The sequence below is a fragment of the Echeneis naucrates genome, chromosome 10 (genome assembly GCF_900963305.1).
Source record: "Echeneis naucrates chromosome 10, fEcheNa1.1, whole genome shotgun sequence".
Classification (NCBI taxonomy): Eukaryota; Metazoa; Chordata; class Actinopteri; order Carangiformes; family Echeneidae; genus Echeneis; species Echeneis naucrates.
Window position 1 is genome coordinate 16,454,390 of NC_042520.1, and position 72,089 is coordinate 16,526,478.

The window sequence follows — 72,089 nt, forward strand, 5'->3', positions numbered from 1 at the left end:
CTGAAGGTTCTGGTTTGATTCATGGTTTGAACTGATTCAATATCAGATTTTCAGAGAACTGATGCTGTAAATTGCACCGATAAGTTGGTGCAGTAAAAATATTAGGAGGGAGCATGCTAATGTACACATTACAGATGGAACGCAAAGCAGTTACATTTAACAGGATGTACGTGCGTTTAAATAAGGTGGTTAATTAATGTGCGTCATATTGAGTATGAATGGGTACACTGGGCTTCTTCATCGCTTAACCAGTAATGTGATAGCTTCACATCCACAAGACTGTGGAGAGAAAAAAAGAAATACTCAGGATTTTATTATTCAATATGGGATCAGTTTTAATCAAAGATTTCTCTTTTGCAACCTATTAGATCTCCAAATGTTCTGTTTTTTTTATTGTTATTGAATGATTATCATCAAGTGTATCATCATTATTTTAACATAAGCTTCTCCAACATGAAGTTTCTTCCAGTACTTGAGTTGCAAACAGCAATGATAGGGCCATCTCCTTCCCTCTTTAAGAGCCACCTGTCTCAGCACATTAGCAGTTTGTGGTTTTAAAGGCAGGTTTGCCATTCATGTCTTGATACACTCCCGTGCAATTTCCGCAACTTCAAGATATCACTGCACCAACAACGTGCTTTCCCAGACTTCACCCAATGCCCATGGGCACTCAGATGGGTGCAAGAGCATTTCCAATGTCCACAGTATGGCCACTTGATGGGGAAATGACAGCTGCTGTAAAAGTATGATAGAGCCATAATAGGTGGTTGTCAACAGAAAACCAGCCAGCAATTGGTGCAATGTGAATGCTGTTTGAACATATTTCCGAGGCATCCAGTAAAAGTGGCCATTTTTGAATCTGCTAGAAATTGGTCCAGATGAAAATTGAGCTGACATCTGTGACTTGGCATTGGACATATTTTCAGGATGTTCCATTGAAATCAACGGTCTGCTATTATCAGCATCAGCAGTCTGTACAGTCCCTCAGTCCATTAGGACCATTGTATTCAGAACACATGTGCAACATTACAGATCTGCTAATGGTCCAACCCAAGGTCCTGTTACATCCTGGATATTTTTGGGCCTTTTAATCAGTGTGCCATTTTCTCCAAAATCCCTTCAATAATTTGGCATAAATTATATTTAGTTTGAATCATATTACACAGAAAAATGATTACCAGTAATAAAATGTACACGTAGACATGCACACAAAAACACTGAATACAAAACGCTTCCATTCAAATGTAAGAAAGGACGAACAAAATGGAGTTGGTTCTACACAATTTAAGGAAAAATCACTGTACAAATGCAATTGCATCTCTATTCGTCAGTGCCCCCAGTGCAACACAGGAGGTTCTTCATACCATTCAGGATGTACCCCATTATAAGTACATCCTGAATGGCATGTCATGTACCCCATTATTGGGGTGCATCCCGAATGACTCTGAAATATGTTCCAGATAGGACTGCTGTGTGGACCCTACAGAGCATAGCTTTACATAGCGCATCTCATAAACAAGTTGAAACTGACTAAAACGTAACATTTTTCCACTCTGCTACAATCAAAATGAAAATGAAAGCTCCAAACCATGGATTTTTGCATGTTGTTTACCAAGCTGCTCAGAGAGCTCTGATCCAATCTGATCCATGTACAAAGATGACACTTGTCATGCTGTGATGCGTTGATGTGCCGAGTAAAGCGCCATATATCTATTGATGAGCCGCAGTTTTTAATGCCAGCTCCAAATCTGCATCAGAGAAAATACACTGAACTTTCCTGTTTCTTTGGTGAATACATTTTTTATTTTTTAGTTTCCATCAGACAAGTTTACAATAACAGATGAATGTGCCATACAGACAGACTTGAATTCATTTTGTTTTCCTGCACATGAAGGATCTATATTATATTACGCCAAATTCTCTCACCACTGCACTACCTCTGTAACCTTGAAGGCAAAATGGTGAATTAAATGGATAAAGACTGCAGCCTCCGTAATGTTGTTTATATCTCCCAGAGTGCCATGCGCACACAGCATTTCTCAACTGGCAAGATGAAATGTTAAAACCTGACATACAAGCCTGGCAAAATCATCGTCCACGGCAACAAGGTCAAAGAAGAAAAATTTATCTGAACTCCAGTATGAGTAATCGGTGGGCATTTTTTATTCAGATAATGGTTGTTTGCACCATCTTTTTTTAATAAGGGAAGTGACACCATCTGGACGTGGGATATCACTATGCTGACTTAAGGTTGGTTATTTCTAAAGATACGGGCAGATAGATAACAGTCTGTCAATTTCACTTCAGGACAACGATTCAGGGTTTTGTTTTGTTGTTGTTTTTTTTTTTATATTATATATTTTTTTAAGAGCGTTATCCAGCTTTCAGCGAAAATGGCCCCTAACACCCAGCCCTGCAATCAGCCAAACACAGTCATTACCTCAACCCTTTCCCCCTGTATGGCGATAAAGAGTAACAGTTGTTGTAGAAAGAAATGAGCTTCAGAGAACTGGAGCTCAGCCCAGCTCTACTGACGCATGCTGGTCCTCGGGCATGAATGAAGGTCTGAAGGTTAATTGCTACCAGATGTTCATCTTCACGAGTTTGTTAATCAAGTGAAATATGCAGCGAGTGGTCGAAGCTATAGACAGTCCATATTTACAGATACTGAAATTAAGTACAATACTTTGAGTCCGTGCTTAAGAGTTGTGTGCTCTCCAGTTTGGGTTTGAGTGTAATTAGTGCCTCAGCTGTGCTTGTTTATTTATTTATTTATTTTAATTTTTACACTTTCACTGCCTTTTATCCTTTGCTATAATGAATGGCATTGGCTGACAACGGGTCAGTGTCATGTTTTGGTGTTCGTGCTGAAAAGGATGTGTTTTGTTCCAACACTCTCCTCTTTGCACCAGGGGTTTCCATTGCGAAAATGAACATGACTGGACCTTAAATGAAATTATATTCATTGTTGTGGTAACTGTTATTTATTAAAAAGCCTTGGCTTATTCGAAAAAGGCTCCTTGCATCGTTAAAAACCTCACTGACGAGATTATCCACCGCTTTGCGAGGAAGTGTATATTTAGGGGAAAAAGAGAGATGGGAATAAATGAAAACACAACCTAAAACAAAAAAAACTTCAGAATAAAATAAGATGTGATTTCTTTGGGGGGTGGGGGAGTCCAAGGCAGTCCAAATGGTTCATACCAGCCGACCTATCTCTGACATTGGGAGATGTGCCAATGCTGGCAAAAGACCAAATTTAAATACAAATTGATGATGCTGTGAATTCATTCCAATCTTAGTTTACAAAAATTCCATATCAGTGTAAATGAATCCATATGCAGGACATATGTGAGAGAAATTTGATTTAATTAGATCTTTTTCTTTTTCATGCAATCTTTCTCTAATTTGCCCTATGCCTTATCTCTTTGGTATTTTGCTTCTCTGTAAATTGCACACAGCATGAAGATGGATGGCAAGTGAGGTTCAGGCAACTTTTATCAATATGTAGTGGTGGAAAATTAAATGAAACCATCACTGTAATTGTATTCAACCACAAGACTTGAATAAGGCTGGTTATATTAAATACATAGTTCTACATTTTAGTCATCGTCCTTCTGGGAACTCTGAGGACAGCTCTGCTCTCTAAATCCTGGAGGGACGGGGTGTCTTTCCCTGGTTAAAAACATGGATAAACTGCTTTATTTCTGTTCCTAAAAGTTGGACCAAAGGTTCACCACACTTTTTATAGCCAGTCAGACTAATTTCTTACTTTTATATGCTTAGTGAATCCGCCCATAGAGCTTATGGTATCCATATGGTGGTGAGGAGTTTCATCATTAGCACAAATATGGATAAATGTATGTGCAGGATTAACTAGACTTCTGCGAAGATCAGTTGTGTCAGGACCTTTGATGGAATTGGGTATGTGAGGGACTCACTGGCTCATTTGAGAAGTTTATTTTAATCGTGGGATGTCAATGGGGGAAAAAAAAAATGTTTGAAATGAAATAAATCGGAAAACATTAAGTATTTTGTCTAACCTTGCTGTCTTACAGTTGTCACCTGACAAAACTAACCAATAGCACTACATCAAGAGAGCAGGAAAAATGGCTGCGTGCTGTAAACAGGGATTTGAGGATTAACGCTCCTTTATGTAGGAAGATAAAAGACAGGCTGGATTAGAGGAAAAATGATTAATGTTGAGTTGTGCATGGACAAAGACCAATAAATATTCAATTATAATCCTCCAGTCTATAATCGAGATGACAAACACAAAAACTGAACTTGGAGGTGAAAGTAGAAGAGGAGGGAAAACAAATACTAATCGAGAAGACATAGGACAACAGTGAAGTGTGTTTGTGTGTGTGTGTCTGTTTCTTACTGTATGATTATTATTTTTGTTTAATATATATATTTTTTTAATGCTACTTGACCATCGCATTCTAAGTGACTAAGTGTTCTTCTTGGGGATAATGAAGGGTTTTATATAAGGGAAAGGAGTTAAACTACCTGAGATCTAAATGCAGTTCATCTCATGATCAGTTTAGTTGGTATATAATGACCTAAAAAATATGTGTGATGAACTTGTGAAATGATTGCAGTTTCAGGTGCCAAGCCTTCCTCTTCTTTGTACAATAGAATTAATTTTTTCAGCTAGTATGTAAATGTTGTTTAGCCTATAATTATTTTCAGTAGTTAGCTTCGGTCTTAAAGCTTATCAGTTACACTCATTATTATTTTACATTGTTCATTAATCCTGTCATTACCCCAAAGACAAGTAAATACAATGTGGTCGCCACTTTTTATTTATTTGTTGGGATTAGTATTACACACCACCATGGCTATGCCAGAGGCACAACACAGGTAAATAAATATTATATGCACTGTGAAAGACAACAACAACCAAAACCCCCCCCCCCAAAAAAAAAACACACTTCTACATACAACATGAAAGGTAGACACAAATCCTAAGTCCTTGTTAAAGAAACATCTGAGCAGAGAGGTTACACACCAGAGAAAGTTCAAAAGAAAATTAAAGGGATACAAGGAGGGGATGGTTTTTAACACACTTACTGAGAACAAGCTGAGTCATACATTCACATGTCGGCTGGCTAATGAGAGGGGAAACCGATCTAACTGAGCTGGTATTTTGCTGTTTAGGCTCTTCACACGGTCACTGCAGAGACACTGGTGAAATGGTTCTGGCAGCAAATGAAGACTGGCTTTAATGAATAAATTGCATGTGTTTATAAATGGCAGCAGGGCTGATTTGAGAAGTTATCAAATTAAACACAGGGACAGAACAGAGAGATTATTTCATCCTTAAATATCACTACTAGCTCTACAGATTACAGGGGTGAAATGCTGGACTTGTATCATGAAGATGTGGCATTGATGAAGAAATATTTTGTTCTTATTGTCCAAGATTTATTCTGAGCTATTTGGCCATATACAAGGTAAGAGGTGCTCGTCCTTTGAATACAGAAGAGGAAGGTAAAATGAGGATAGATAACCAATCAGTGAGATGGAGCGAGCGCAAAGTCTCAAAAGACGGTTTACTGGGATGCCCAGGGTTCCTCCTGCCTCTAAATTGCAAGTAATGTGGAGGAGATGGTCCAAGACATGTTGTTAGATTTGCCACTATGAACTCCTGATGTTACAAAACGGTCCCTCGCTAAGGAAAATTAGGTTTCATTGGAGAATTGGATATCAAACTTGATGCTTGTTTGCTTTTCTGTTTATCCTCCCTCCCACTTTCTCTTTGTGATTCAAAACTCGACCCATGTGACATTAAAACGACATTAACTGGTGTTTCTCTCAAACTAGAGGGACATCTGGAACATCAATCCACATGGATCTGCTCCGATGAGGTTGAATCGTACTGCGCAATATTTCTTCATCCTTTAGTCTCTTTCTGTGCATCTAAGTCAATCTTCGGGAAAAATGAGGTGGAAGTGTGCGTGCGTGTGTGCATCTGCCTGCCCTGCGTGTGTTTCTACTTGCTCACACGTTTGCTCTCTTGTGAACGCTTGCACATGTGTACTGTGAAATTAACAGCTGTGGGTTATGATCATCCGCAGTCCAAAGAAACAAAAAAGAAAATCAAGCACATGAAACGGGGGGGCTCATTGTGCTTTGGTTTTTCTGCCTCAAAGCCAATGACCCCAGTCCCAGCCACCGAAAGATGGGAAACGCACCAGTCATACCAACTCATTTGTAAGTCCTCATTATCCCTAATTCACTTTTAAATATTCTCTAACCCTGGACACTGCCACCAGTGCCATTTATGGCTGTGCTGATAATGCCAGATTGCAGTCAGTCACAGCGATATTAAAACACAGTATCTAAGCTGCTCTTTTGTGACCTTTTATGTTGTCATAGAGTTTGACATTTTGCTGTGATGAACCAGAAGTGGCAGCATTGACGTGGGAATGAAAATGACATGGGAAGACAGTTATGTACTGTATGTGCCATGTATGGATATGAGCCCCTCCTATAAAGGACAGCTTTGCCCTGAAGGAGCACATGTAGGGAAAATGGAAGTAACTATTGTGGAAGGGATGGGAGGGGTGGCGGTTGTCATTGATATTGGCTAGCACTGGGCGTGAGAGTGATGGTGTTTGAGAATCACTCAGGCGTCAGGCTGTTCACCTCTAATGTCGGAGATGATTACACACTAATTGAAGTAATCTAGTCCCGCTGCTAATCACAGTGAAAGAGTCCACCCTTTTATCACCTTGGACTGGATGTCATGTGGACTTGAGGATCTTGGCACCCTTAAATCAAGCTGCACAGGTGGAAAAAAAAAAAAAAGAGAGAGAGAAACAGCACCATACAATGGGACAATCTACCACTCTCAAGGGCGTTTGGCTTTCAGTTACTTTTAGCCTTTCTCGCAGAGTATAGTGGGATATTCAGGTGAAAAATATATGTTCAAATTTTGCTGCAATATTAATGGTGTAGACTCAGACTCACCCTGTAGGCGGATTAATAAACTCAAACTTACTACCTGGTAAAATGCCAAGAATATAAGGAATAAAAAAAAAATCAGGGATACAACTAATACATACATCATCATGGACCAAGCAGTTGAAAAAATTATTGTTGTTTTATCTTTTAAATAGCAATGTTTTCTTTTCAAAAACAATCTTTTTGTCAGTTGATAGTCTAGAGTATTTATTTTACCATCATATCAGTCAGAGCAAAATGGCAAATCAGCAAAGCATCAAATCTCTGCTAATGCTCCTTGAAAACCAACTTAACAAAACAAAATTTGTTTCAATATTAATTATAAGTTTTGGCAATAAAATATCACAGAATAGTAGAAAAGTGTCCACAGCACAGTCTGAAGTAACAACAAGCAACATCAAATGACTTTTTTTTAACTACCATCCAAAAGTCCTTGACCCACAAATATTGTTTTCTAATGAAAACATCAAATTATCCCAATTTACAATGTGCAACTAAGAAAAAAAGTTCTGTCAAAGGTTACAAATGCACTATCAAAACAGTAAAAACTAAAAGATGCATGAATATTTTTCCTCAGCTGTGAAAAAAGTGGCATCATCCGGAGGATTTTAATGCCTAATTTCATTGGATTTTAGTTTCAGATTATGAACAGAAACCCCATCACAGAAACATGGAAAGTAGACTTGATGGGGTTGACTGAGTAGCAACAACAAAAGTGATTGAGTTGGAAAAAGAAATTGTTGGATCTACCTTTTTTTTTTTTTTTTTTTTTTTATCAAATCCACCTTGCAAATCCCCCAACGCTCATTTCTAAATCCCTCTAGTGCCATTTTAATTTTCAGTCAGTTTACTCCTGGTTGTCTATAAGGATGGATGTAGCCTCTGTGATGTCACTCATAGGTTTCTGAAGAGTCAACAGTATTAAAGCTGAGGGAGGCAGCTCCATCATCGCCATCTTTAAAGTGCTGATTCTGCCTAACTCCCAACTAATCCAAAAATATGAAAAGAAAAAGGATGAGATTGGAGCAGCGACTTTGACTAATGCTACAATGGGGGTTTTTAATGATATGGAGCAAAAACTTTTGAACTTGGAAGGCAAGCCAATAGGATTAACTCACTTTTGGAGCCAACTCTGAGTGGCTATTTCAGAAAGTGTTGTTTCTGGTGCTCTTTCCACCACTGAAAGTTACAGATTACAGCGGGCTAATTACTGCAACTCAAAATTTTAAACTACATTGGCAATAATTAGGCTGAACAGGTTCTATACAGCACAGCAACAAGCAGCTGGAACTGTTGGGGCTGCGGGTGTTGTTACAGAATATTTGGTTCGTGTTGAGAAGAAAGTATTTAGCAGGCTTTCTTGGGATTAAACTGTTTGCTGTTGTTGTTCTGTAGAACTTGTGTACCACTGATATGCTGGAATTGTATCTCGATCAGTACTATTCTGATGTCAAGTGAACATGACGGGAACAATATTTATTGTAGAGTTTCAATGAGATGTCAGCATTTTTTTTCCACATTGAGCTAAATTGGTAAGGGAAGGGAGAGAACGCAACTCTAATGATGGGCCTCAGTGCACTCCAGAGTAAGTGGGGCACTACAAGACGTGGATTGAGAAATCATGTGTCTTTTCTACTGTGATGAGGTGCTGTGAGAGCAGGAAATAGGGGTTGCCGGTCAGCCTGACTTCTTCACTCGAGGTAACCTCAATTCGCAATATTATTACAGTTAAGGTCAGACAGAGCAGAAACAGGGAATGAAGGCGAAGAGGGCCAGACAATGGGCAAGTGAAAGAGTCAGACAATGATAGAAATTAAGACAAAACATGAGAAGGTACATCGAAACATGGGTGCATCTGTGCTATTCAAGTCTGCCAAAAATGTTAGGGTGACAGAAATTGATTGAAGAGTCAAGTGAAGCAAGCCCAGCTCTTTTATCCGGTTTTTATGATGTTCTGTGGACCAAAAACATTTCAGAACAAGAGGCTGTCTCTCCTTGTCACAGCGAATATATACCACCTCCTTCTAGCCTGTCTACCATGATTGTTTCCTCCTTGGTCTATGTCTCCATGCTGTTTCCAATAGCAACCAGCTGAACTAAAAGAGATTTTTTTTTTTTTTTCTTTTTTCAGTTGACAGATCGTTATGAAAGATATCTTTTTGCCATTCTATTGCATCTACCTCTATAGATCATTGTGCAAGATGCTGCACATTTGTACTCAGCTGAGTTTCTTGGTGAGGAAAGAGCTCTGGGGTGGATGGGAAGGAGGAGGGGAGGGCAGGCTGTTGCACATGTCTGTTGCCATGGGGATTCTGGCGCAGTGACTATGCAGTAATGCGGCTGCAGGAACGGAGGATTTGTTTTCGCAAGGGAGGCTTCGCTTAAAAAAAAAAAAAAAAATCGAGTTTGCATGAGCTGGAGCCTCAGCCACCAATCATGCAGAGGGGGCATTTATTTTGGGAAAGGCGTTAGCGAGACTTTACTCAGAAGGGGAGCAAGGTACAGCCTCAGAGACCTTTGAAGTTTTCATACAACCTCACTGCCAAGATTAAATTAAGCACCAGCCACCACATGAATGGTCTGGAGAAAAATCCATTTCAATAAGAGGAAGACAATGGAGAGCTAATGGAGGCTTCATAATTGCATGTTCCCAAGATAAACGTGTTAATCAAATACAAAGCCCATATAGGAAACAGTAATTCACTGTTGAAGAAGTGGAGGCTGCTTGAAATTTTGTCGATATAATCACTGGCATAGATAAATAAATTTTATTTTACAATAAATAAATAAACTTAATTTTCATATTATGAAAGTCAACAGTCTGGCCATTGTGATATCGTTGTATGTGGTTCATCACAGTCCAATACATTTAAGGCCGGGATAAGTTTTGATGGTAATAGGCACTCACCAAAGTGGTCATTATAGACGACTTGTCAGTCATTGGATAATTCAGCCTACACTAAATTGTCACTTAACTCATCTTTGACACAGCCACAGCTCGCACTGATCTACAGTAGAGAGTGCTTTCAAGTTTCCAATCAATGCGTTTTTACTTTGTAAAGCTACTTCAGATGTCAGGAACCAAAGACTTTGTAAATATTTTATTAATTTCCAAATGTATCCCTACACATGTATCTATATTGCTGTAATACTCTCTGTATCTGTAAAAAAATTTTTTTTATTCCAATAAAATATCCACCTGTAGAGATTGTAACTTTAATGGACTTTTTTGTTAATGTATCGTGTCACACTTTAATTTAAGGAAACATTTTCTTCTAGTTTAACACACCCAGAAGTTCAGTGACATTGGACTCAGCACAAATGAACAAAAACCATGATGTTTACAGAAACATCATGGTGACCTTTACCACACTGCTTGTGTTGCCTAAACCAGACTCCAGACAGATGCTTAGTATGATTATTATTCCTACAAAGTATATTTGCAATTGCAGTTTTTTGTTTTTTTGTTTTTTTTGTATCACTGCGATTTCAAGGAGACTGAAGTTTTTAATCAAATTCAATATCACTGATCATTTTGCTGATCATATGCTTCAAATGTCCACTTAGACTTAGAGAGCATGAGTATCCTCTATGAAATCATCAAACATTAGTCTTCTTCAAGCTTACACATTCAATTTAAAGAGTTAATGATACTTTAAAATTGTACTCTGAGCCAATTGTTCATTAAATATTCAAAATGCATGTAAGTTAGTGAATGCTCTACTATTACAATATTTTTTCTGATTTTCCTGAATGATGTATTGACTAGCTACTCTTAAAGTGCTATAGTATATAGAAGTGCTCATTTATATGATAATATAATGAAATAAAAAAGAACACAATTGAGAAAAGTCAATCAGACCAGAACTGGCTCAACAGCCAGATGGCGAATTCAGGCTTGGATTTATCCAGCAGGATCATCTGCATGAATGAAACTGACAAAGCCAGTAAAAAAAAAAATGTGAATCTTCTGAAACCCTAATGGATGTTGGGCAGTCTGCATGTGCTCTGGTGTTATCTCTCTCTTTGTCACAGGCTGTTTAAGACAAACACTTCGCAGCAGAAGGAAATAGTTTTTACCTAAACACTGAGTACTCTCCTGCTACCGTGCGCGTTTAGAAATAAGAGGAATTCAGCATGAAGGGCACTAATATCCTGAACATCCTGGATACCAAGAATGAAAGAACAGAGAGACCCAGATCGTAATGCACACAAAGATAGTGTAATTTTGTTCATGAAGCCACTTCTCCATATCTTAACCAAGAAAGGAAGAGTTAGCTGCTGTATTAATAATAATAATTATTTAAAACCTTATATGCAGACCCTTTAAGTGCAAAGAATTTACAGATTTACCCGTATGAAGTTATTTCTGCCATATCTGTGCTTTTATTTTATATAATGTCTTTATAAATTAATTACATGTTGTACCAGTGTGTTTGTGTGTGTCTGTGTGCGCGTGTGTATATGTATCCGACCTTTCTGCTCTGTTAAACACCAATATTTGATAATGAAGGGAGCCCAGTAGTTAACTCATGCACCATGTAATCCTAACATCCTTGGATTTCTCTTCTTCCTCTCCCCACGCCCTCTGTTGATGCAAATGCATATTTAATATTTGAATATTTGAAATACTTAGTCGATTTTATATAGCATGTTATTTTGGTATTCAGTAATTTTATATTCTTATTGAATTCCCTATTTTATACCTCAATGGCATTTGACTTTTTCAGTTGGTGTGCACTCTAATTTTCAATCACTTGGAAAACTCCATAATTAGCCTGGAAACTTCAGGTTGAATTGAATAGCTACAGTTACCATAATGTGCATTAAAATTAATCATTTTCGAAGTCTGTTTGTAACAACTGATTCGTAATACTGTTTTCTCATCACTGATCATGAGAAAAATGTGTTTTTCCTTCTTATTATTTTTCAGTACTGCCCAGGTTAGTCTTGCTTTCTATCAGTTTTCCAATTACTTCCTTCTGAGAATAAATTAATGTCGAGAGCATCCTTTGTGCGGACAAGCATTCAGACAAGGTGACAAACGGACACAAGGACAATGTGGCTATAACAGAGAGCTTGCTGTGGTGTTATTAAACAAGCTTGTGATTATGTGTTAGGAAATAAATAATGGGAATGAGATGGCATCAGCTGCTATGTTTTGATGAGTACAACCAGCAGACTTCCTATCTCATAATTCATTTGAACATATGAACACATTTCAGAATAATACAGTTGTTTTTCTGGGTGAGAAAATAGTGAAATCGCCAAGTTTATGAGCTCTCAGTTACTTCCTCCTGTTTAGTCAATCAGTTGTCTAAACTGCAATTGTAAATGTGGGCTGATTAACATGAATAATCTTTAAAGACATAGTGTAAGGACATGCTGTAGCTCAGATGTTTTTGGTTCTCATGCAAGTTAGAAAAACGAGTTGGCGCATGATGATGTCTTAAAAAAAACAAAAAAAACAAACTGTGAGACTGCAGTCAAATATAACATATACTGTATATCTGATGAATTACTGTCTTCTGTCTATCTTCATGACTCTGTACTCTTCCCCTCTTCCCAACACTCTCACATGGCTCACACTGTATACTCATTGTGTCTGGTTTACATCCACGAGGCAGAAATCATATCCCAAATCAAATTCTGGAGGGAAACAAAAAGCAAAAAGCAAAAAGCTAACCATAAACTTTGCCATTTGAATGAGACTTTTATCTGAAGCACATTACTGGACGCCATGACTGCAAAATCTATTTTATGTACAGAATACTTGACTCTCTGACACACAGTCTTTCATCACAGTGAGGAGATAAAATTGTCATAAAATTGTAATTGTCAAGAACAACTGAAGTGTAGCTATGCTGGGCCTACATAAGATCCTCATCAGCAGATCTCATGCATGTAACATTACAGCCCAGAAGATCAGAAAAAAGGGGAAATCATGTGCAGCATAGACATTCCCAGGATGACACAACGTATTAAGTTCACCATTACTGATATGAAGGATCTCACTGAAGGGAAATTTAGTCTCCAGATTTCAGCGGCTTCGAAGACCACAAATAGAAAAAAGCACAGTCCAGTGTCAACAAGAAAGCTAAACAGTTAAGTGACTCTGCAGCTGAAGTACAGGAATTTGAAATGAAAGAAACAGAAACAATATGTGGGCATTTGTCCAGTCTGCTAGTTCAGCATTTTGATTTGGGGAAATATCTTGGAAGGCAGCGAATGTGTCAGAATGAAGCCAATTACAACTTTTCATCAAAATCTCAACAGAGGCTTTGATACAGAGACAACTGAGCCAAACTACAGTACGAGCTAGATAATACGAGACTAAATTACAGTGCTTGGGCTTCTTACTGTACTTGAAAAGAGCATGCAATTTGTTTTCAGGGTCAATTGAGTATTAAGGACACAGCAAACAATAAACATTTGTCATCCCCATAGTCTCCATAGTGGTCCTTTGGGTGGCCAAGGCTAATTGCCTTTACAGTTCTTCCTCCCTGTTGTAATAGTTTTGATAGTTAAAGTTTTGGCCTTGAGACAAAGAAAATCTTCCTGCGAGGCTCAGGGGTTGTAATTAGCTGGAGAGATGTGTTCTGCTTTCTATTGGGACTGCCCCGGCACAGCATCGTCAATCACAAAGTCATGAGTGTGGTCAACAGAAAGTCCTGTATGTCCCGCAGCTCGTGGCTTTAAAAATTTCATACCACTGTTGTTAACATAACAGGATAAAAAAATCCTTAGATAAGCCGTTTTGATAGATAGCCAACCATCCACCCCTCCTGTAACCTTGCAGGAGAAAAGTGAGTCAAACATGTTGCTGGTGCTTTGATTGCTGTCAACATGAAGTACGAAACAAGATATGATTTCAAGCCGCTGCATTTGTGGCTAGAATATCAAACGTGGCCACTGTGGGTAATAACGAAAGATTGACAGCCACACATTTCCCCTCGCAGAACAATAGATTTTCATCTGTGTTGGTCTTTCTGTCACTACATTCATTTTTCATTGCTGAGGATTAGGAACGCACCAACAAAAATATAGTCATGACTTTTTTTATGCAAATATTTGGTGTCATAGGTACAGATGTACTCAGAATAAGCATGCATTACCAGCTGTGACTCAGTAATGTCGCATTTTCATATGAATATTCATATTTGTCAACTCAATCTGGAAAAAAGGCTGTTGTCAGTATTTATGATTTAACATTTGTGAACTGAGGGGAACTGTCACACTTTCTTTTTTTTTTTTTTTCACACTTGGTCCCCTAATGCTCAACAACTGTTGACTTTATGGAATTTCATCAAGTTCCTTTGAATGTACATTTGCTAATTGGTGCTTGCAGAAAGATCTGGAAATTTGAGTCTGTGCTTTAAGAAGAGAAGTTCAATAAACTGTGACTCAGTTGATATAAATAAATAAAATAAATAAATAAAATACATTTTTGCCGGAGTAGCTTAATGTTTATCGCCATCCCTGCTATAAGCAGGTAAATATGTTTTAAAATGCATTACATCATCTGTGCTTCACCTGAGGCCACGAGCTCAGCTGTTCTATCATCCAGGATAATCCTGTAAACAACATGAAGAAAAGGCAACAATAACCATATAACATCAATTGTTATCTGTCATAGCTGCAGCTGAAAAGTAAACATGTTCTACTGACATATTACACTGCTTTTGGCGGTGTATTTATTTATTTCTCCATTTTTAGCTTTTACTTCCTCTCCTTTCCTTGGATAAAATACCCCCTTGAGAACACTAAACACAAAACTGCAACTGGTTGCTACCAATCAGCCAGCACACACACTGACGTGCTCACAGAGGCCTTTTGCATATTCTGTCACTAAAGCCTGATAGTAACATTTAAGCCCAATAGCGTTTTATTGATAATAATCTTGCAGGTTCATTAACAAGAAACTTTTTCTACATCAGTATCTCTGGATGAGCTCACTGCTGCAGTGAGATAAATAGGGGTGGTGAACCACTGCGGCCCCTAAGGGGCCCTCAAGGGTGGTGTCTGTGTTACTGCCCCACTCTCACTGGATGCCTCATCTAATCGTTACTTATTTTTGCATATTGCATTAAAGTAACTGCTCCATCTACGGCTGTTTACGGCTGTCATATTATAGGAATATTTTTTCTAGAGTTTGACATCAACTAAAGTAGTTAATTCTGTCCCCAGCATAATGCTTCCACTAAGCATACACAGTAATCAGCAGATTATCAAGTTTATTTATCAGATGATGCCTTTTCATTTTGAATTGGTTTAAAATCTATTTTTCACAACCGACTTGTGGTGAATAAAATAACTTTTTTCTTGGAGTCCTGCCGTCTAATTAAGGGCATCTTCTCATGTTGCAGAAATATAATCTATAATACATTTCAAGCTTGATTATTATTTTTCACGCACTAGGAAATAAAATTGATTCCATAAATCACTTTACACAGAATACTGTAAATAAGCCAATTAAAAAGAGGAGAGGATCCTGCTTTTTTCCATCTCTGTCTTAATCCCCAATTCACTTTCCAGTCTGACCATGATAAAAGGTGGTTGACTGCATCCAGGCTGACTTTTAATTGTGAACTGAACTCCAATTGTGATGAAATGTCTCATAATTATTGGCACAGACGAAGGTTGAGTATCACTGGATTACCGTGTGTGATTAGCACTCAGGCATCCAGCTCATTTTTAATTAGCCCTGTCTTTTTTACTGTAGCCAGCAGTTACAGCTTCACCACCGCTGTGCGTTAGCAACAACTTGTGTTGTACGTAACCTTACTGCTACATCCTCAAATCGGAGACCCAAGTCATTTGTTTTGCACCAGGATATATCAGAACAAAGTTGTCCTCAGATTGTGACAAGTGGGCGCTGGTGAGTTTCATACAGAGCTCACAGCTCAAAGATAATTGCTCAATTGTAGTGTTATAGCTATTAAATTCTTGCCAATAATCTGCCTTTGAGAACATTTGCCGACAAAAGCTTTGTTTCTGTGGCACAGTCACATAATGAAGGACAGGGAGCCAAAAATGCGACTTTATATAAATGACTGAAAAATAGCTGGGGCTTGTTTAAAGCTTGTCGCTTGTTTTCTGTGAAGCAGCTCACTATAACTGTTCAAACAACAGACACGTGTCAATTGTTCCTAATTTCCAGTTTACTAACAACGAGAGCTAATGACAGCATCACGCACACAATATGTAATTAGTAATGTCGTCTGTTGATAATATAACTTCAATATATATAAATTCAAAAACAAATTGTGCAGCTCTCCCCCTTTTAACCGTCAGTTTTGGACAAGTTGATGTGTGTCTTTTCTGAAATGTAAAGAAGCTTGTTTGCAAGCAGTGTTTAGAGGCCAGAGGTGCTGGTATCTGCAGGAATATAAATGTAGTCAAAATGTTTGCAGTAGTAACTGCACACTCAGCCCATAAAAATATTTATGATCAAGGATCTTTAATTAGTACTGGCATGAGCAATGCAGTTTGCTCAGCACTTCATCAAGCTCACAAAAAATGTACAACAAACCAAAGACTTAAAGCCCCAATGTGGATTCAAAATTATCGACATCAGCACCTCCTCATGGTGCAATCAAAAAAGAGAACAAAGACGGGACTGACATCAGTGCCTACATGGACTGTACTTTCAGTGCCATGCCACGGTTTTCCTCAGGATGGTCTCATTTTTCTACAAATCAAACATCAGAATATTTTATTTTACCAACAGAGGCTGTACCTGAGTCAGCAGTTCAAACAGCAGTCAGTATCCACACTTGTGTGAAAAAAGATAATTATATCCGACATACAATGAATATATTGAAATACAGAATTGACTGACTGTCTCGTGTCATTTACCTCCTCATTTATATCTTTCTTTCATGCCCAACTTGTAATTCTGTTACTTTTGACAGCAACCCGATGGCAGCACAACGCTCATTTGTTCGTTAAAATTTATTCATAGCACAGTAAGTCGGTAATAATTTCAGTTCAACCCACAAAAATACTGTTCACAAAGTTAAATGGGCTCAGAGAGAATAATGGACTCATGAGATGTGGTTTCCTTACGCCTGGTAGTCCAAGCAGAACACTCTCACTACTCCAGATGGCCGGTCCTCCGATGGCCCTCTGCGAATTCTCCCCTTCGCAATGACTCTGGCTGAGGCGATGCAACAATTAGCCTCTCTGCATATCCTCAGCTGCTTTGGTTACATTCATGGGGATAGAAAGACGAGGGGCTGAACTGAACCGTTTTTTGAGCTTAAGCCCAGCCATCATAAGCCTGCAGCAATTAAGACTGGCTATTGGACATTCATTGACACACCTGAGAAAATTTTCCCTGAAGAGTGAGAGCACAACAAGCGGCATAGGAGCACAATGCAAGAAGTTTAATTGTCAGTTGCTGTTGATGACAATTCTGAAATATACAATATTAGGTGGACACAGTGGTCAGACAAAATAAGATCAATATCCTATCAACAGCTTTGTAATCACCCTTGCAAGCACTTGCTTATTGAACGAGATATGCTCCTTTTAAAATCATCTAACATCTCAGCACTTGACATGACTCACCAAACTGAACTTCAGTAAAACCAAATCAAACTGCAAAGCAGAAAGCAAAGCAGTTAAACACTGAAACACACAGTGTGCACTTAAACTCTTTGGTCTTAGAAATGCTTCCCAGTGACACACAACCTTTGGCCTGTCTGTTCAGTGTCAATTTGTCATTCAATACTGAAGTTGCTTGATCGTGAAATCTTGTACATTGTGTCTCCGTATACTGGCAGACAATACCAAAGTCATTTACAATGGAGAATATCAAGGTCACAGTAGAGGACTTCCTCTTGGCTATGGTATTGATCCATATGTATTGCAGAGACAACATTAGATGAATCTGGGAAGGCAGTAATCTCTGAGGCAATGATTATTTCCCAAGCAGTAGAGGTGATTTGTACTCCACTCCTTACACCCACCAAAGGTTTACAGGTCCTCAAATATCTCAAAGCCTGGTTCAGTACCATCATTGGAATTTAGCCCAGCGCTGGCAAAAAGAAAAACCATGTGGTTCACAGTGACACAGTTACATGGGAAATAATCAGGTTTATCTATTGGTTTAGCAGATCGTTTTATTTAAATGACAGCTTTAAAAGAAAATTAAGAATGTGTTGACTTTTTATCTTAAAACATGGACTCTAATTGGCCCCATCCTTTATGTTGACACACGCTTTATTGAGGATGGTGCCGTAGGCCACAGAATTAACTTTGCCATTTTATCCTTAAGTCGTCTAAAATACCGCCTTCTAGCTCATCACATCGCATATTCTGCTGGAGTGAAGCCATGTTGATACAATTGTCAGCAAACAGTAATACCAAACTCGTCACAGCTGAGTGGTTAGTGCCGCTGTTGCCCCACAACAAGAAGAGGGTTCGGTTCCCGGGCCTGGTGCCTTTCTGGGCAGAGTTTACATGTCCTCCCCATGCCTGCGTGGGTTTACTCTGGTTTCCTCCCACTGTTCAAAGACATCATGTTTGGGTTAACTGCTGACTCTAAACTGTCTGTAGGTCTGAGTGTGAGTGTGAGTGGTTGTTGGTCTCTATGTGTTGGCCCTGTGATGGACTGGCGACCTGTCCAGGGTGTACCCCACCCTCACCCAGAGTGAGCAGGGACTGGCTCCAGCAAACCCTGGAAGCAGACAAGTGGTAGAAGATGAATAAATGAAGTAGCCCATATACTATATCTTCACTTAATTTGAGCTCTGGTATTTTTCAAGAATGGTTTCTGCTTTGACATGAAATTACTAATAGGTAATAGCATAAAAACTATGCACTTGGATAATGTAAAGTAAAAGCAGGTAGTTGTGATGGAAAATGTGTATTTTGGTTTGCTGTAACTTTGTATGCTAGTTTGTGTTGCAATTGTTTAAAGTGTTGAGTTTCCAAAGTGAACTTGCACGTTCGTTTGATGAAGGATGCAGGAGACGTCCAAATCAAGTTCATATATTTTATTTAAACACTAACAGTAAAATATACTATAAAAAAAGAGATCGTTCACAGAGCTTTGGACCAGACTATGTTTTCCTGACAAGCAGACAACTCCAGCATCAGTTCATGAAGTCTGATGCTCTATCTCTCCCTGGTCCAGTTTATGTTAGGATTATACAAAGGAAATAACATATGTCTTCTCCAGGTTGCACACGTCCTCTTCGTATTATCTGGCTCCATTCCCGCGATCAGCCCTCAGTGGGTGTTGATGGTCCCTGTTTTCTGTGGATGAGGAAGGAGGAAAAACATAAACCACGAAGTCCAGAACCCCAATGCATCTCCTTCATTTAGTAATGAAAAGTTCATGTTTATAATATACTGTATATTGATATTTCATACAAAAACATGTAAAAGATATAAAATTTGATATTAAAAGAATATGTAATTCATTAGGTGATTATCAACCGTACAAAAGTACAAATTAGCGCAAGTGACAAAGTAACATATTGAACCTCCACATCCGGTCATACGAGCTTCAGTGCTCCTCTGCATTGATTCTACAAGCCTCTCTGACTCTCCTGAATGGATGAACAACAGTCTTCCAATAGATATTCATGGCGTTTCGATAATGCTTGTGGAGAAAGCTGTCTGAAACACAGCATACAAGTCGCATCGTTTTCACACCAATCAAACCAGGCAGTGACCCCTAATGCCCTGTGGATGAGACTATCTCTCATCTTGGAAGTGACCACCCCCATCAGAACAGACTTGTTTCATCGTAGCATGAAGCTGATCACTCAGAACGACTTTCTCTTGATTTGCATTGATTCCCCCCCCCCCCAGCACACACTCACACAGACACACACACACACACACACATCCCACTGTTGGGGTCAGGCGTTCAGTGCTGTACACTTCTCTCTGTGTGTGCCTCAGACATTGCGGAAGGATTACTCATCTGGCTGAATTGCTTTTCTTCTCACTTCTGTTTAGACCAGTGGCTGTGTTATTTTTTACCACTGGACTCTCAATAGTGAATTGATCTTTGTAATGAGGTATTCATGCACTGCAGCCCCACCATAATATCCCTCCTTATGCTTGATTAGTGCCGGCGGTCTGGTCTTTGTTGACACATTTTGACCACATCCTACATTGACATTCTCACCTGAGAAAACTCTGGTCTTCTGTTTTACCTTTCTTGTTCCACAAATACACAAGTATGGTGGTGATGAAATGCCCCCCCCCCTCCAACTCTTCCTATCTCATCAATTTATACCTGCCACAGGACTCAATGGGATGTTAATTGTTTAAATGTATTATGCATTGCACCCACCCACATGGATGTATCTGCCTCCAATGTTTTTCCACACTCATTCACGTTGTTCATTTAATTTGTCATCTGTCAGTATATGTTGTACCTAGTAATAACAATTGAATTTAAATTTGCGCTGATAATACATTTTCTAGTGATATTAGATTCATTGTTGGTGTCGATTGTGAGAGAGTTTGCTTGGGTTAATGAACCCAATGAATAACTAGTCAAACATGAAATGTGGCACAATGGAGCCTTTTGGTTTCTTTAAGTTCATTGTTTTGATTTCTATTGTCGCAGCTGTTCATTTTATGCCCATAAGCTGTTTCTGAGGGGGAAAAAAAGCTCAGACAAATCTACTATATGTTACCAGCCCTCTGCTGAAAAAAAATTACAGCTGTGGCATTTTCCTCAGGAGCTGATTTGCACCACCTCCTCATTTCAAATGAATACAAATGCTAATGCTGTTTGTATTTCATTAACTTTGTGGGGCCCCACAATATGGAAATGGATAAGCGTTTGAAGATGAATGAATGAATGGAAGGTGATCACATGTCACTGGTATTTACAGCTTGCTGCACTGTCCCCATGTGCTATAAATATTCGATTTGGTTCAATTCCCGTGCCTGAGGCCTGTCTTTGTGGCGTTTGCATGTTCTCCTTTTGCCTATGGTATGTGGGTTCCCTGTGTGGATGGGTTCCCCTCATCAGTCAAGATATGTATGTTTAGGTTAATTAGTGACTGCAATTTGCCCGTAGGCGTGGATGTGAGTGTGAGTGTGTCAGTAGTGTCTATATGTCGGCTCTGTTTAAACTGGTGACCTGTCCGGGGAGAACGTCCAACGTCTGCTAGCACTGGCTCCAGCACCCCCTGTTACTCTGATGGATAAGCAGCATGGGAGGTGAGATGAGCTTTAAGCACATCAAGATTAAGCCAAAATATCTCAACAGTTTTGTTTTGACTTCAAAATGCACCAATGCATATATGAGGTGAAAAAAAAGTTGAAAATCTTGGCACCGGCACCATCCCCAGGCTACCAATCTTTTTGATTCAATTAGCAGGAGTGAAAGCAGATACTAAAAGTCAAATTCAATCCACTAAGCAGCACTATTTACAGTCACATTTTCACTGATAATTAATTGTACAGACTTTTCTGCAGGCTGCCATTGGTGCACAGAGGAATTACAACATTTTTGCCCTTGAACAGAAGTGTGGGTCATCTTGAAATTTGCGACATTTTTGAGCTGTTTATTAATGGAAATGTTTCATTGCTTGATCCCTTTACCAAACCTCCTTATTCTTGATAAAGCCGACAGTGATGCTGTCCTAGCATGCACCGAGCAGAAGGCAAGGAAACAGTCTGTAGCATCTGGCTGTGCCACAGCGGAGCTTACCAATGAGCCATCATGCTGTCCCTAAGAAAATCCTTCCTTGCCTTCCTTGTCTTAACATAATGATAGAGTACCTCGCTGCTTGTGTCGTAACATAAGTGCAAAAATATTCTCTGAATCATATCCAGATTAGACGTGAAGAAAGCCAAAGGAAAAGAAAAAAGAAGACAGCTTTGCGATATGGTTGTAAATTGTTACATCAGCACAGTGCACAGTATTTTGGTACAGTGCACAGGAAAATTACGGTGTAAATAGCTGTGCAGATGAAGCACATGTTTAATACAGCTGATTGTCATCTGCAGTTTGAAACTTTATTGTTTATCCATATATGGGAAAATATTCTGTCCGCAACCACTTGCTGATTTGTTCTTTTCTTGTTCCTCGGTGACCATGTGCTTGTTACCACATAACAAACAGGATGGCAATTTGTGCGACAGAATTCAATGTGAGTGAGTAAATGTAGAGGGAAGCACTGTAATTCAACGCGAAAACAGAGCAACTCAAGTTTAACAGGGCTCTCTGTTAAGCAATAACATGGATAAATCCTGTAAAGTGATGTTTTTGTGATGCACAGCTTCTAGCCATGTAAAGAAGCTATACGGCAGGTTTGGAGAGGCTGGGGAGCATCCAGTCATCTGTTCCCAAAGAGAGGCTCAGTGATGCAGGAGGTCACGGTGTCACTTCCTGGATTACAGACTACAAAGACAGGCTCTGATTTGGTTGTCAGGAGAATAGTTTGTGAGACACGCAGGGGAGTGCATAAGTTACCATCAGCACCAGTCAAACATCTATTATATGTGCGGACTGACACCACCTGCTTCTTTGAGAAGAAAGGGAGTGAGAACTTGAGTGAAGTGATTCATTCGCTCACCCTGTTTGACTTTACACTTAAACTGACGCAGATATTTTAGGTTTTGACTGAGTTTCATTTATTTAAGTCTATATTGTTTCTTTTCGAATTAAATATTTATAATTTCCTATTGCGTTTGAGCAATGATGGTCTTGCACCTATGTTAATTGTATTTGTAGTCATGGCTGATATTGAACCAAGAGACTTTTATATTTAAGAAGAATTACAAGAATTACATTTTAAAGCCTTGGCTTGCACGCTTTTTCAGGTTGAGAACCCTTTTCTCTGGGCAAGTATTTCGCTCAATGTTTCCAATTAAATTTCAAATGAAAATTGAGTGTAATTGGCTTTTGGTTAGAGCATGAAAAAGCTGGCTTCCAGCAGCAACTCAATACCAGTCAAACCTCTGACTGGTATTTCTACTGTTACTGTTAACTTCATTCTCTCCGTACCTGAGGCTGCAAATTCAACTCTGGATTATGTTCTCAGATAAAAAGGAACGCTTCAGAGGGGTGCATCAGGCAGGGGAGAGGAATCAGAGCTGAGTGGTGGGCTTAGTTGGGGCTGTGATAAAAAAGCAGCTGCTTCTTTTTGACAATAAGATCAAGCAAGCAGCTGGCGACACCTGCCAACCATTGAGGTGTGAGGAGCTACAGATTGCTTTGGCCTCCAGGCAGCTGGAGGTGAATATTACCTCGTATACACCACAGAGCAAATATGGACAGTAGTTCTTCAGGGAGCTGAGGTCATTCTCTGGAAGCAACAACCTCTACGCTGTCTGCCATTAAGTCGCTAACCAGTGAACTTTGCACTTGTGTGCACACTGAACTACAACGTCAGGGTGACAGTAAGACAGCTAGCAAACAACTAGTACGTAGAGTGTAAAGTCAGTGCAGACACTCTCTACCACCATGTTAACAAGTCTGGAGAGAGTTTATGTAGTTCTGGAGTATCTTTGGCATCTGTCTTCTACCCTTCAAGGTGCAAAATTGAGTGCATTAGGCTCTTATTTGTGCCACCAGCTCTCAAACTGCTCTGGGCTTTGTGCCTGGCTGTTGAAGCAGGGCGTCGTTTCCATCTGTATAAACTATCTCAGGCGTACTTCATATTCCTCTCCTTTGATCTTCGTAGGAACTGCTTGAGTGCATGAACACGTATAACACAAAATAATATGAAAAGAGAGAACTAGTCAATAAGAATAAAGAAAAAATTCATCACTCAGGACTGACTCACCTTCCAAGAAAAACTGCAGCATCAGTTGTTTCATTTTACATTCAAGAGATTTAGCCCTTAAACAGCTGCAGGTATTTAGTTTTTCTTGATCGGGTGAACAACAAAACATCTGTGATCTCTATTCACATTGCTCAGTTCAAAATATGAATGTTAATTTCAGCTGAGTTATTGGTGACATAACCACAGAATTGAGTGACTGATAAGAGAATTATCAATGGATTAATTAAAGAAATACTCAAATTAAGCATCTGGAATAGTTAACAATGATAATCGGATTAATCAGTAAGAATTGTTAACTGCCCTGATGGCAGAAATGATGACTCAATGAAGAGAAGTGGTAGTCAGATTGTATCAGCAAAAATGGTTGAGAAAATAAACACTTTTGGACTTACTTGTACACAAAACAAGATCTTTGAAATAATCTCAGGATCTTGGAAGTTATGGCCAAACATAGAATGAGACATAGATAATGACAATAATTAAACAGTATCTTTCCCCAAATACAATTTTTATCTCTGAACTTAATCAACCACTAACTGTGGGGTTGCTAGATCTCAAAAGGTCTGCTAATTTGGTACCAGTGGTTTGAGGGCACTGACCGAGTTTTCTCAGCGAGAAACACACATCAGAAAACATTCATAATGCTGAAGGCAACATGGAGGCCTAGAAGATTTAAAAGTCCAGAGAAACACCACTCAGACCTTAAATCTTAAGATTCTATAATGTGAGATGTGAAGCCAAACGTGTGTGCTTAATCCATGTCAAAATAAAAGTCCCAGCTACACCCATGTTTAATCAAATTCAGACGCAGTGAGTTAATTGAGCATATGTAGTGATACAGAGCTGTGGGTAAATTAATAAATTGCACCCCCAACAGACTCTTTTGGAAGGGTAAACAAAGATTCTGCCAGCCGATGTCCGCACCCACACCTCCACTTGTTTGATCAAATAACGAAAAAATCAAGTAAACAATATGAAACGCATTAAAGGCATTATTGTGAATGAAATATCTTTCATAGTACATGTTGCCAAGTGTGTATCTGTGCTATCTTGGCAAAAAGGAGAGCCAAAAAAAAGAAGGGAACATTAGGAGGATCATTACATGAGTGCTAATGGTGGAGGTCTTGTGATGTTTGTCTTATAAAATAAAATCAATCCTAAACTGTAAGCACAAACTCCATGCAACCTATCATTATTGTCACTCTACGAGATAAAGCAGCAGAATTGAGGAAAATAGAGTTAGAAATCTATTTCCAGAAATTATTCACCGCTCCCCCAAGCCCTCAGTCTCCAGTTTTGGAAATCAAAATGAGTTATAACAATGGGTCTTATGGAAGCGCAGTCTAATTTGTTCTGCTGAGAGTGAATAGTAGCATGTATTTAAACTGAAGCTGAACTGAGGCTGTTATGCTTGTTGAATTGGTGTTAAGAGAGAATAGCTGGTATATGATTTTGTGTTGGATGTCATACTGAGTTCTGACACATATCTCACAGGTACATACTACGTGGGGCTGGTGAGTCAAGACATGGTTTCAAGTGTTAATGTAGTCATAGGAAAGGGGAGCCTCACAGTCAGACCTGCTGCAGGTTTGATGATGACTGAATTTTGAGTAACCAAGGTTGCTCTCGACACCGTACAGGCTTGAAAGAAGGAAGCTGGAATAGGTTTATTTTCTTTTGTCTGCTGTGACTGTTCAGATCTCCTGTTTCTCTCCTTTGAGAGCAGTTGTCACGCCACAACAGTTGCTTTGTGATAGAAAAAGCAGCAAGTCGAGGTGTGTGGCCTTAAGGAAAAAAACATGGTTTTTAATCAAATGAACAAATTCTCTGATTTACATTTATGTTTATAGACAGTGGAAATGCTTTTGCACTTTTTGTCACATGAACATACAGTATATGTACGTGGACACATGACGCTACTGTTGAAGAAGGAAAAGTGATGACATGCTGGTGGTGTGTGCTGTTTCAGAAACAAAGCTGAGTGTGTTTCTTCTGGTCCTTTTATTCCATGGAGGTGGGACTAAAGAAGCGTGAGAAGTTAAAACATCGCACAAGAGCTGCAGGAGCACAGAAAAACTACCTCTCATACATCACAGAAAACAGTAACTGGTATAATGGTAATTAATTCTGGATCACATGTGGATTACCTCGTATGGATGCGCATGCCTCCTGTGTTAAAGTCTACTTACCTTTGATTACAAGTGTACTGCACAGTAGACATTACTCATACTTCTCATTGTATATTCACAGTGAAGTGTACTTCACATTAAATGTCAATGACTGAAAAATGGCTTATTAAATCCAAAGTATTTCTTTCAGCATCACACAGAAAGACTTGTAACTTTCCCTTGCAGTTGATCAGGTTTGTCTTTAGTTGCAGACGTGCTCGAGGGTTAATAACATGTTCTGACAAAATGTTTAGCACAATTCACCTCTTGGAAAAGATGGTCACATCAGGGTGCAAAGCTGCAAGTGGCAAAGTTGATTAACCTTTTTATCATGAACTAACCCAGCATGACCTTTGATGTGTCAGCAAAAAAAGGACCTCCAGTCAATTCAGAGACAAGAGGTTATGGAATGGCTTGCGACTGAGCTTGGCTTTTGACCCTAATGATTCTAACTCATAAACTGACATCCAGTGTTTTTGGATGAATTTATAATAGTTCTAATAAACTATTGATGGACACAGATGACGTCAGATGGACGGATGATTGGATCTAGTCTTTGGCTCCAGTGCAGTGGTGTGGCTTCAGTTGTCCTGTAGTCTGCAGGAATATCATAGATATTCAAGTGTGCTTGCATTAAATATGGTTATATTAACCATGATTATGCTCCAATATGTTTTCCCAAAACTATATTTAAGTTCCTTATCAAGTGCCTACCTTCAGTTTTGTTCATCTACAGTTTATTCTGGTTTATTCGCAGGTATTCCTGCAAATTCCATTATATTCCATGAAAACTTTACAGTTTTCAATATTCCTGGAATTTTGCATCCCTAATTCGGTCCAATCAGCAAGGGGATTAAAATTTTTTTGTCTCTCTTGATATTTTTACTACCATGAATTGGCACCCATAGAATATAGTGTAAGCTAAGAGATCCAAAAATTACTACACCTTAATTTTTTTTTTTGTGAGGTCTGAAGCTACTAATGCTTTACAGCCACTTTTCAAACCTACAGGGGTTGAGTGTTGGCTACTTGACTGTAGCTTTTAGCACAAGTAAATGCACTTAATTAGACCTTTTGAGAATTCATCCTTCACAATTTAACCCCTCCTCACGGTCAAAAGCACTCTTAAGGCTGCTTAATTTAAACCCACTGTCTCTTAATAAGTGGCTAGGTAAAAGTGAATACCGAGAGAATTTCCAATAATAGACTTAATATGCTCACTCTCTCCTTATGGCTCATTTATGCTCAACAGCAGATCTGTATATGGATGGGGCCTTCTGTTTTGTTGTGCATTTAATGGCCTCAGAGTGCTCCCCCATTCACATTGCTACCTCCACCTTTGCCGCCTCCTCTGAAGGTAAAGGAATTTTTGACCTCCTCCATGGCCATTATTGTCATCAGGAACAGATCTCTCAAGTGAACTCCACTGGATGTGTAGCTTAATATGGCCAGGCAGTGGGGGGGAGACTTTGCCAATTTGGTATTAAGTTCCAGCAACGCCACCTGGGGGTATCTCAGCCCGCAGGACATTTAAGTTGGGAACCGCCTCTGATGCTAAATAAAGAAAGGTCACGGTCACTCAAGTCCATATGAAACGCCAAGAGCAAGAGGTATTATTCCAAAACTATAGCAATTTTTATTAACTAGATCAATAAGAACCATCCAATACAATAAAAGCTCACATGTATTACACACATATTAAAAGAAAAGGTATTACAGTTGGTTAAGGCCCCTTTAAGTTAAACTGCCAACCAAACACACCATTAACTGAACTTGGACTTCTGAGATTGGAGGACTGAACGATATGAGGGACAAGTAATAAACACTTTATGTGAACAAACCCATCAACCAAATGGTACTGCAATTCACAACCACAAGTGAAAAGGTGAGAAGACCGACACCAGAGGGGGGGAATCTCCAGCTGCCTGCTCAGGCCTGACTGCTCCTGCACACACAGCAGGAGGCAAACAGTTAGGTGTGTTAGCGCAGGCAATATAAAAATTGTATGTGCAATTGTGAGTGTGCCAAAACTGCACAGACAACTTATTCAGGAAGGAAAAGAAGACGGGGGGGGAGAGGAGACAAAGAGATTAAACAATGCAATCCATAAATTTATATTACAAACAGATCTTAGATTAAACACAAAACAGTAATCAAATTAAGTCAACACAAGAATTGAACCACAGGAATGATTAAGACAATAGTACCTCATCTTAAACTCAATATAAATTAAACAAATGATGTAAACTTGATTAAATTAACTTCTCTGGTTGCCACTATTGAATTCCACAGTGCAGCTGAGCTGGCAAACGCTGAAAACCAGGTTAACAATGCAGGTCAGCATTCTGGCTCCAGAGCCAGAACCCACAAGTCCAGTGGGACTGGAAGAGAGAAGGGGCTGACTTTGGAGGGCAGGTAGTGCTGTGGGATGTAGCAATGCAGGAATGCTTTTGGAGAGAAAGAACAACTGGCAGTTGCTCATGGCCAGTTATAGCAACATTTAGGAAACAGGTAAAGCCAAATAGAGCCGGTGTCAGTAGGTGAAGGGAGGGGGACTGTCCTGTAACACAACCGGGAGATGAGCCCCTCCGCCATGTCAACATTCACACCAGTAAATGATGCAAACGTAACAGGGTGACACGGCTCCCCCCTGCTAAATGTGAGTCTGCATTACCCTGCTCCGGACCCACCACTTATTATCCTATCACCGCCTGGAGCAACTCTATAAACGGGGATGTGGTCATCTTAACCCTCTCTGGCTCTTTGGCCTCAGGCTGTCACCTGCGCAAGTAGGCAGCTGTTTATCCATTCTGCACCTTAGTTAGTTATTGCACACCTGCACAGCTCTCCCCCTGTTCAGGTGTGCAGTCATGTCATTATCACTATGTGGGCTGGATGGCAGCCTTTATCACCTTGTACGTGATGTTATAGTTCTGTTATATTCATCCATCCATCCATCCTCTACAGCTTTTCCGTTTCTGGGTCGCCGGGATTGCTCTAGCCGATCCCAGCTCACTCTTCGCGAGGCAGGGTCATCCTGGACAGGTCAGCAGTCCAGTTCTGTTATATTACAACAGTTAATTTTTTTGCAGTGTTTGATGGGAATGATGAGCCAGATGAGCTAACTCTGGTATCAGAGCGCTGCAGTGGCGCTTTATTAAAAGGAAACACTGCTGCTCTGCTTCTGGCCCGTTTGGCCTCTTTGGTTTTGGTAGCTCCCAGCTTTACTTCTGCTCTGCTCCACCTTGGCCTCCACTACTCAGGTCAATGGCCTGTTGCTCGTCCTGGTGCTTCTCGCTTCGCTGTCATGGCCGCACAGCCTAAACTCCTGCCTTGCTGCTGGCTGTGAACGGACTCCAGAACTGAATGTTAATTGTTTAAATTAGCCAGTTTCTCATGTATGTGTATGTATGAGTGAATGAAATACAAATGAACTTTCCCTAATTTGTGATCCCTTTGAATTTTGTTGATCTCGTCTCCAGGGTCATTCATTTGGTTTGTTACATTAATTCAGCTGAAGAATTTTTTTTTTTTTTTGTGATTTTGGCTTTTTGTTTCTTTTGTCTTCCCTTTTGGCTGTTAGCAATTTTTTGGCTGATCTGTAAATTTGTTTCTGGCACTGAGGACCTTTCTTTGTTTTTTTTTGTTTTTTTTTGTATATGTGTTGATTGTTTAGTGTCGTCCCATTAATCTGGTTTCTTTTTTTTTTTTTGCACCTTTTAATTGCTAAGCGCTGAAGGTGGTGGCGGTGTTCCCTTTTGTACGCGTGAGGTGTATCTCCTGGTCTTACAGTAAAACCTTCACCTGAGCATATGTGTGGCTGTTACAAGTGACTGCTGGGATTATATTTGTTTTTCTTTTGTTGGAATTTGCCATTCTTCGACCCCCCTCACTGCCAGTAAGCCTCAGAATGCGGTTAGGCCCACCTTTTTTTCTTTGTTAATTGCCTGTGGGAATGATCTTTTCAAGAACTTGGTAATAAAGGATAAGGCTTGTTTTAAATCCAAAACCGCGCCTCATGCCTCATGAGAATAACAGGCCTGACTGCCTTATCACAAGTTATAGTTAATTATTTCCTTAAGCAAAATTCCCATGGTGGCGTCGGTGGGCTATTGTGGCTATCGGATCAAAACCCCTTAACATACACTTCCTGGTCATGGTTCTCATGCCGCACATGGCTGTATGTTGGCAGCGAAGGTTACATCGTTTGAAATGGCCATGTCTCTTTCAATATATGAAGGGACTGTAAAGGAGCCTTTAGAGGAGTTCAAAGGGCATTTCGCTTTGAGTCGCAGTGCTAACCACCCAGGCACTGTGCCACCAGAGCAGGGAAAGCCTGACCCAAGGTGGCCTTTAAGGAAAGGTGGCTAACAAAAATCAATAGGTCTCTAGCTGCTGGGAACATGAATGTGCACAGTACATTTCTTGCCAAGCCACTTTGTTCTGAGACACTCTGTTACAAACAGCCAAGTAAACGCATGGCCAAATGAAGACAAAGACTCTGCACAACATAAATATACCGTACAGCAAGAGTTGTGCTTTGTGCTTCAAATCTGTTCTCAATGTGAACATGTCAGCTTTTCAGAGTTAAACTCAAAGGTACAAATTAAGTTAGAGGTTAAGCTTTTAGCTTTGTGGTGCACAGTCTCCCTTTTGCAAGGATGGGTGAATGGACTTCTGGTTTAGATTCCTAGTGACATGACTGAGAATAAAAGTGGCTTAGAGTCAGTGATCAGTGGTAGGCAAATTGACTTTGGAGTCTTTATCTCAAGAAGGCCAGAACAGAGAAGAAAAAGCGAAGCATTTCCATCTGCCGACAGTCACAGCCTCGCTAAAGGTAAAAGATGAGATTTAGCATTTCTCAGAAAGTGAGAGTGCACTACTTATTCGATTCAACAGTTTGAGATCTGACATTTGGCCATGATATTAAAGATTCTTTTAAGATTTACATCCAGATCTGATTCCAATGGATTTCATAAGCCATTTAAGACTCACCGAGTCAGAAACATGCGCTGCTTACTTTTCTGTTTGGCACATTGGAGCGTAAGTTTTTTACAAATCACACATTTTGAAGTAAAGATTGAAAAATTGGCTATTTTTCCTGCATGGAAGGACATGAGCGCAAGATAAATGGTGGTTAAAGTTTCACTCCGCCACACGCTTACTAACCTGCCATCAAGGCAACTTTGATCCATGTATATGTTCTTTAAGGCAGAGAGGCGTTATCTAACTACTCCCAGAGCTGAAGGTGATTGGGACATCTGTCTACCTTAGGGCAGCTTTTCTTTTATCATCGCATAAGGTTTCCCGTGGGACTACTCAGAAGGAAGCAGATTCAGAGGAGGCCAGTATCCCCAGGGCATCACTGAATCTACAATCTGCAGAACAAGGTATTTGTAGGTGTCTCTGTAGCTTAATATCAAAGTTCAAAAGTGAAGCATCTTCCATTTACAGTCGTGGAGCATCTAACCCCTACCTTCAAAGTTATCTTTGAGGTATCTTGTCGAATTTTATTGTCATGATTGATTTTTGGTGCAACATTTCTCTTTTGCTTTTCTCGGTTCGAGAGAAGTGTGTATTGAACTGGGTTTAACTGATCAGTGGTGGCTGGTGAGTCAAAATATTTACAGGAAACCATTTCACAGCACATTTTTTACACCAGCTACCTAATTATCTCTCCTGTCTTTAGTTAGTAGTTAGTGAAACAATGTCACCTTTACTACATATATATAGTATAGTTTTATATAGGCTATACATGCACATAGTGCTTTAGATATGTGTCTATGTATATGTATATGTGTAATTATGTAAATTATACGATGCATAAATACAGGAAAATGCAAATGTTTTCGTAAAAAAAAAAAGAAAAACGCTATCAGGTAAGAATGCTTTGAAAAAGAGAAATGTTAATAGTATGTATTTAGCAATTAAAAAAAAGATGAGCGAATGAATGGAAGAGAAATCAAATCAATATTTAAAATTAATTCATGAGTTATTTAATATATTAAATTTTTTACTTTTTCAAACCCATTGCACCACATATCAGTATCTGATCTCTTGAAAGATCACGTCTCTAGATGTCTCTTAAGACTGTCTGAGTAGCTACAGGCCACGGCTGAGGAGTCCGGCCCTGAGCGAGCTGCTCAGAGTTCACTGACCTAAACTGTGGCCTAAGAGACATGTGGCAACTGAGGAAAAATGTCAACTGTTAGCGATCCTTTGTGGCTGATTTGTAACATTTCCCTAACCCTAACCCTTCTGTTTGGCAAGGGCATAGCTGTGCTCCTATTGGTCAATTTGTAGCTGCAGTCTGACAGGTTGATGCTTTATTATAGTATAATTGTTGAATTTGTAGATTTTCTCTGGTTGGTTGGTCTGTAGCTAAACTGTGATTAAACAATTTGCATTGATTCCTGCAGAGTCGTCTTTTGCATTATTCTGATTTGGTGCAGCGAGTTATTATGAACAGTAACAATTCAATACTTTACATTAATCTGGTTAAACAAAAATATCACCTGAGACTAGTCTGAGTGATGGAGGCATAGAGTGGTAACTGCCGTTTTATTTTTACACTGATGCAAACATTTATATTCTATACCTGAACAAAATATGTTTGTTCAGATTTTTTTTTTCTTTGCTACAAATATGAGAAGTTAGGATTCATGAATTAATTGAAAACTAATGACAACTAATAGTCGGCACTGTTTAGCACTAGGTATACTCAGGATAAAGACAACCTTTAACATTCTTATGACACATTAATATTTACACAAGACAAAGCGCACACAATGAAACATTAGCATTTTTCTGGAGCCCTGCTCTGGCCACCTGGTGACTGTTCAATATCATTGTTTTTCCTGCACTATTTTTGGCCCTCTGTAACCCCTGAGGAAATATTCCACTTTTGGCTTGTGCTTAGCTTTTGTTGATGATGGAAAAGACGCTGATGAGACGAGGGAGTAAGCTGAAACAGTAAGGCTGTGGACCAAAAAACCAAAACAAATTTCACGACTCAAAAATATACCTGTTTGTTTTCTCTGCTCGTCATGTTGAGCACTACCTGTCAGACTGCATGGAGTCAGTTTTGCTGCATTGTTAATGCAAATATATTCAACAGTTCAGCGTTAAGATTTGCGAAATATAACTGCGTCCCTATATCTGGATTAGTGTGGAGACAGACAGCCTGTGATTAGCTACACTCTGAAGCAGCAAGATGTACTGTATTGATTTATTCATCATTGATGTGACGAAGAGATATTGGGGGTAGAGAGAATGAAAAACATTGTAACCAGTTCACATGTCACTACGACTGCCCTTGATATTTACTGATGGCTGGTCACACTTACTTATAGAGCAAAAGGGGACTGAGAGCTGCTGCATGAATCAAATGCATTGCAGACCCCCTTTGTAACTAATATATGAGTGCATATGTCTGCAGTAATGTGATCTGACAACGCAACACAGTACTTTTGCAATGGGTTAAGGATAAGTTGTACACCAGAGCACATGCACAGCAGGCGTATGGGTCTGAAGTCATGCAGCTTTATGGAACTTGACAACTTAGGATTGTATATATATATATAAAAGGGAAACTATTGGATCCCAGGAGCAGCATCCAGCAGGCACACAGCCTTGAGGGATTGCGGGGCGGTTGGCACCAGTGGGATGCAGAGACCTTACCATGAAAACAACTAGTGGAGCAATCATGTATCACAAAATGCAGGACAACTTACATTACACCACTCATTGCTTTCACTTGTGTCCTTTGGATATAACAGTTGATGGGAAGAGCTGACGTGTGATTATTTTCAACCAAGCAAATTAAACACAACACAACGTCAACAGCTGTAACTTTAATCATTGATACAAGGACACACACAGGGATTTAATTTTTGTGAGGGTAACAACATAATATACGATACCTTGTCTCAAGGTCAAGAGGGAAATGTATTCAGCAAAAACTCTGCACTAAGTACCTACTTGATATTATGTCTGCTGGATGGTAAAGGACGCTGTCATAAAGGGTGTGTGTAAAACAAATTGCAATCTGTCTGTCAGCTCATGTTAAATGGAGTGCACCAATGATGAGACATGCAATCTGGTGTCTGTTTTTGTTAGAGGCATGCAGTAGCTTATGAGTCATGGCATTTAATACAGATTTTATACATTGCATACATTTTGGGAATGATGGAGGCAAGGTGAAACATATTGCTCTTGTCATTATTCGATGACATCATGTTGTGGACTAGCAAATGTCAGCATGACCTTCAAGAAGAGAAAAAAAAAATTATGTCAAATATTTAATCCCATTTACACTGATAGATTTACACCTGATCTAGTCTCTTCAGTGAATTACTGAAGCTGGAAGTATTCTTTGACACAGGCACACACACCATCAAGTATAAAAATAGGATTCAAAGGCTGTGAGCCATGCAAATCAGGCAAAGTGTTCACAGGAAAAAGGAAATTCAGTCGTCAAGCTTCTCTTTCACCTCAGCTGATGTGGCAGCATTAACCGTCAATGCAGTGATAGCCTGTCTTCATGCGTTTTGCATCACATCTCTGTGAACCTTTTTTTATGAATGTACTTGCTGATTCTCACAGTCATGAAATTCTTCCATTTTTATACCAACAAGACCTTGTATTGTTTTGGAAAGGGGCTGGTGTGGCAGAGAGGTCAAACATGAATCAGAGCCGTTCTCGAATATAAAAATATGGCCCCAAAACAGCCAGCAGAAGAGGCAGTTGAAGATATGGGCAAACGCCAAGGGCAGGATTGGCAGTGTAGCTACTGACTGGTTGCAACTGCAATAGTGTTTGCAGAGAAACAGTAACAATATGAAACATTGTCCTTGTCATCAGCATCCAAAGTGAGAAATCCAGTTCTGTGATTAGAGCCACAGGTGTTTAGCTTGTGCTTAGAAAAATCCATTATTGCTTCCAGCTATGCTGCTGTGTACTACTCCTGTTCTCTCTGCTACTGATCCTCTGCGTTGTCACTATGAATAAGAATATGTTCTTAGTGAGCTCAGCCAGTAAATTAAGGATTACAAAAAAACTATCCATCATGTTCTTTTTGTTAGAGCTAGTTGTTAAATACAATGCATGTATATGCTCCCTTTAACATCTCACTCAGCATCACCTCTTCGTTCTGCCACCCTCCCCAGCAAGAACAGGAAGAAAAAAGAAAAAAAAAGAAGGCGCAATTGACGTTGTTTAGATGACAGCCGTAGTGTTATACCCTCAAAGAAAACCTTCCTTTTGTTAGCACTCTCACTCTGTCCACCTGTGCATTGTTAGGATAGACAGCATGCCCCACCGTGACTTCAGACTGCCAATGCATACTAATCAGGCCTTACATCCATGCCTGCAGACCCGCAGACCAGTCAGAAGTGGCAGCCTGCCTCCTTGCGTCGCTGCATGGCACCAGTAACACTTACATCTGCTGTCTGAGCTGCCATGGCCTTCAGTGGCTTGTATGCTATAAGGGTGAGAGGTCCGCCTGTGCATTTACTTTATAGCTGGGGTTTATGTCTGTGTCTCAAAGGACTGGATGGAGGGCGCAAGAGATGAATACGTAATTCATTACCAGCAGAGCCTTGTGAGTACATCTTTGTGACACATATGGGAAGTGTTAAAAAGGGGCTGCTGTTTTATGTAGCATTTCCAGGCATCTATGGAGAGCTGTGACATCAAAGCATGTGTCATTATTATGCTTTTAGAAGGACAAAAAAAGGTTCACATCCATCAGGATGAAATGTACTTTTCTCTAGTCACCCTGATGGCTTGTATTCTGTGTCTCTTAACACTTTGCTGGTAAATATTTACGCCCTGTAAATATTTGAGAGCCAAATAACATGCAGTGCCATTTATTTTAATCATATTCCACCTTTCATTATTTTTCTGAGGCTCACAAAATCAATCTCTTCAAAGAGTGCAAAAATGCATTTCATTTTGCCTCGCTATTAATCTCCAGCCCAATGAGATGATTAATTACACTGTAATGAAGGCTTGACACAGTTAGAACTGCGTCTTTATTCATGAAGATCGCCACATGGAGTTACATTTACATTAAAATGTGTTCATGGACATGAAGTTCTTATCTGTTGTCCTTAGGTAGGTTCAAACAAAGGCGCTGGGTTGTGTGAGCAGTTTGTAGACGTTGCAAAACCAAAACAGGAATCCCGCATGAACGGGCAGCTGTTTACAGACTGCACTCACAAATCTCACTCAATCAGAGGTTTTCAATGTTTGGTGAGAGGACAGATAAATTTGTCCCTTGGCAATGTAGATAAAGGGTTTATTGAAATAAAAGATGAAAGGGCCAGCAAAAACATCTAGTTAGTCACCACTTTTATAGTAAATGGGGGGGGAGGGGGGGGCGTTTGCAATTGTTTGCTAATTGAATAGTGCTTTTTATATGTTTTGAAACACAAAGACGAGCCTCACTAAACGCCATTGTTGTTTTGAAAGGTTTGAAACACACCTTACATACTGAAAGATGTTTTGCTCCAGAGGAAATAAATTACTCAACTACTGTTCTTACTTATTCATTTGCATTTACGCAATCCATTCATCGCCACGCAGCACAATTAAGATGTCAATTCAAATAAGCAGATCTATCCTTGAGAGACGACGCCACAGCAAGGGAATATTTAGGAAGGCGAACTTGAGGTTTCTTCTACCCTTGGAGTATAGCAATTCATTTGACCTTCAAATGGTTTTAAAGGGAATCTCATTCAGCCATGTAAAGAGAAATGGCTTGTGTTAATGCAGAGGTATGCTGCTTGAATACAGACGAGACTCCAAATATGTTCGGCTTATGGCATCCCTACTAATAATGAAGCCCTGCCCATTGGTACTCCAGGGGGAGATAAATGGATGCTGTCTGTTCGTAGGTCCACCACTCCAATCCTACATGCGGTCTCTCTCGCTCTCTCTCTCTTTTCTTCTCTTTCTCATTTTCCCCTCTCTTTCTTTATCTCTCCTCTCTCTGTCTCTCTCACTCTCCCTCAAGCATATTTTGCTGCACGCACAAACCCTTGGGAAAAAAAAAGAAGGATGGGGGGGTTGATGGAATGCATGAGTAAAGTTTTAATAAGGGCGAGAGGTAATTTGAAAAGTCTTTGGAGGTGTTTGGAAATTTATCAATAACAACCAGCTGGGATTTCATGCATGGGAGCATTTGGTGTAATTGCCTGCACATCCCTGATAGAGGTTCCTCTTCAATAACAAAAATATGCTCTTTAATGCAAAAAAGACTGACACTACTTACCAACTCTTCCTGTTCAGCTTTGTCTAAGAAGGTCACAAGATGAGATGGGTGTTGCCTTTGTTTTTGACCATTTACAAAGCATCCTCCTTTTTTCATACAGGGTCTCCTTTCGCCATCCTCTATCTGTTTTACTCGTGCCAAAAGAAAAAAGCCAAAAAGCAAAAATATATATATCTTTCATTTTCTAAGATCTCTGAACTTCAAAGGCTTTCATTTGCATTTAGTGGCACAAATTTAAATCCTTTTTTGGAACAATAACATCCCTCTGTGAAACTCATTCCCTCTTAGAGCCTGAGCCAGCCACAGAGGAACAGTATTATTTTTATTTTTATTTTTTTTGTCAAACTATCACAGGTTAGTGGTAATTGCATTAGTTGGCAGTGGAAGCTGTGCTAATGTAAATTATAACCAGTGTGATATGGATTTCCTCTTTTATCAACAATAAATGGCAGAATGGATTTTGCTAGTTGTGAAGACTTTAGGACAACTGATAATGGAGCTTGAAAAATACATCAAGTAGGTGTGTCTGTTTTACATAAACATGATTCCAGCACATAAACTGTCAATACAAGCCCTTACCACACGGATCAAAAGTGGTGTAGATGGATGTTGAAGGTTTTTAATAATGCGAAAGCTAAGCTGCTCTCAGTGGCAGTTCATATTTCACTAAAAGGCTGCCACAGTTGCCTGATCAATGGAATAACTCATGGAGCATAAAAGAAAACAAAAACAAGCTCAAATGTTAAGCCTAATGTCCACCCAGAGGCCTGATCTGGTTTAAAAAGTATGCTTTGGAGCTCTCTTTAATAACTTCAGACCATATCTCTGACATGATGGGGGTTCAGGTTTTAACTGAAGCAAAGTAATCTAGACACCTCAGTAAGCCTAAAGTTTGGGACATTTCCAAGAGCCCCACTTTTTATATATATATACATCAAATAGTTTCTGGTCCAAGTCACCATAAAGCAAAATGTTCACCACCACCCATGAAAACGTTGTGTCGCATCCTAAGACACAATAAAGGAAGCTGAGCCTGACTTGCAGCCATAAAATGCTGTGTGAATTCTCACACAGAAATTACAAATGAATGATAAGGTCCTGGTCAATAGCAGCGCAATCATCCAAACCAGAGATTGGATGTCTGTTTGTCTCACTGTCAAGAGAGAGTCATGCAGAGGGAATAGAGTGCTCGCTGCTGTGCAGGGAACAAGCTTCGGGCCTCATAGTGTATTACAGAGGGAATAACCCACACTGCCACCCCCGCTATCAAAATTGCTTGGGAGGAGATTGCTGCAGGAGGTTGTGTCTGTCTCCACGTCCTGGTTCTATATTTTGTTCTGTGCCTAAGGTGTTTCACTAATCTCGGGCCAAAAGCTGTGTGAAAGATTCTGCCAACTCATAGAGTATGATAGCCAGGGGAGGGGAAATTTAAGAAGCCACCAAAAAGCATTGGTGAAAGGGAGTGTGAGGAAGGCATAGAGGGTTGGCCAAGTGTGAGGCTGAAAAACCAACTGGAAAATTAGGACAGAATTTTAGCTTCTTATCTGCTCTTGTTGTGGTGTTCTCAGAGATAAGTATCTCGTATGTTGTCAGGTCGACTGAAACACATCACTGTCAACGCCGCTGCAGTTTGGGGGAGGTCTAGCATTGCTGCTACCTGGCTAACCTTTTCGATACAGCACACTTTTGGTTGTTTGTTTATTGAGCAAGAAGTACTACGACCATGGTGAATCGATGCCGTGGTAGTGAAGAGTCCGTGTGGATAGAGAAATGGTCTTGTACCTGAAAGGTCATATAGTCAGCCATTATGCATCCATCAGTAGGCATGTGTGCTGTGACTGTGTGTTGGGGATGCCTTAATGCACACTTGCTCAGTCAGCATTAGACGCCCTATATAACAGTGCCTGCAGCCAAAAATGTAAATAATACATATGGTGTTTGTTAATTAAATAGATTATGGATTTGTATGCAAGGCTTTTTCCCATAATCATTCATCAGAAAAAGTTACTCGTGTGAGAGAAGCACAGCAGCTACTTCTGGCGGTTTCACAATCATTTTCTTTCCTTAGACTTGGCTGTGACCTTGTTTTTCCTATGTCTGTGTCCTTAATATGACTGATATGGACCCACATCTGCAGGGGAACAAGCCATGAACGTGCACTCATCGTCTGAAAAATACAGCACAGCTGAAATTATTTCAAGGTAAATGTTTTCACCAACAGCCTAAGATGTAAGTAGAATCTTTCATTTCTCACAGAGTGGCATATTTCAAAGAGCCGTTTTGTCTAGAGTCAGGAAAGATTGAAAACCATTTACTTCCATGCAATGGTCTGCTCAAAAAGCTTGCTGTTGCAATATGTCTACATGGCAAAGCTGCCATCGCTCCACGAGACATCAATGTTTCCCTGCCATACAAGTGTAGCTTTCTTGTTTCTGGTTGTTTGTTTTCTAAAGTGGAGCCAAGCTTACCTAAGCAAAACTCAGTATAGATTATGGGTTAAGCTCTGCTAGGCTGAGGTGTGCATGACACATGTACATTACAAGTGTGCTTCCACATTGTGCTATTCAACTGCACTGTAACAGTGCAGGTGCTATTTTTGCTGATGTTATTGGAAACGTGGTAATAAGCCTGGATGACAACACTGTCCTTGGAAAACAAATATTAATCTTGCACATTAGCTCACATCTGCTGCTTTTTCTTTGATGGCACAGAAATGAAGAGGGATGAAAAGAGAACGTTGTGCTGAATATTGCGTCACCAGTCTTCTCCCCCTGTTATATCTGTGCTCATGAAATTTGTAAGAATTTTTACTAAAAACGAAAGCAGAAGTATGTGACTCAAAAGGCAAAAAGAAAAAGATAATAGAAAGCAGATAACGATACCCAACAGTGCACAGTAATATAAACCCCAAAGAATATACATCAAACCGAAGCTCATTAGACTGTCTGTCGTGGTGAGATCAGTCTAGTGACCTGGACTTTGAACATTATCCTTTTGTGACGGCTAGTTAGGTCATGTTTTTGACACGGGAGGTGGAGTGGTACCTCTGCTAAGCATTCAAGTGATTTAACTCCTAAAAATACTTCTGCTATGGCCTGTTCCCTTAAAAAAGAAAAAGCTAAGTAGGCAACAAACAGAATTTGGTTGGTCAGAAAAACAAAATCCAAATGGATGTAGCAATGAATCTGAAAGGGGGAAAAATGAAGGTTAAAATGAAGGAACATTGAACAAAGTGCTTCTCTAAGACATAGTTTTGTCAGTTTAGCTTCACAACAGATGATAAAGCTTTCTTTTTTCTTTTTTTTTTTTTGATCATGGTCAGCCGGGCTTTAAAATTGTATTGATCAACAAAAAGGAAAAAAAGCTTTTGTCCTTCGTCTTCAAAGCACCTTAAATGTCCATCCCCTTTTTCTTAAACACACACACACACACACACAAAGGAACCTAATTTATTTGGGAGAACCTCCACATGAAATTGTCAAGATTGTGCAGCCGTTAAGAGCACATCAAACCTGTGATGGATTGTGGAGAAACAGCGCTAAACACGTGGCGCTGTGCTGCCCCAGTTCTGATTATTTCTCAGCAAAATAAAATCTTCTGTCATATACATCTGCACAAATAACATTAAAAGTAATCAAAGCAAATGAACAACTGCAAATATATAGCATCCAGAGAGAAATATCTTTCAGCTAGATCCTGAATGTTAGGTATGCTGACAGCTTGTTAGCGCTCACATAACATATAAATCAGGTTTGGCCTACTATCTGAACCGGTTCTCATTACATATGGCCGTGTTTCTTATGGACATGCTGCATAATTGGCTGTTCTCTAACTGGTTCTTGTATAAATCAGCAAGCGTCTATTTGTAGCAAATTGCCAGGGAACAAGGCCCCTATTATTAATGATGACCAATTTTAGGGGTTTATTTTACACACTGTAGTGCGCCCCGCTCAAATTTATGGAGAATGGGAGACGAAACTAAAGATGTAAGGGTTAACATTGTTCAGAAGCTCCATTACGTCATTGCATCCACATGAGAGGATCGTTTCTGCTGTCTTATATCTTACATGTTGACTGCAATCTCATTCTGGAGAAAGGTACCAAAAATGCTTGAAGCATCGACTGACTGCGATTCACATCTTATTTTGAACTCTGGCCAGGACAAGTAAATTGCTGCCTGTAATATCAAGCCGCATTGATTAATGATCACTCCTACCAGTGGGCTGCATATTTGCATATGCACAATTACCCCTCATTGACAAATGTGTGCACGCAGGTTTTCATCACTTTTGAAATTTGACATGCCTCAACATGTGTCTGGGAATAAACGCGCCCTTCGGTCAGATTCTCAATGGGCCTCTCGCACTCCCATGTTCTTCCCCAAAACAAGTGGTAGAGGCCTTTGAATTACAGGAAAGACAGGGTAATACATCAGGGCCCGATCAAAGCATTCTATTGGAGTCAGCACTATCGGGCAGTATTTCTCAGAGATGATAGAGAAGGAGAGTGAAACCTTTTGAAAACAAATTTGTCACAGGGGATTATTTTTATCTTTATGATGACCTTGCAGTAAAAGAAACAAGCAGCAAAACATCATATTAGTGAACCTTTCAACTGCTTCCCACTACTTGGGTTTCTGCCACGGAGCAGATGATACATTCTGATTCACTGGACCCTCTGGCTCATGAATCCACACAGGGAAAGAAAAAAAAATCTGAAAGATTGAAATGATAGCAGACGAGCATGTTTTCATGTAGTCAAAGTTTTCCTCTCAAAGTATGCGATATACAGCACATATTCACTGAGTCTTCTTTTTGTTTTTACCTGCTATGAACTAATGATGCTTTTCCTAATAAAGATAAAGCATCAGTGGAAGTTATGTTTGTTCATTCAGTTGTGTACTGAGACAGTTTAGCAGACAAACCATTCACCAATATCAGAGTTTAGTGCTCCCTGTTGCATTGCAGCCTGATAGATTTGACTTTGGCCAACAGTCGGGGGATGATTTATGGTCAAACAGCACCTGAACCCGGGATTTATTATCCATTACTGCTGTCCGTCAGGCAACATTACATTGCACTCCACTGTTCATCTCTGTTTCCTGAGCAGCAATGCACCACCAGAGGAAATATGCCATTAAATCTAGTATAACACATGCAAAACATCAAGTGACATTGCAGTTCCTGAAGAGATTTTTTCAGTCTCTCCAGCTTTGTCTCCTGTCCTCAGTTCTGCTGAAAGGTCTCTTGATATATATCGCTGGTTCGAGCATTTCTCTTTCTGTCAAGTATGTGCCTGATTGCATAGTAAGGAGTAATAGCTTTCTGAGTCTGGCAGTATATACGCTGTTTTCCGTTTTCCACGCAGCAGAATAGCTTCTTGTTTGAATTCTTTGAGTCCAGAGTAATTGGCATGTGTAAACTTCTGTCCTGGGCTTTTGACAGCAAATGTAAATTCTTTAGTCATAAATCTGGAAGTCGTTCTTGATCCATACAAGAATATCAATCAGCACATAAAACGCCTTGTGCAACTCTACTGTTTCTGTGACCGAGAAATGTCACTAAATTTAGAACAATGCTGCCTAGAATTACAGTCGAGCAAATTATCCACACCTTCCCTGTCTGGAACAGCTGAACTATTTACATGTCTGAATGGTTCAGCAACCGCATGTTACTACCTGGCTCAAGTGAAGCAAGGCGTCTGTGCTGCAGTACACAAAGACAAGGTGTTACTCAGGTTCTGCTGCACATAAAGAAAAACTTTTGAGTACTAAAGATTTTCTTTACTTTTTAGCTCTGGACAGTTTATGCTATTATGAAGTATGGCAGCTGTGACTCATGACAGTCGGAATCCAAAGGTCACATTGAAAATACAGAATGAAACTGTTTGTAGACATGTCTCATCACTTTCTCAGTGCTATCCATCTTTCCAGTGGCGACCATATGCTGTGTTTGCTACAAACATATGTATCTCTGTTTGTTGAATCATCATCTTGCTCTGCTACATCTGTTCATTTGATTATGTCAAATGAAGCCAACTCTAATAAAATGACAAAGAGCATTTCTGATTTTGTAAAAATCATACAAAAGATCACATTCTGAGACAGACAGCCGTGAAAATAACATCAGAGTTTAGATTCATCTTCATATCAAACATTAAGAAAAGGTTTATCTTTGATTTCTTGAACATGTTCTGAACACTTGTCTTGACTATGTAGGTTCCGATATTCAATTATTATTGTGCTTTATTGAATTTCATTCTATTACTGTTTTATTATTATGCTATATGATTACTGGAATAACCTGATTTTATGATTAAATATGTTTTTCAAAATTATATTGTTGAATTATATTGGAATGGAACCTGCATGCTCCTCAAAGCTCCTGTAGTACAGCGTACTGCGTTATGTGAGCGGTTGTTTGTAGCCTCCTTGTTAGTCGGCTTTTTAGGTTATTTTTCTGTGTTAATTCTGGTTGCTAGTGTTTGGCAGACCCAAAGGTAAACTAGAAATTGAATTAATTATTACACAATTAGACAGATGCTCATGTTTCATGGTCTCTGCCAAAATAAATTTCTCCTGATTTATGTCATTATTATCATGTTATTGAAACGGGTAACATTTTATGATGACAGCCAATGTGGCGTTTTTTTCTGGTTAATCCAAATGCTTGACGGGGAGAGCGTGCACTGCTGTGTTTATTTGTGCTGTACCCATTTATGTTTTGTTTGAAAAGTTTGCTGATGTGATGCCTTCATGTTCTTGTGGGAAGCTCTAAGACATGCGTGTAGACCTGCAGAGAGCTATATTTATATAACAAGAAGCTACCAAACCTGTTGTCTCCTGTTTACAGCAGCTATGCTTCTTTGATTTGCAGCCCACTAATAGAGTTCTGTTCAGGAGCAGACTTAACGACTGGCTTCCAGATGATCGGCTTCTGGGCAGATCCAATATAAATGTGCCATCCGTTGGTTGGTTCAGGTGTAGATGGTACCAAAGTGTTTGCGTGTGTCATTTCTGAATTTCTTCACATTTGTTACCAGGACAACGCGCTCCTTCGGTGTAGCCTTTAAGTAAAAAAAAGGGAGGACACGGAGAAAAGAGGATGAGATCTAGTCATTCTGAGAGACACAGGGAGCAGATGTACTTTCAGCCAGTTTCTGGAGGTGTGTTTGGTCATTAGCAAAAATTCCATGCATGTGAAGAAATCGCATAGAAGTCAAGATTTTCGTGAGGCAGGAATGTGATCCAGTGCTCCAGAAAATGCGTGGATCTCCTCTGCCAAGATTGTGGGACTTCTGAATGTCTGCTCATGCCTGTGATCAAACATGCATGACAGTTTGCCTTCAAAGCCAAGACAATATGTGAGCGAGGCACACTGGCAGAGGCATGTGAGTACTGCGTCCAGAGGAAACACACACCCTCGTGCAGCTGACAATCCTGCTTCTTTCATCCAGCTACAAACAAGTGTGCTTACTCTATGAATAGATAATAGAGATTAGGATAATATCCAGGTTGATTCTCCTATATATCAGTAAGGAAATGTCAAGACTGCCTGCCTGGGACGGTCTGTCTGACCTGTGTATCAAATGGTATGCAAACTATCACTCCAGCTGCTCTGCGACAATTCATCTTCAACTGTGGATCGGTTCAACGCTCCTTCAGGATCGAAAAGAACAAACTATTGACACCAAATTGCTTAAAAGCAAACAGCTCATTTCACTGCAAACAGCCCGTGTTGATGTCTGGTTACTCAAACACTCTCAAACATCACCACAGCGCATTGCCGGTTTTGATTAACACAAACACTGCTTGGATCCCTGTCTCAAATATTTTCTGAGGTGAATCAGCGTAGCAGCTGTACTCTGGACGGAGCTGTAAACAAGATTCAAGATCTTTATTTGTCACATGTGGTGCACCCACAGTGAAATGTAAATAAGTGCAGCAACCCTGTGCAAACTGTGCATGTAAGAGAAGAATGGGATAGATAAAATAAAAATAATAAAGTGTACATAAGAAAGACAATATGAATATTAAGTATTAATATAGAATATGAAATACAAAATATAAAATGTACAATTTACATAAGGGAGGAGTGAGAATGGTGTGTGTTTGGAGGGACGGGGGAGCGGGGGGGGGGGGGGGGGGGGTTGAGTGGTTATGTGGGGGGCTGTAAGTTCAGTGTCCTGATGGCCTAGGGGAAGAAGCTCTTCCTCAGCCTCTCTGTTTTGGCCATGCAGGAGTGGAGTCTTTTGCCAGATGGCAGCCATTGAAAGAGTTTGTGGTCGGGGTGGTGAGGGTCGTCCAGGATCTTCCAGGCTCTGGTGGTGCAGCGTGTGGTGTAGATCTCTTGCAGGGTGGGCAGTGCTGTCCTGCTAGTGCGTTCAGCACAGTGGATCACTCTGTGCAGAGCTTTCCTGTCCGTGGCTGTACAGCTGCTGTACCAGGTGAGCACAGACTCGACTGCTGCAGCGCTGTGGAGATTTCCGCAGCCGTCTGAAGTGGTACAGGGGCTGCCTCGCCGCCTTCATCAGGGTGGAGATGTGGGTGGTCCATGTGGTCCATGTATTTGTAGGTTTGCACTCTCTCCACCGGGGGTCCCATAGATCCTGAGAAGGGTCTGATGGTTCCCTTGCTTCTCCCTCCTGAAGTCCACAATCATCTCCTTGGTTTTGGAGACCAGGTTGTTCTTCTGGCACCATGATGACAGTGCATCCACCTCCTCCTCTCTACTGTTGGAGATCAGGCCTACCGCCACCGTATCGTCCGTGGACTTGATGATGATGTTAGAGGGGTGATTTGCCTTGCAGTCATGGGTGTAGAGGGAGCAGAGCAGGGGACGCAGCCTTGGGGGGCACCAGTGTTGAGGGTGTGTGTGCTGGAGGTGTGTTTTCCTATCATCAGAAACTTTAACTCTCCCGTAATGGAGACAGACAGGAACACCAACGGTGTGTTCCTCCGTCCCCGAAGCAATTTTCCCCAAGGCAACTTTCCCTGAGGTGAGTAGATTTGCCAGGGGATCCTTGACTCTGGGCGGAGTGACGGACACTCAGATCACCATTCCCACCATTGTGGGAATGGGGTGGCGGCAGTGTGGTGGAACGGGGTCTGTCAGGGTCTACGAAAGTTTGGACACACTTTTGACTGGTCTGTTAGAGGGTAAATATGATTTGAGCACAGAGCTGTCATACCGCAGCATTCATTCCATTTAGCCCAAAAACAAACAGGAGGATTTTTGTCTACATACAGTTAACGATCAATTTTTAATTAAATAGTTCTAGGGGATTATTTTTTTCACACCAGAGACACATCTTAAGAAAGCAGTGAAACTGAACGGAGCTTCCTGTTGTCATGACTCAATAAAGTGCACCATTCTTTGCCGACAGTGTTCTTTCCTGTAAAGATAAATAAGCAAAAAACGGATCTAAATTTGAGACTTTCTTGGCACGGCATACGCATTTGCTTCCCCTCTAATTTGATGCAGGCAGCAATTGTGCATGACTAATGGTAGATAGGAAGCTTCAGTATTCACGGTTGATATTTTGCAACAGTGTTAATTTGAACCGTTTATCTATGTATTGGAACAGCAGTGATTAATACGTGTTGTTAGCATAAATGGATGCCCAAACATTCTGTGTATGTGTATGGTATGTTAGACAGTGTGTCTGTGTGTATTCATTTCTTACTTATCTCCCATTGTATCACGCTCTTTGCTCGAACGAAATAGAAAAACAAACCCTAAGTGTGTCATTCAGGTTGATTCCATGCGACGGAGCCACAGGGATTCGCGTGCTGTTAGCCAGGCTAAACTTAGTGAAACTCCATCCGGTTTCACTTTGCTCAAGAAAAGAGTTTTAATTAGAGGAACCTTTCAAGGCTTAAGTGGGAGAATCTGTCCAAATGTTTCTTTTTGCCCTTTTATTGCAATTGCATTTTTGGTACCACTGAGAAGGACCCGGTCACCATGGTAAAATGAATTGATAAGGGAACAAATTGGCCTGTGCGTGTGGAGCAGACACAGACACTGAAGTGATGCTTATGTTTTCTCACCATGTAAATTTTTCTCTTCAAAGGCACAAAAAGGTCTCAGTGTATTCCTTAACTTTAGGCAGCAGAAAAGCTGGAGGAAACATTTAAGGCTATTTTATATCTCATGCTTCATGTTCCTTTCTTTATATATGGTAAGGGTATTCATTTGTCGTGCTGAAAGTGTTTCTTCCTTCAGTCTGAACCATACATTTACAGAATCCTCATTGTTTACATCCATGCTTTCAGGCTGTAAAGTCTCCTTCTCCTTCTCCTTCTTTCTTGGGACACTGGTGCCTCCTGCCGATCAGGGGAATAGTGTGAACCCACTTGAAGGAATGTAGATCATCTCCACTTGGAGATGTTCAAAAAAGAGCAAACAAAACAGGTCCCACTCATAACAACATGTGCCGCTATTTGCCAAAAAACACCTTCATCACCATTTTAGCATTTTTTAGGATTCCAACCTACTCACTACTACATCTTAAATACCAGCTAACTTGTCCAAGTTTTGTCCATCCAAAGACATCATGTTTGGGCTAACTGGTGACTCTAAACTGTCTGTAGGTCTGAGTGTGAGTGTGAGTGGTTGTTGGTCTCTGTCTGTCTCTGTGATGGACTGGTGACCTGTCCAGGGTGACCCCGCCCTCATCCAGTGTGAGTTGGGATTGGCTCCCCTGCAACCTGGAAATGGATAAGTGGTTGAAGATGAATGAATGAATGAATAATAATATGACCATATGAATTGGTTGCCTGGCCTCAGGCGAACTTAAATAAATACCAACGGCCTGTTAATGACCAAATTTCATCAAATTCTACTGTAATTACAGCAGGTGACTGTATATTCCATTACTGGAGATGGATCATACTCATCTCCTTTGGGCAAAGGCATCTAAGTAATTTTTTAACTCGGAAAGGATGAATATGCTTAATAAAGTCAAAGGGTGATGTTAATTTAACACACTTCTAAGTCACTTTGGATAAAAGGGCCTTCCAAATGACTAAATATAATGAAATAGAGGTTACTGTAAATAACACTGTATGGCATATAATAATCCAAGATTTTGCTCCAAGTCCTTTCCAATTTATGAGCATCATTATGCTGCGGAAGCATAATGACTGAGGTTAATGCGGGGATTGTGATAATGATGACAACAAGAGATAAATTTAACAATAGACTCGTAAAGCCACAGGGATCGGCAACCAAAAAAGAAAAACACTTTGGGACGGTTTAAGAAATGGCTCATCAAGTTATTAAAGTCACATTTGTAAAAACTGACCACTTCAGTGATTTCCTTAAAATGTTTCCTATCTTAAGTGATAAACCCTTATTTTTCATTCTGCAGATTACAAAGTGCCATTGTTATCAGTTTAATTATTTTCTGTGATTAGAAGCTTTAATGAATAAAATTTATACATACTGTAACACCAGTGAGTCACTCTCCTTTAATGATGGCTAAATCTCCTCACTGAGAAACACTCTCCATGTCTCGGTGCCGGAGAAAATGGGTTTTGCACTTTAGTTGCTTACAAAGTAGCTGCCAGGACTTTAATCATGGGCTTTGGTTTCCGAGACGTAAAGTGGTTTTGAAAAGTACAAAATAAGCACTAATCAGATCAACTGTTGACCATACAAAATCCAATTTAAGTTTATGGTTGGTTGGAAACAAACATTTGCCAATGAACTCTATGTACTCCTGCAGTGGAACAAATAGTGGAAAATACACAACAGAAAAGGGCGACAAATGATATGAAATGGTACGCTCATGGTCATTGCCCATACAGCTACTCCAGTTACTGCTGCTGGAATCAAAGTGTTCTATAAAACTATATACTACTTATATTAACTGTAAATAATAGCTACTCATTTGTTTGCCTCGCTCTTGTTAAGCTGCACATTGTTTTAAAATGGTTAAAGCAGTGACTGCTCTGGGTATTGCCCTCCTGCCACACAACATAAATAAATAAATAAATAAATAAATCAACTCCTTGACTCTTCAGTGGGTAACTTTTCACCTGGAATCAACAAAAAACAGCGTGAGTCCTTTATTTGTCCCCAAGGTGCTCAAGTTAAGTCAGCACTTGTCACTCAATTTGATGTGCTGTTGAAACGACAATGAGCCTGAGGCGATGACAACATATAGACACCGTGAGCACCGAAGACTCCCTAAACCTATCCCAACCCTCAATGTGTGAATTAAGAAATATGGTAACCAGAAGCGGCAAACTCTCACTTCCCCCTGTGTAACAGACACCTGCAGCAAACCCCAAAACCTCCTGGAAGCTGTCAACCCAGCTTCAGGCAAAACGGGGATTGTCGATAATAGGTCTGCACAGTTTGTTGAGTGAACAGCATAATAGCTATATTCCAATAGTGAAAATATTGATATTTACAATTAAATATTGAGTAAGATCAAATGAATTTAATTTGGCATACCAGATTATCTACTTGCCGAAAAACGTGAAAATGGGGGAAAAAAAATGTTGGTTTTAGCTAGTTTAGTCAATTGGCAAATGTTTCTGTTAATTTACTTGCTTGTTACCTTTTTTCCTGTCATTTGAGCGCAGAAACATTTTCTTTACTCAATGTGAATGTTTTGCAAATGTTTTGCTTATTTTCTCTCTCGATACCTGTAATTATGACCTGCAAACCTGCAATTCTCATCAGTAAAAACTTAACATCAACCCAAAAACCAACGCGTTAGCATATGCAACATCTGCTCAAGGAGCACAGATGTATTATTGTTGGAAAACCACACAAACACATTTGCATTAGCAGTGCACACAATGCAGTTATTCCCAATGTTTTAGTGAAAACAAACCGCTAAACAGAAGCCTCTTTCACTGTTTCCTCCCGTCACCGCCTTGAATGCACACTCAGCCAAACCCACTCACAAAACCTATTCATGACTGTCACTCTGCAGTTAATTCAAAAAGCGAGCTTCGAGACATGCAAAATGGATCGAATAAGAAGATGCAAATAGAGGCAGTCAGAGGAAGACACACGGCTCTTGATCAACACTCTGCTGATTACAGTGTAATTTATAGAAAGCAACTTCTTTCTCACTGCAACACGCGTACAATCGGCTGAAAACAGCTACTTTGTTGTGTCTGACAGAGAGTATGTCAATATTGTCAATAGCCAAGTAGCTGGAACTACCATGGTGAGATGGTTTTTGGCCTGATCTGTGACTTCTCTCCTCCTAATTGCTTTAGTTAAGTTAAATCATTGTGTTTGACAGTGAAGTTCTGCGCCTGTGTCTTTCTGCATATACACAACATACACACAACAAAGCGAGAGAGGCGCGCAATATGTTGTACACAGTTCAATCCACTGATGAACATTAATAGGGCAGAGGTACAATGAGTGCACCCGATTGCCGACTGAATGTTCTTAAAAAACTTTCCACTGTTTGTTATTTCCCTCCACACGGTTCAGCTATTAATTTATTCTCTGTACCTTCATGAACTAAAACCACAAAGCCTCTGGGATGAGCACAAAATTTTCAATCAAGGTGCAACATCAAGGTGCAACATTTTCACCTCTTGTGGTGCACGTTGCCCCCCGGCAGACCTGTGTTTATTGGCATTCGCTCCCGACCTGCACTCATGCCACCTCCACAATTTGCTTTGCATTCAGTCCGAACACACCCTTTGCCCTCGCTGCAAAGAAATAGCATCATGTAATCCGCTGCAGTCTTTTTACACTCTTGTCTGGTCAGCCAAAGCTGGCTAGTATCCTCTACTGTAAAATCAACGTTGTGATGAATAGTTAAATGTACCTCAGGAAAGATGAAAAGACTTATGTCCTATTACACACACAATTTCACCTTTAGACACACCGGACCTCCAAAAAAATCCTTTAAAAACCGTGACTGGAATCTTAATTTGCCACAGTTATTTTTAGTTGTATTCCTCCAACTACACCGGTTTCCTCCCACCGTTCAAAGACATCATGTTTGGGTTAACTGGTGACTCTAAATTGTCTGTAGGTCTGAGTGTGTGAGTGTGAGTTTGAGTGTGAGTGGTTGTTGGTCTCTGTCTGTCTCTGTGTGTTGGCCCTGTGATGGACTTGTACAGGGTGCCCCCGCACTCACCCAGCGTGAGCCGGGATTGGCTCCAATACCCCCACGACCCAGAAATGGATAAGTGGTTGAAGATGAGTGAATGAATACATTTTTACTTTTAGCTATTATTTTACTAAAATAACTTGAATATCATATTTATGCCCTGGTCGTTTGTTATTGTGGGATGTTTTAAAGAACAGAGCATCATTATTTTAACAAACACAGCAGACTGTGATGTGTCAGAAACAAACTGCTTTAGCCTCCAAGCTGTGGTTGAAAATCACAGGGGACACGGCTCAGAGAGAGGGAAAATTATTTTGCCTTTACCTTTAGTTTTACATATGAAGCTGCAGGTAAACAAAAACTAGAAATCCGCTCAGTTTTTACATAGTTGGAACATTTATCTGTTTGTTTGGGGTTTGTTTTTTTTGTTTTTTTCAACAGTAAATGAAAATTTACAGTTATATTTGCAGCTTACTGCTGACCTGACTGCCCCTACGGCCTGCAAACTCACCACAAACCTCACTGAATGATTCAGAAGGAGCTGCACCACCGTGTTATTTTCTGCCCTTGTGCACATATGCTCGCTTTTTCTTCTGTATTGCGACGACTGAAGCACACATGACACACAAGGCATCTTTTTTTATTTTAATCAGAAATGGACATCAGTGGTCTGAAATAAAGTCAGATCAATTTTCGTGACAAGTGACTTTTTGAAACACACAAAAATAATGATTATACTATTATTACTATTATTACCTCAATGTTACTTTTACTACAAAAGTACTTCCCCTTTTTTGTGTCTTCCTGGTGGAAGTGCTTCCAATCACCACATTTGTGTGAAGATTCAAGTGCATTTTATGTGGTGTCCAGAAACAGGAAACTGAAGGAAAGAGGATTTCCAGCTTTAGCTTTTAACGCATTCATCTCCACTGAACCAAAGACTCCATCAGCTCAACTGAAAGCTGGCGAGTTCCCAGAACCCTTTTGGAGTCTTGCACACATTCCTGTCATGTCAGGCCCACTGGTGTCAAACAGGAAGCAGGAAAGTCATGTGAGGAGTGTGAAAGTGACTTGGATGGGATGTCAGCAAGATGGGATAACCAGCAGATAAGTAGTTGCAGGTCCCCAGTTTTTAAAATGTGACACTGAAAAGAACCTGGTTAAAAGTTTCAATTAAATATAACTGCTGCTGTTGATCAAGTTTCTCTTTATCCTTCAACATGATGAAGGAGAGCACGTTTCAAGTTTTTGTGACGTTCAAGAAATCAAGCCACTGCCAAAAGCTGGAAATTATCAGCTTGCTGAAGTGCGTGTAAACAAAGATAAGAGCAAAGCAGCAGCGGTTTTCCTCCCAAAGTGATTCACTGTTGATTTGCCCTTTAAAGAGACATTGTGGTATTAATAAAATCACAGACTGCAACAAACAAGATGCAACTTCATCAACTGTCTTGTAAAATGCTTTTTAATGACATTTTACTCAGGCAACTCCCTGTTCTGTATGAAAAGCATTAAAGATTAATACAATATGTTTAGACGCATCATCAGCACAAGCTATATCTAGCAACAGCCATAAATGTTTGGTTTTAAAGAAATTAAAGCTTTTTTTATTTTTGGAAAAATGCAAACTGAAGCACTTATACGCACGAGCACATGTGTATATGTTTGTACATACCCTGGTGTATGCAGGCTCAGAACATCAAAGAGTAATTCATTAGTTTTTCATTCAGATGTGAATTTCATGGTGGAACTGAAGCAAAATGCTCTAATGTTGGGGCATCTGCAATTCAGTTACAAGCTCATACACAGAATGTGGAGCTATAAAGACACCAGCATGTGAATATTTAATTTAACAGAAGCAGATAAATATGTCTCTTTCTGTAAATGTGTTAATCTCAGAAGGCCTTCAAAAAATTAACGTCACCGCCATGAAGTCAACAAGAAAACTACGTGAATGATACAAACTGCAGCTGAAGGTTATAATGCTGCTTTTTTGTGATAAGAACAAAAACCCATATAATGTGAATACAGTTTATTAAACAATGAGCAGCAGCCTTTCAATGCCATCTTTAAAGAAAGCATGTGATAGAGAAAAATGTCATTGTGAAAATCAATTCACTACCAACTGTGCAGAAAATGTCAGTCTGTGTATCTGGATATCATTTCTTTTCTTTTCTTTTTTTTTAACTTGGTTTTTGAATTTAAAAGAATTGCACGTGTTTATGACATACTGGAAATGTGTGAGGTCGTACTGCTCTGAGCTAAATACTAATGTCAGCATGCTAACACATTGTGACAAAGCTGATATGCTGATTTTTAGCAGATATTACGTGCACCACTGACATCGTCATAGTTCAGAATATTAGCAATTTAGCATTTGGTGTTCAGCACAATCTAAATTGGTTTGCATGATTGACCCGATGTTAGTGCTAGATAACACGTAAAAAAGAGTCCCATGGGTGTCTGATCATTTGGTAGCAAAGACTAATAATTTTTGAGATATTTCACTCAGAAAACGCAAATGTGAACCTCAACATGAGAATGATAGTGAAATGTTATGCAAGCAAATGAAAATTTTGCCTCAGATGCAATCGATGAAAGGGCGTGGTATCACTGCAGCCATCAGTAATTGTCTGGACAGTTTTGAAGCCGCCACATTCAGCGTAGGACTCTGAATCTGAGTTCTACATCCTTCACAGTCTTGAATCAGTGCAGGCAATTTGGCTGAAAATCTACAATTTCAGATGTAATGAGTTTTCACATAACAGGTGGAACTAAATATAATTGAATCCCCAATTTTGGCAGCATTGTCTTTTGTAAGAAGTGGAACGAAGAGAATGTTGGGCTGTTTATTAAACACAGCCATCAGCCAGCAGCCAGATGCAAAATGACACTTGTCGAAGGTCTAGGACAGATGGGGGGGAGGGGGGTGTTAGGGTGTTAGATCTGGGAGCCTGACCGTGAAGCATGGACCGAGCGTATAACCCTTGAACTCTACAAGACGGATAGCTTCCATCAACAAGCTGCCGGTGATGTTCACTCGAGTCCAAGATGTGCAGTGTTCCTGCAAGTGCACGCTGCGGGTGAAATGGAAGATGTTTTCCAGTGCATACAGAGCAGCAGGGGAGCACAGTGAGGCCATAACAGACATTAACAGCAGGGGGTGGACAAATAAATAGAAATTACAGCATCTTTTTTTTACACTATTAACTTCAACCAGTGCTGCTTCTCTCTGTTCACCCAAGGCTCTCAGAGTAAGCAGAGCATTGCAGAATCCTTTGAAATTTACTGTGGCCTAGTTCAAAGAAGTAAAGACTCTTAACTAAATTTCATACTAGATCCAGAGCCATACAAAAACTTAAGTAGAGTTTGCTCAATCACCCATTCATTCATTCACTGACTCTGTTAGGCTCTTATGGGCATATGTGGAGCGTTCCCACCCGCCGGCTAATCTGTAGTTCCCTGTGCTTGATTTCCTGCTTGAATGCACTGTAATGACATTTATATCATTTTGTGAGTAGCCTACCAATATTCCTTATAATCCCACCCACTCACAAATGTGCATTACATTATGCTGTATATGGCCGAAACATTGTGATGATTACTGAATAAATTGTAAATTGGAGTGAATCTCTCATAAATTGCACATCAAGACTCCTGTGTGCTGTGTTCTGCTGCCTTGCTGGTTATCATTAATTTTCATGTGGTGTATGCCTTAAATATGAATTTTCCCACAAAGCGTTTAATCAACAGTGCATGCGCTTGGAGGGCTTCTGCAGGCCCAGAAGGTGTTAAATGAATCATGGATTGCAGCTGGTCCTCTGGTAGAGGGGCTCGCAAGGTCATATCTGGCTGAAAGGGGAGAGGGCTAATAAACTACACTCCCAAATTACTTTCTCTAACTGTAAGAGCAATGCCCACATATTATCAAAGGGTGTCGTTTTTTATAGCTTCTGCACCTGGTGTTTCATTTCTCTTTTAATTACGATTCACTGCAATTCCCGTCAAACTAGCGGCTCGGTTGTCTTTCAGTTTTCCGTGATGAGGTGAAGAGCCTAAGGTCTGAGTAACAAAGGGTGTCAGTGAATGAACTCCCTAAACTATGCTTCGGTGCATATACACTGCCTGTGAAAAGTTTGGACACACTTTCTTATTCATTTGAATGAGAAAGTGTGTCCAAACTTTTGACTGGTAGTGTACGCACATTTTATGGGCAATCATTGGATTCATTAAGTGGGTCTCAGTTAAATTTGTTCTAACCGTGGAGACAAATCCAGAGCTGCCTAATTCCACTCATATGCAAATAGACTTCAATCCTCCAGTTTGAACATGATACGGCCAAAATGTGACAAAATGTAATTAGAACATTAGAAACATAATCAGTACAAAATGGTTACTATTGGGCCTATTATAGCTCTAATTTAACAAACTAGGCTTGACTGTCAAAAAAGCTGACTTACATTTCATCTGAGGAGGTCAATGATTATGTTTATAGGGAGGTGAAAGAACCAGCACAAGGATCCATAAATTCAGATGACTTCCTCGTCACCAGCCATTTCCAGTATTTGATGTGGCACAGTTTGGACGTCGTGTGTGCGACATTTAGATCTTTTAATTAAATACCACAGTGATACCGCGATTCTGCGCTTTGTAGGTTTCAAAAATAGAAAATCAGCAATTAAAATTTGATAGCATGACAAAATATCTATGAGAGCAGTTTTAAAGTTGGCCTTGTTTGCACTCACAGCCATCAATAGGGTGCTGCTTAATTTCCATATCAGACTCCACCGTGTTAATTAACATCAGCAGAAGTGCACACTCCATGGTGACAGCAACACAGCATCACTGCCTCTGTTATTGCAATCCAAGCTTGTTTTTTATTTTTTCCTTACACCACTTCACTTCAGGGGAGATAAGTAGGAAATGCCTTTTTGACTTCAAATCCCCAAATTAAACAATTTCCTTTCAATATTGATGAATGTGTTTCTACTTTTATGGCAAAGTTATTTCAGTAAAACTTGGTTAGACTAATGTTAGGAGAATTGCGTATAGAATCGAATAGCTGCTTTTGGTATTTTTATTTTTATTTTTTGCATAAAGATTGATCAATATGTGTAAATTCAACCCAACATGCAGGAAGAATCCCAAATATTTGCACTCACCGCATAGCTAACGTTATGAATAGCCGCTCTTTGTTTACCAGTCATTAAGAAATGTATCAAAATTTGATTCACTAACTTGCCAATAGCTATCTTCGGGGATGGAAGATAAGACCAGCGTTAAGTCTTTTCAGTTTGGCAGCAGACACTGAGGACATGCTGCAGTGATTCACTATCATCTCTTTAGGTTCAAAGTAGTATTGCAGGATGAGTTCAGTCTTAAGTAGCTGTTTACTTGGGCAGATAGCTCTGCAGCACACTATATAGTGACCACTGACAAAATGTCAGCTAGTTATTTTCCAGTTATTCAATCATATTCTGTTAATTATTTAAGTTCTTTGAATGTTTGCAATGAAAATAAGAAGCAGTGGTTTTGTATATGCAGTCTAACGGGTAATGTGTCTGCAACAGTACAGTAGGTGGAGAGTGTTGTCATGGCAAAGTTAAAATTGTCTCTGCAGCAGCACCCCTGGTGCTGGATCCTGTGTGTTCTCTGCTTGTTTTGGGTTGCCCCCCCCCCGTCGATGTCTGGCCGGGCGTGGCTGACCTACTTTTCTGCTGCATCTCCTCCTCCTCCACCTGAACCATATCACCGCTGATTGCTACTCACCTCGGCTGCAGCTCTTTACAGAATCTCACTCACCAGTACGTTGATTATCCTCCAGTGGTAACCAGATCGGCCTTTTCTCCTGCATTGCTCTTAGTCTTGTTCGTTGGATCCTGTTTGCGTACCCCGTACCAACCTGTGTCTCCGTTTCTTTGTCCTCAATGCCCTGCCATAACCACCGTCCGGTTTTCTGCCACACTCTGCCAGCCGCCTCTCTGCCTCCCTGGAAGTTTCCCCAGCCCTGCTGCTCACTCCTCTCCTCCCCCCCTTGGACTCTCTGTTTCTAAGTCCGTTTTTGTTAAGATCTGCATTGTGGATTCAGTTTCGTTTACTAAGCCTTGGCTTGACACTGCCACTGTGAAAGCAGCGTGAATGAAGCCATCTAACTTTCAAGTAATCCTCTTTTCAAAACCATGACTTTGTTTTCACAGTATAACGTTTCATCATGACTCATGAAACAACGCAGATGTGTGCTTGTCTTTGCCGAGTTCAGTATCCAGCGGTGGAGATGAATGTTACTGTCTTATAGCATTGGCTGCTCATCATCTAGTCACCATCTGTTGACTCTGGCGACACAGTTGCCGGGATCTCATTCTCTTTTGGGCTTTACTATTTGTGTTGCTCTCGTACCTGCAGGTTTTTGATGGGACAGTTTGATTGGATTGCTGTTATTTACAGTGTGATGCCACCGTCAGTTTTGGTGAGCAGAGGGGTGCATTTCCTGTCACTGTGGCTTCTCAACAGCAATTACTGTAAACACACACAGATACACACACATTCTGTAGTAGCAGATGAGCCGATCCTACTCAACGCATAAGCAGCCAAGTGGCACCTTCCATTTAAAAACATGCCTGGCGCTGCCAATAATTGTTGTCAAATTCTCCTTAACTGGAAAAGTGAGCATTCCCCAAAGGCACATCAGAAGAGCTTCACAAGACTTCAGCGAAACTCTTTTCCTGTCATCTTAACAATCAGAGTGCAGATGCAGCACCAATTCAGAGGGTTTTGAGGTACGGAGAAAATCTTCATCCTGCATCCAATAGATTTGGTCCCCATTGATGGGGCGCACACACACACACACACCCAAAATCCCGAGAGCATTTCATATTTGCATGCCACAATAACAATACACACAAATTTTCTACCAGTAACAAATTAATCAAAGCCTTAAGCAACAAAAACAACTTGCCAGGCCACTGTATCAGCTATTTTCAGGTTTTGGGCTTTAAAATGACCCCGCCCCCATAGACCTTTACCAGTGTCAGTAACTAGTCAGACTATAAACAACACATGTTCCAGTATAATCACCTCATCAGCAGGAATTTCACAAACACTGCAACAGAAAACAGCAGAAGCTGGAGGCACTGTACTGTTTCCAGATCCATTTCTCGCCTCCTTTTCCTCGGCTCCGCGGGGAGCGAACGTGTGACAACATTCTGTTTGCTGTTCTTTCCCACCTTACTGCCTACACATGCTTTCTACGTTACTCTGGGGAGGATCACCGGGCTCTTTTAACTTTAGCAGACTTTATTTTACTTTAATTGTCCTGTCCCAAAGCACTGAACACGTATCCTTTCTTCTCCCAGATGCGCTCTTGGTGGGCTTTTTAGTTGTGTTTTTTTATTGTGTAGACTACAGTAGTTCTTCCTGTGGCAAATGACTGAAGAAAACACAGTGTTGGAAAATATACTTTGATGTCGTATGCGACAAGATGTCATCTTTTTGATTGCGCTGCAGAGTATCAGTACGTCGCTTTACTTTATTGATGGTATATGTTACAGTGGGGTGGAATGCTATAAAATACAGTCTCCCCAGAGGGATGGAAACGCCTTCTATGGATCGTTTTATTGAGTGAAACCTGCAAGTGTGCAGTTTATGCAACATGTGTGAGGTTTGAAAGCAGAAAGCTTTCTGTGGGATTTTCTGTTACGTAGTTTTTGCATAAAAATACGCTTCAGCATCCTTGATAAATGAAAGTAGTAGTAGTCATTTGGTCTTTTACTGTCCCATATATCCTGAGCTTGTAGAGGGCGCATTTGATGCCAATTGTCTCTTTCAGCCTCCAGACTCAGCACACAGCTAAACTTTAGCCATCTGTTTCCACACATGACCTTTTTTTTAATTGCCTACATTAGAGGACAATGAGCAAGACTGGCTGGGTGCTCACTCCTGTCCAATTTTAATATTAAAGAAACAATTGTTATTTACAGTGAAAAATAGCATGGGGGAGCAACGTCTGTGTCAGCTGCTTTCCACCTGGCCATGTTGAACACCTGCCCAGAGCCAGTTCAGTTCAGCGCAGATGGCTAAGGTGAGCTTTCTATCCTCAACAACCTTTCCTGCAGGCAGCCCCTTGTGCACAGAGGAACTCAGTCAGTGGCATGTATCTGGGTAATTTCTGCTCTCTGATATGAACCTCCTCTAATGTCAAATATAAGAAGCTGCAGACTCCGTGGAGGGGTCGATTAGGGTTGATGAAGAGGGTGATAGATTAATCAATGCAATTGTGTGCATGTTTTCATAAAACAAAGATGTGGATCTTATTGAAATGTTCAATATTGCGTATTTGTTGTGTAAATATGATCCTATTATTCATGAGAGAATGGTGTAAAGGGATACATGGTGTCGTAGAAATATATGATCGGAGAGCAGGTTTTTGTGTTCTTCCCACAGTGGTTACATATACCCCCTCTGCAGCTAATCATGCTGTTTTGTTCTCAAATGGTAAATTCCAGTTCGTAATGTGACTTCTGTGGTTGAATTGGTATTAAGAATAATGCTCCCAGTGTGAAAATCATTTGGTAGCTTTCAGTCCTCTAATTAAGGCACTTGTCTGGATGGCATTAATACACAAAAGTGATAGACAGCTATTTGTCATAGACTATTCATCCAGTAAGCCTGTTACTGTACGCAAGAGATCACATCACAGTGATCATAGATTTAAACCAGAAATCTGTTTTGCAGGGGATATTATGTAACCCAGCTACAAAATACATCATTACATATCCTGGGAATAGTCTATAATTCACCTTGTGTAAAGATGCAACATGTGGAAAAATGCTCGCTGTGGCTGAGCCACAGTAATCCAGCTGTATTGAATTAATCCATTACCACTATAGAATTGCTTTGTAATAAAGAAATTATGGGACTTGAGGTATTTGGTTTGCAGGTCAATTCTCAACTCTCAAAGATTCTCAAAGTTTATGTTAAGTTAATGTTTAAAAAAAAAAAAAAAAAAAAAGGTCAAAAGTTTGGACACACATTCTCATTCAAATGAACAGGAAAGTGTGTCCAAACATTTGATTGATAGTGTGTGTGTGTGTGTGTGTATAGCCATAGACTTCACTTTGTAAGTTGTTTAGCCTTTTTTGGTTCAGGTCCTGGTGTATTTTCATCGTCTTTGAAGAGAGAGGAAACCTGGGAAATGCCAGGGGCCATTGTTCTTCTGATAAGCAGACAAAGCAGTAACAAAGCAGAACATCTCCTGTGTGTTGTTTTGTTGTTACCTTTTCAATTGAAAAGATATGGGCAGGCTTCCTGGGTTATCTATAAAAAAAATTAAGGCTTATAAAATAATACAGGTATCTTCTAGTAAGCGTCGTAAAGCACTGAGAGATGAGAGAGAAAAAAATGAAGCTTGCGCCAACATTCCAGCTTCATTATTTGGTGCAGACAAAATGTGGAGGTCAGACAATTGTTGTGTCTCTTGTCAGAGATTTAGCTGGTGGATGTATGCGTGGCTAGTGGGCAGAGTTTTCAGGGTCATGCACTGACATGCCTGAAGGAAGGCGTGTAATGAAGCATTAGACACAGCTGGTGTTTGCCAGGGCAAGCCCCAGGTTACCATTACGACTAGAAGGTCATTTTTGGACCAAACCTGTTTTAGATTAATATTGCGTTTCTGTGGTGCAGGTGCCAGATAACTGTAGGTGTACTGGAGGTTATCCTTGGTTTGGTGTGTCACACATAATGACCTAAAGACTGAGAAAAGATGGCAAATGACTTTCAAAGTGTCGGTTGACCACCAAAGCCCTTTTTCAATGTATCCCTGCACAGCGTCAATGAGAAATCCAAGGGAAAAGCACGGTAAAGCAGATCTCATCAAGTAATGTATAGCAGCAATACAATGAACGACGAAGGGTAGCCCAGGGGTAATCGATAATTTGAGCCACCAATCTGTTCCAGGTGCTTTATGATGTGACTGAGGTAATTATCACCAGATCGATAAAAGAGTTTGTTGTGCAGAGGAATGGGAGAGGGTGGGGTAATTGGTTTCTGCTGCTGAACTCATTTTATGCATGTATTTTTTACCGGACCACGGGACAGGGTTAAAAATGATTCTGTCGAGGGAGGATGAAAAGTCTGTTTGTCCCTCCCTGTTCATTCCCTCCAGCTTCAGGACCAATAATCTGAGATGTCCAAGGGTTTATTTTCATTTGCATGCATCATTAAACATTCACAAAGGGAGCCTCGGTGAGTCTGCAGAGGAAGGAAAAATGTACCAAGTTTTGGAACCAAAGAAGGATCAGAAACTAGGGGGGCGGACTGAGAAAAGAGGATAGCCAACTTCTGGGGAGGGTTCATTTGGGCAAAAAAAAAGAAAATTACTTTGTACTTTTATCTTCTTTTTTTTTCCCACAAGACTGACAATCAAAATAGTAGAGTAATAGAGTTCCTCATCCTTTTATATGGTGATCGTGTCAGCATATAATCCAGGATTCCTCCTCCTAATTCTGGTGTGAGCTCCATGAACTAATGGAGGAAATATCTGCTTCTGTCGTTGTTAATCTATGTTCAGGATGTTCAATAGCTGGCGGCTAACACGAACTTGAAGGAGTGATTTAACAACTGCAGAGTTGGGTGGTAGTTCCCTGCAGGTTCATCACCACAAGCAACCAATTTGCTGTGTGTTCCTTTGATCCATCGGGATATTGATTAGTGCAGTGTCAAAGTTTTCTTTCCTGCACACTTGAAATATTGATAACTGAGTTGACATGAGGATATGTTTAGATATTGTACCAAGGCAGTCATCAACCTCCCTTTTTTTTTTTTTTTTTTTATATATAATAATAAAAAAAAAAAAAAAAAAAAAAAAAAAAAAAACATTTACACAGAAAGTGAATGATTTACCACTGTGCCCTGGACTGCAGGTGAGGAGGACAGTGTGGGAGGCTGCGAAGAGCTAAGATGAGTGTGACTTTGAGGTAGGAGATGTTGGTAATAGAGGTCCCCTCAGGTCCGCCGGCTGACCTGTAGTCAGTCAAAATGTCGAAAGGTTTTTATATGTAACCTCCACAACATCAGTGGAGGTTCATTAATACTGTCTATGTGCATTTCCACCTCTGGTTGGCCTTTTGTGTCTTTTGCTAATAGTCTTCCTGATGACGCTCTACTCCCACCTCATGCTTTCTTACACCAGTCACAAAACACAAACCTTTTACTTACACTTCTTATTTTACCTCCTCTCCTGAGTCCTCATTGACTTTGTCTAATTATTGATGTGGGATTTAATACCTTTGGTTATGTGCCTTGCTGCTGATTTGTGTCCACACTAAAGAAACATTTTGGTCCAGAGTTGGTGTATTTTCTATTCTGCGGCAGAAGGAAAGAGTAGACGGAATACATTTACATGTTGTACTTGTTATATTCGGTGACCAGATGTGTTGGTCCTTATCAATATAACAGGATTTTGTCTGACACTATGGTTTTAGTGCTAGACAATTTCTGCCAGCCTTTGCAGACATACAGCAGCTGTACAGTAATGTGTAATGCCTTGTTCCTGTGGAGATAGGGATATAGTATTTATCAAGAAACAAAGCAAGAAATGGTTCTGCAGTTTACCCCCTGTAAAGTGGTAAATTATAATTTTACTGAAAGGTTTTCATACAGACTAAAGAAACAAGATATCACATGTTGACTTGGGAGCTTCAGAGGGGATTTTAAGTGATTTGTGAAATCCTTTACAGAGCCACGTACTGTAGCCGTAGTCAGTCTTTGGACTGTACTGCTACATTCATCCACGATACATCCCCACTAGTACATTTTTAAAATTTTCACTTTTCACTCCAACTGTATCTACGATGTGAACATCCATGTTCTTCTTTGGGTCTTATCAGTTTTGACTGTCAGTGGTGAAGGCAGCATGGATGACAAATTATAATCCTTGCTGTAATGGCTGTCTTTGTTAGCAGCTGTTGGGCACTTAAAACCGTTTATAGTCATGTGTTATGCTTGTTCAGCCATTTTGGTATGGGCAGAGATTACATCTGGTACACAGCTAAAACTGTTGTTTGATGAGAAACCTTTTTATTTTATTTTTTTATGCCATTTTAAGATGTGAATGTAGCATAAGTTAACCAGATGCTGGTTCTAGCTGCGTATTTACTGTGCAGTGGTGAGAGTGCCATCAATCTTCTCCACTAACTGACCCAGAGAAAATTGCCAATCTTACAGAATGTTCTAAACTATTTTTAAGAACTGATGATGATAGATTATTGTTGTAGTTATTATTATTATTATTATTTTTTTTTTACATCAATGCTTTAAAAAAAAAAGGTTTTGAAAGTCATCACAGACTTAATTTGGGAAGTCAAATAAAATGAGTAAATGTTCTTGATGCTTTGTTAATTACACTTTCTGAGTGAGGATGTGGGATGACCTATCTATCTATCTAATCAAATGAAGTCACAGATTTTGAATCTATTAATCATTTGTATTGTTTTTTTAATTTGAGTGTGAACTCAGTGAACTGTTGTTCCTGTGCCATTCACTTTCCTCTCTGAACAAACATAACAGAATAATTTGTCTGCTGTGGTGAGTCCATCTCAGTTTGTTCTCCATCATAAGGATTTGCAGGAGACCTTGTAATTCATTGTAAATGTGATTGATACTTGCTAAAATACACCAAGACAGTAAGGCAATCAGTTATGTTTGATTTATTGGCTTTGGAGTTTGTTTGCATTGTGTAGCCATTCTAAAGCTGCAGACCTTCTATCTGTTTTTCCAACCTTTCTGTGTGGCGTGGAATCAACACGCCCAAGCAGGGCTCATCATATTTCACTACTGAAATTTACAATGAATGAATTTTATGAATTGGCTGAGGAAAGACCATGTTTTTGTCCAAACCTAATTGAAACCCAGATTTAGTTTTCAGCCCAAGGTGTTTTGTTCTCTTTATGATTAGATAATCAACACAAGTAAATAAACTACAGACTATTGCACCAGTCACCGGAGGGCAGGAACAAATGCAAAAAAGATATAAATAAGAAAAAAAAAAGAAATAAGCATACTTTGGCATGCTCTGAATTAAAGGCATGCTCTGCAAGGTAACTCTGTGGATACCTTTAGACCACATGGCTACAATTATCACAGGAGCACTATGATCCATGGAGTGCTGATCAGCTGTGGTATTGGCTCTAGAAGTTATTTTACCCCATGATCCAGTGTAATCGCCGTGTATATCCTCAGTACCGCTGTTGTCACTAGCTTCGCTAATTACTAATGGTGATTTAGAGTAATGGCGTGACCATTTCCACTTCTGTGCCGGTCCAATCCCTGCACTGTTGTCCTTGTAAATTAGGTGTGCACCACTGATTAATGGTTAACAGCCACTATTCCAAGAGAAGAATCATCAGCAAAGCATTTAATTAAATGGTTGTCTCAATTACTTAGCAAATTAATGTAGCTTAAACAGAAGCTAACTTTATTAAACCATATGAAATGTCACCCACTCAGATAAAGTTTAACACAAATGTTTCAACACTAATGTATACGGATACAGGTGTAAACTAGCACTAAATAAAAGTACTGAGACCTTGGATAGTTTTTCATAAGTATATCGCAAATAAAACAGTAGAGAAAAAAACCCTACATGACCACCTAGATGACACAGCCAGTGGTACAATTTGCTGGATATTTTTAGAGCCTGTATATTTCCTAAATCAAACACCTGCCCCCTCCCCAAATTAATTGCTTCAATCAATTGGTTCAGTTCCTGAGCTGCAGTGCAAAAGACAAAGTGCCGAGCCAAACATGTTGCCCGGTGCCATCAATCATTTCTCAGTATTAACTACCCCACCTCGCATCGCAAAGAAAACAATTAAAGTTAAACTTGTTGATTTGTTATAGTAGACCATAAATCACGCTGGTATGTGAAGCCTACCATCTCCCGGGGCCAGTTTTCATGTTCGATCAGCGAGCCCAAGGTTAAGAAGCACTACTTTGAACTAGTCCAGTGGTACTTGGTTAATTATTTGTTTATTTCCTTGTTTGTTTTGTGTGGAATGATAATTGCTGCATTCACATTAAAATATTCAGATTTAAAGCTTCTTACGTGGGCCTATAAACACTGCATGCGTATTGATAAAACGCTTACATTATTTGAAAAGAAAGGGAAGAACAGACTTTTCAGAGGGAACTCTTGAAGATAATGCCGTCTGTGTGGCTTCACATTTGGTCTGTCTTCAGCACAGTGATAGAAGCAGAATGTTGTCTGTTGGTCTCAGCGGGATGTCATTTTGAAAAGTGTCCTGACACATTGTTTTGAACATTCAAATCCACTGCAGCTAACGAGCTGTTCCTTCTTTTCAGGACTGGCTATTGTTATTTTTGCATCTACATTTCATGGTTTTTTTTTTTTTTTTTTTGCTGTTTCGACAATACAAACACAATGTGCCGCAGAGACTTTTCCATCACTCTTGGCCACTTCTCAGTAAGCTATTCTGGTCCTGGCGGTGCCCTCGTCTGCCAGAATAAAAGAGGTGGGCATTATGATAATGTCTGGACTTTGAACGGCTTACAAGGAGTGAGTCACCGTTTCCATGGCTTTGTCTTGAAAGTGTTTACTTTTTGGCCATGACTACTCATTGCATGCATTTGGACACTGCTGCTTATTGTATCCATTATTAACGGAGGAGACGAAAGAGATCCCTTGGCTTGAAGCTGAGCTGGCAGGCTCATATCCCAGATCCACTAACATTTCAGAGATCATGCAGAGCACTCTGAACATCTCTGCATGCCATATTATAGGAGAGATGAGGAAGGAGAGCCAATCTAATAATGAGATACAGCACAAAGGCTGTCTATGGCTGCTCAGCTTCAGCAGCAAAGGAGGCTGGGGCAGTCCATGGGTCAGACAGTCCCTGTCTGAAAAAGTTTATGGTAGGAAGTTTGTCTCAACAATATCAAGTGCACAGAGTCTGCACAGATGATGTTTAACTCACGTTTCATCAGCTGAAGATGCATCAAAATCCACAGACAGAAGCATCACCTTGTTAAATAGCATGACAAATTACTTTAAGACAGTAATTTACAAGACTCCCAGTAGCTGGGCAAATTACCATATCTTGTTAAAATCAAGCCAATGAGCTATTGGCCTGTTTTTGATTCCAGCAGACAGTTTATGTCGTCTCTAAAGGAATTTCTTTTGGGTCACTAATTGAATAAAACACTATGCTCATCCATGTTTTGCCTGAAAAGGTAATCTACTTCTTACACGGTTTGAAGTCAGTGGCAGAAATAGCAAATTAAGCAGCTGACACTGGTAATTTATCACTGACGCACGTTTAAAAAGACATCACTTGTGTGGATTATAATTGTTTTGTTGCTATCTATTAATTGAAACAATAGTATTTTGAAATAAATGACATTCTGTGTAACAAATCTCTGTGCTGCAGGAAAACAGGATAGCAAAGTCATATATATTAACTGTCATTCATTCTGCGGCGCCACCTTATTGAAAATACGCCACTATTATTTGTTTATATAATCTTACAGTGTACACAATAGAACAATACACTGTTGTTTCTGGCAAAATTTCATCTCTAAAAAAAACAAAAAACAAACACAGAGCTCACAAGGAGAGAAGTCAATCGAAGTAAAAACCCACGAGGAACAGAGATCTTCATGAATTTACTCTTTCACCAAGCAGAGAGCTGACTGGTATAGAGGCACGTAGGATCAAAGTATTTAAATGTAATATTTTGCTGAGAAGTTGTAGCAAATCAGTATATTCTCTTCTACAAGAGCATGTACTCTACATCTAGAGGGACTTTATCCTGCCACGTTCCACAGAAAAGCAGTATCCATACTGGAGCCAACTGTGGTGTGAACACGCATACTGTACAGTTGGTTGCCAGTAAAGTCACTTTGCCTGATCCCAACTTCGATTTTTTGGCATGTTTTCAGAGCCCCGTCTCTGTCTGGCAGAGGTAGTTTTGCTAATGAGCTAACCACGAGAAGTGTAAAAATGTACCTGCTCCCTTGGGAGCCCAGACTTTCAACTAAAAGGCAGGGCAGCTAAGAGCCCTTCACAAATGCATTTCTTTCAATCAGACTTTGAAGAACCTCTGCCTCCCTTCCACTCAGCCTCACTTTTCAAATGGCTTGGCTCAAAAGGATTCTGAGTTAATATTGTGAGTAACTATAGGTTTGTTATTTTGAGGTGGAACAAAACAAATGTGGCTCCACTTTTATTTGAGGACTTTATTTATTTATTTATTTATTTATTTATTTATTTATTTATTTATTTATTTATTTATGATGAGCAGCCCATATGTGTCTGCTGGCATCGCTGTAGTTTAATCAGTTGTACATCAAATTAAATCCTTTGTTTTCTTCAGATTTTATATAAGGTGAAGCCCAAGTGTTTAATTTATTCAAGTTTTTGAGAGCTCTCCAACCAATTTAGAAGAGAAAATTTGTTGATATAAAGCCATAAAATTTTGATTTGTGGTGAAACATTGGCACAATCTTTATGTACTTTTGACTCATTCACTGTGCTGCAGGGGTTTGCATAGAATGTCGACTATTTGGAGCTGCTCAGCACTCCACAATAATGAGGACTGACTGTGAGACTAGTGTGAGCAGTTCTGTTGATGCTGGGGAGTCTGCGTGAGCAAGGCACATTCAAACAATGATACCCAGAAGGCCTTATTTTTTCCCCCTACAAATGACAGCGTAGTATAGCTGCTGCAATTTTAGTAAAGAGAAGCAGAGAAGGAGGAGGGGCCGGGGGTTTGCTTGTCAACCTTTAATGGGGGAACAGGGAGCCTCTTATGACGGACGTGGGGTGAACTAAGAGAGGGCCATTTCATAGTGAATGCAGAGAAAATCCAAAAAAAAAAAAAAAAAAAGACTGTGATGAATTTGAAAGTTTTGGTTTTTCTTGCATGGTTTGAAGACTGCAGCACTAAACCGTGAAGCTTTAAGCTTTTGTGTGGTGGAAATATCCCAGCTCTGACTCTTTCTCACTGAGGTTTAGCTTTTTTTTCTTTCTCTTTCTTTTTTTTTTTTCGTTCCATTGGTATTCCACCAGGTTCATCCCCACATGATGATGGCACTGTGCCGTCTCTTCTCTAACATAGCTCACATAATTCTAAATCAAGTTCTGCTTTAGGGACTGGTGGTGCTGTATTGTCTTAATGGCAGATAATTGATTTCATTCTAACAACGCGTACAAGAAGAGACATCCTACAACCAACAGAGGAAACTGGGTGTGCTGAGGACAATTACCGTAATTTCTGGACTATAAAGCACACCTGACTATAAGCCACACCCACTAAATCTAAAGAGAAAAACAGTTTTGTACACATATAGGCCGCACTTGTTTATAAGCCACAGGTGTCCGAAATATGGGAGGAAATGGCATATGGCAGGAATTATGTTACACAGAAAGTTTTCACCTTTTCGCCAGATCGATCGACTTTAACTTGAAAGCTGCATTGCATTGCTTTCTGCGTTTTCCATGATAAGAGTGTGTGCATGAAGCACAAAATAAATGACTAATCTGAAGAATTTAGCGTGGGTGTATTTAATTTAATTTGAGCAATTTTATTGGTCCACTGTGACCTGCTCAGTAATTTCATTGGTCTGATGTGACGCTAAACATGTTGGCGGCATGAAGCCCATTACCTGTAAAAATCCATAAATTAGCCACATAGTTGTTTAAGCCGCAGGTTTCAAAGCTTGTGAAAAAAGCAGCAGTTTACAATCCGGAAGTTACGTTAGTTGAATCCTGCACTGTTACAGTTTTCTGTTGCAATAGCATTCAAATGCATTTATTTTAAATAGCCTGTAATTACCTGCCACTTGCTGCTTTTCACTGTTATCCCATTATTTTGAGCTTGTAAAGTTACATTCTCATGGAATTGAATAATAGTTTGTGAAATAGTTTGCAGTTGAAAGTCACGTGATAAACATCAACTTGATTGATTCAAGTTCGCACTTGTGGAGAAAGGATTTGTATTTGTAAAATTATCTCAGCGCAAAGATGCTGATATAACAAGAACATCTGTGTGCAGCAAGCTACACTTACTTTGCACACTGTGATGTTGAAGTTGTGAGTATGAATTTTAATCCAATTTTAATCAAATTCTGATTGGACAATGACAAACCAGTCACAACGTAGAGCTCAGGCAGTGGGCAGGTGGATCATCTCCACAGCAGGTCCTGACAGATGGATGAGAGCATGTGCTCGTCTACAACCCACGAGGGCTGGAGGTTACATTTGATGGCTGTGTGTAAATGTCTGTGTGCAACTGCTACCACTCACAGATTTTTAATTCCACAGATTCCAGTCACAAATACAGATTTTTTTGAATCACTCCAGATTCATTTTAAGTTTACAAAGCTTAACATTTGGACTACAAACTAATTTGTGCCTTCAACTTAGTTGAGCATCAGAGAGAACTGAAGAAAGTCTAGAAATAATCCATAGATGTCTTTTCCATAAATAAGCAAGCTTTCAAAAATTTGAACGATTCATTGAAAAATGTTTGCGATTTAGGGCAGCGTGGCGGCGTAGCGGTTAGAGCTGTGGGGCCTGGGCCCTTTCTGTGTGCAGTTTGCATGTTCTCCCTGTGCCTGTGTGGGTTTCCTCCCACCGTCCAAAGACATCATGTTTGGGTTAACTGGTGACTCTAAATTGTCTGTAGGTCTGAGTGTGTCTGTGTGTGTCTGTGTGTTGGCCCTGTGATGGACTGGTGACCTGTCCAGAGTGTACCCCGCCCTCACCCAGAGGGAGCTGGGATTGGCTCCAGCAACCCCCCGTGACCCGGAAACAGAAAAGTGGCTGAAGATGAGTGAATGTTTGTGATTTAACAAACGGTTCCCCCTTGCTTTTTTACTCACAGGACTGTCACTCATTTAATTCTCCTGACCTCAGCATTTCCATCTCCAACTTAACTGCATATAATTGCAGCAAACCCTCCAGCTAGGGAAGAGCTGCGTTTTAGTAAATGTTTGCTCTGTGGCATTTCGTAGTGCAGGAACCTCCTACTCATGTGACTGGACTCGGGATAAGCTGCTCAGAGCAGAGCAGCACTGCTATAGAGGAGATTATACTTGTCTGTTGGACAAGTACCTACCACCTCTTACCCATCCCCTCCAAATGTGAGAATGTGTATGATATATTCATAGATACATGAGTAGGTGCATGCATAATGCTCTATGTACAAGTGAAGTGCAGACTAAATATATAACTATGCTTTAGGAATAATAAAGTCTCTCTCACAAGCATGCACCATGCAGCAAAGTTAAACTGTGTTAAGTTAAACCCAAGCAGATGCTAAACTGATTAATTCGAGTTAATGAATTTGCTGGCATCAAGGTTGCTTGAACATCTATTTACTTTGTAATCCAGCACCCTCTGCACAGTGGGTGGTGTTGGCAAAGTTGTTGAAGCTAAACGCTTGTGAAATTATTTCACATGATGAAAAGTTGTAAAACAATAATTAAACGAGGCAAACACTGTAGCAACATGCACAAAAAGGAATGTTTTACATCCTGCATCTTGATCAAGAGGCCATTTGAAATGAATTTTGTGAAGCCCAAGTTACTTCCGCTTATCCCAGAATAAAGCAGAGTGATAACCTGAAATTAATGTCTAAGCCCGTCACCGTGTGGGTATAGACCTGTGTGTTGGCAGATGAGCCATGCTTTGACAAAATAATCCTTTTCCTCATGGTGGACATTTTCCACCTCTGATGCATTCACCACTTGATCCCTTTTTCTGGGACTCATCCATGTTAACCAGCATACAAAATTGCCACTCTCTCAGTTTTTTGGGTCTTCTATCATTAGGAAATTCGTTTACATAACATTAATGATGAATATTAATTACTGTTTCTGTTGTGGAAATAAGATAGATCGCCATGTATCAATCACAGGTTAAAGAAAAATTTCATTAATTACGTGACTGCCAGCCTCACACTGACTTTGTCTAAATCAGGAGTAAAGTCTCCAAATTACTTATCCCATCTTGTTCTGGATTACGTGAACTATTGTATACATTATAAATTATTCTTACAACTGGGCCTGAAACCGCTGATATTACAGAACTGTCTCCAGAGTGCTCATATATTTGTGAGAGGTTTAAATGAAAATATCACCCATTCAGGTTAATAAATCCAGTCACTGAAATGAATCAAGTAAGGTTGAAAATTTCATCCAGTCCAACGCATTACTCAATGTATTAACAACCAAAGTTGAATAAACGTTGCAAAATAAATTGCAAAGATATTACCCTAATAAAATTTCCCTCTCATTAACCCTGCCTAAGCCAAATAAAATTAGTATTTGTGGTATATACTAAGTAAAGTTGTTTTAACATACAATCATACAGTGAATGCCTTTAATTGCCTTCCCTAATGTCCCTTTGATGTTATTAACCAAATTGCCAGACACTGGTTGATTATAAATATAACCAATAATGCTGCTCCTCCAGGTTTTGTTGGAGGATGTAACTTAGATGAGACAATATGTGTTAGAAGATATTGCAATTGTTGTTAAAGTATAACCTAATTATGTTATGTTAATGTAAGTGTTACAAAGTAAACATAGAATATCATACAGCAATCTTTTATTTCACTGTCTTTTTTTTTTTTTTTTTTAAACCAATAAACCGAAGCTTGGCCTCAGTAGTTATTTGTTTCAGATGCTGAAAACACCTGCTCAAGAAAGATGGATTTCCCAGGGACACAGAAGTACACCCCATGTACTTCACTTGCCCAGGGAATCCTTAAAGAGTTCAGCTCCACCGGGAAACTCGAT